Source organism: Athene noctua, chromosome 5 (genome assembly GCF_965140245.1).
Source record: "Athene noctua chromosome 5, bAthNoc1.hap1.1, whole genome shotgun sequence".
In the NCBI taxonomy this organism is placed as follows: domain Eukaryota; kingdom Metazoa; phylum Chordata; class Aves; order Strigiformes; family Strigidae; genus Athene; species Athene noctua.
Window position 1 is genome coordinate 10224632 of NC_134041.1, and position 68431 is coordinate 10293062.

A 68431-nucleotide genomic window follows, 5' to 3' on the forward strand; every position below is an offset into this window, starting at 1 on the left:
AGAGCACAAGCTCTGCATGTTTTTCTGGATAGATAATGTGGTGAACCCAAAGTTCCCTCTCAGTTTTATTTCTTCACAGGCTATTCATTATTCTCTGTACCAGCATTACATTGCTTTTATAGGGCCTTATTATGGGCAGGTCCATGTCATGCCACTTCCTTGCTGAGTGCAGTGCCCCACAGAGTTCATAAGAGAAAACTAGCAGGGTTGGGAATGGGATTATCCTACTTTGCAGGTGGAAATTTGGCCATGGAAAGGAATTTGGGAGAGAGCTGAGAACTGACCTTCAGTCTTGTGCAGCTCAAGCCAGTTCCCACTTGTTTTCAGGATAAATGGCATTATTCTAGATCCAGAGGAAAAAGACAAGGGATGAAGGACGGCGATCCTGCACTGGTGGGTATGTGTTCCTGAGGGTGCTGCACATTCCCGAGCGTGAGTCCTTTGTGGGTGCCTGCGTGGGGACCCAGCACCTAGGTGGGATCCTGGGGAGGGTGGGGGGAACACCAGACCCAGAGGCTAGGAGCTCAGATGCTGCCGAGGGGGTTGCTGAGTGGCCCTGGGCACTGGGCTTACGGAGATGCTGTGACACACCACGAGAAGAATGACAGTGAAACCACTGGCTCATAATTTTAAAATCTCCTTCATGAGTGACTGAAGTTGCACAGTTGTGAATCCAAATAGCTTTTATTCTTCCTGTGGGGTGGGTTTTTCAACAATCCAAACCTGGCATGGGCTGGGAAGCTGCTTAACTTGGAACCTGCAACCTTTGTGGTCCCTCAGCATCTGCGCAGCTGATGTGAAGGGCCAGCCTTGATATCTGCTGCAGGTCTTTGGGTGTTTCTACATCTAGTGTCAAAGAAATTTTGGAAACAGCCCTGTAGGCTCAATAAAATGAGTGCTGTTTTCACTCTATTTAACAGTCTCTCCATTAAGCAAGGCGTGGGAGGTGGGAGGCAGTACTCAGCGTCGGGTTTGTTTTATTAAACGGATGTTTTTAAGACACAGATGTGTTTTGCTGGGTTGTTAATGACACTTGCTGAGTAGAAAAGAGCAAAGAAGCGAGTGCGAGCTGTGCCAGGCAGCTCCCTGCATCTGCAGGGCCCGGGGTCCCATGAAGTGGGGAAGGATGTCAGAGCTGGGGCATCGCTGGACCCCCTGGCTTTCCTGTTGCAGGGAGGGGGACTTGGGGGACACCTTTTTAGTCACATTCCCCAAGCACCGCAGCCATGCTGAGGAAGAGATTTACCCATCTGGGTGTAGTTTCTTCCTCCTGGGCTGATGCAAATGTTTTGTGGCGGAGTCCCCTTCCACACCCTAAGGGGACTGTCAGGTTCAAGTCATCGTGCCCTGAATTCCCCGCCAGCTTCCGCGGGGAGAAAGAAAGAGGCACCTCCTTCCACCCCTTCCCGCAGCGGGATTTGAATAACCAGGTGTGAGCATCAGCCTCCCTCGTTAATACGTTTGATAATTGACCAGGCGCTCGTTCCTGTGGGAGGGCGGCGTGCCCAAGCGCAGCGCCCTGCGAGGAGGGGCCGCCATCGGCTGCTCCTTCGCGCCCCGAGAGCCCCCGGCCCTGCGTGTCGCCATGCCTGCCCGCTGCCTCCTCCTCCTCCTCCTGGGGCTGCTCCTGGAGCTGGAGCCTGCCTGCTGCCAGGAAGGTAAGTGCAGGCAGCTGCCTGAACCTCCCGGGGAAACTGAGGCAGGGGACAAGCAGGAAGGTGCACCGAGCCCCAGGCAGGCGGGAGCTGCTCTGTGGGGTGGCTCTTGGGGACAAGGGACAACTGCAAAAGAACCTCTTGGAAACAGATAAAACAGCCCAGCTCCTGCCTAAGCTTTAGCTCCGACTTCATGTCAGTGGGTGATGGGGACGTGTGGGTGTCTTGTGGGTTGGGAGGTCTTGCCAGAGCTGGGGCACAGAAACTTTCTACCTGTTTTGCTGAAGGCTGAAACTGCCATCCGAGGTTTATCTTACCTGCTTACATGGAGATAAAGCAGCTCTGATTTACCTCTGTCAGGACTGTGTACTGGGATGAGTAATCTGTTTTCTTAAGGTTTGCTTTTTTTTTTTCTTTCTTTCTTTCTTCTCGCTCTCGTCCCTGGGCAATCCTTGTGCTGGGTTACTCCCCGAGCTTGCGGGTTTTCCTGTTAATCTGTAATTTTGATCATTGCTGAGGTGAGGGAGCAATATTTTCCTCTTCAAATTGCCCTCTCATTCCCTCCCCGAAGACTTAATAAACTTTCTATGGCTAGGGCATTATTGTTAGGAAATTCGTGGAAGGACTTGCCTAACACTAGAAATAATAATAAGTAATTAAAACTCATATGACAATGCCAAAGTCCTGGAAAATTCCCTCCCCCCTTTCTCCTTCTGATGCCCTAGCCCTGACCGCTCTTCCTGTATTTGTTTACCAACTTGCTGAGGATTTAACAGTCTGGGGTCCCAACTGACAGCAGGATTGAAAGTTTTGCTGTTGCCTGGAAAGAGGGGAAAAAACCAAAAACCACGTTTAATGAGGATTCAGAGCCTGGCACAGTTTCCTCAGAGGTGAAAAGACAGGGGCCAGCTGATGCTTTCCAAGTGCTCAGGGAAGATGTATCAAAAAGCACATCTGTGTCTTCAAAGCAGCCGTTGAGTATGGAAATGGAGGTGCAAGGGCTTATATTGGCATTGGCACTTCCCTTGGTCTCATTTGTAGCTGCAGATGCATACACACGCGTTTGTCGGTGGTGCAGACCCCACATTGCTTACTTTGGCTTAGAATATCTTGTTTAGGAGGAAAAAACCCATCATTGCCATGGGGTGAAATAGAGAGAAGGTGGCAGAGCCTGAGGAAAAGGCTGTCCCAGGAGGGACATCCTTGGTAAAGCATTTTTCCAGGAACACAGTCCTGTTTCCATAGGCGAGACTCATCCTTTCGGCCATCCTTCCTGGCAAGGAAGCAAGGCGTGCTCCGGTGGGACTCTGGCCAGGCGGTGCCCCCCAGGGCTGACATCTGCGTACTTGCTCCCCAAAAAGATGCTCTCAAGCATTTGCCTCTGCCTAGTTCTCATTCCTCATTTCTCATGCCCACATGAGTTCCTCACGCCCCACAGGGGTATCTGAGCCCCATGCGGAGGCATTTGCTGTTCCCCTGCCATCTTCATCTCCCCTTGCAGCCAGGCTCTTGAATGATCTCTCAAAGCGAGAACTGCTTGATTTTGTTTATATTTTTCCTTTTGGCTTTGAAACAGCCATCTGAGAGAGGTTTCACTTGCAAAAATATACATCACCTCCTGAGTGTGGCTGCTTAGAGGAGATTTCCTACTACTCGTCTTCTTGCCTCCTTTGCTTGAAGATTGTGAGATGCAAATTTGGCGATTTCAGTCATTGCTGACTTCATTCCCCGGTGGACCTTGAACTCCCTTCACCCTGGCAGAAACCTCACTGAAGGCTGGACCTGGTCCCCTCCTAGGCTTAGGGTGGAAATCCTGGACCTGGCAGGAAAAATAAAACTCAACTAATAAATGAATGTGGCTGAGATAACAGCCAAGGGCAGAGCGAGGGAGGAAGCAAAGCAGGCCAAAGCTCAGCCTGGAGGCATAAGGTGTGTTTGGGGCTGCACCCACGGGGGTGGTGGGCAGCAGGGGCAGGAGTATCTCCTGCCCATCAGACTGGGCAGAAGGGGACCAAGATGTGCTCTTCCTCACTGCCACCAGCCCCCCAGTACCCTCACCAGCAACCTGCTGACAAAATGGGATGTCAGCCAAAACATGCTGATACAAGTGGGAATTTCCGCCTGAATTCCTCTCACTTGAGTTTTGGCCCTGGGACCTTGCAGTAAAACACGACAAGTGTCCTGGTGGAGGGGCTGAAGGCCGTTGTTCAGGGCTGCTCTCCCGGTCACTTGCCCAGGAGTGCCACCACTTTCTGGACTGGTGCAGGTGGTGAATCAGTCAGCTGGGCTGATTTCACTTCCAAGAAGAAAAAAGAGCTTTGTTTTGTTATGTTTTTTGTGGGTTTATTTTGTTTTGTTTTGTTTTTAAAATAAAATCCTCTTGTAGTAAGGACTCAAGGAGCTGGAGGTCTTAACAGTTCTCCTCCCCAAAACCAGAGGAAGGAGACAAGGGCTGTCAGCAGCGGAGCTGGCTGTGGATGAGGAGTTCACACATGTGGAGCACACAACCCACCTTTATTGCTGCTAGTAAAGATTATTTGCTGTTTATAGCAGAGATTTGTCTCCTGTGAGACAGATGAAGTATTCAGCTAGCATAAAGCTCCCCAGTCAGATTGAAGCACCAATGCACTTGTCCTGGGGCAGCTCGGCCTCGCAGTGCCCATGACAGGCCCTGGGTCCAAGTGGTCCAAAGCTGATGCTGGAGCTGGCAGAGAGCATTCCCCACCCGCTCCATCTGCCTGCGCAGAGGTACCTCCTCTGTGTGCAAGATTTGGTGTTTCACCCAGTAGAAAGAGGAAAAGCTGTGACTGAATAAATAGTAACTAAATCCCAAAGGGTTGTGTCTGTGTCAGCAAGGTCTTTTGGTGCTGATGTGACAACACTTGGGATGTGTTTGGCTATGTACGAGTGCTCCATTGCCCAAAAGCCAGTGGGAAGTGAGGAGCAGCCATCCCAGCAAGGACTGGGGCAGGGTTTCTTCTTCTCATCGAGCTGCCCTTGAGTTCCTCCTGCATTCAGGAATACGCCTAGCAGCCTTCCCACCCGTGGTTGGATCACTGCTCAGGTCTGGCTAGAGAAAAACGAATCTGTGAGTTTGTCTGCCCCAGGGGAGCTCCCAGCCACCCCCCGCTACCCCCTGACCTGGACCCCCGCCAGCTCTGCCTGGCCTTTGTGCTGGAGGCTCTTGCTCTGCAGACTTCAACCTTCTGTTTCCCATCATAAATCAGCTTGCTGCTCTGGAAACTTGTTGAATGGTAGATTTTACTAAAATCCACACCGGCCACCATTTGATGTGAGAGCAACAACTGAATTTTATGCTGTCCCTGTTGTGGGTTCCTTATTTTACTGGGCAATGTCTGGAAAATAACCTGGGTACATCGTCTGTGGCATCTGGGAATGGAGACTAAACAGTTTGCTGAAACCCCATTGCTGCCTTTCTCCTGCCGCTTTGGGTAACCATCCTCCTTTCTTCCATGTTCCCCAGTCCTTTGTTCCCCCATTCCAGAGTCACCTGTGCCCCACTGTGTACGTATATGTATGTATATACGGGGCCTCAAAACTGCAAGGCACCATGCTCCACATGCAGTCACCAGAAAAACTGCTGTTATTTGCGCTTTTTTCATTGCTATCACCCAGGTAAGTCTGCCTGGATTAACAGCAGCACACCCTGCTTGGCTCTGCAGGACCAAGCTCTTGGCTGGTTGCTGGTGAAGCCGGGTGGGAGAAGCTCAGCCAAGCAGATAAAACCTGAAGATGTATTTCTAACACTTGTCCTCTTTTTTTCTGCAGCCCGGGGCAGTCTCCAGCCATGGTCACAGGGTGTCATTGCAGTGGTCGTGTTTCTAGTCCTGGTGGCCATCGCTTTCGTGGTCAACAGGTTCTGGTGTAAGGAGAAAGTGTAAGTGCGGGAGCCCTGGGGGTTGCTTTGGCTTGGGCTTAGCTGCCTCTGCACGGATCACTTCCAGCCACCTCTGTCCTCATGCCAGGGCTGGGAACACTGTGATCACTGTGCTGGGAGCCGGGCGGGGAAAGCAAAGACTCCCTGTCCTGGTCTCTGCTCCCTGTTACTTATTGCCAGATGCGAGTGTGCACCATTCATCCCCCCTGCTCCTTGCACAGGGACACCCCCAAGCAGATCACTCGGATGCTGCTGCCATGAGAAAGCACTGCTGGGGACAGGAGAGCCACAGCATCATGGCTGGTTTACATGGGCACACATCTCGGGGCTGACCTGAGCCTAGATTCCCACAGATTTGGGGGTGCAGTTCCCAGGTGTGCTATATCCATGGGAAAACAAGCCCAAAACAGCTTAATTTGCAGAGCAGACTGAGCCAAGACAGCAGAAGGCATGAGGAAGAGCTGGGAGAAGAGGGAAGTAGCCGAGCTGTGGCAGCGCTCTGCCTGGAGCCCATAGCACAGGTGAACAAGGTGGCCTTAACCATCAGAAAAAGGCTCTGTGGGACTGGTTACCTCTTGCCTGCTGCCAGCCAAGCAAAGCCACAGGCTGTTGCTCCTGCTCAGCTGACCCAGGTTAACTGGCTAAGCTGCAGTAGCATGGTTGTGAACCTGAGCCCAAAGTCAAGTGGGAATGAAGAGCAAAATGCTCTATAGCCTGGTTCCAGTTTCTCTACACTGGCACAGCCACTTTGCACCCAAAGTTGCTGGAGTCTTTTTGTATCCGTGCATCCCTGCAGTGTCTCCAGGCTGAGAAGGTGGGGACGTGGGGTGTACTCTGGTGCTCAGCAGGTCAGCTTCTGCCCCAGATGCATTTGAAGAGGGCCCTTTGGGATGCTTTCAGGGCCAGTGGATAGCGTAATGTATATATGTATATATTTATTTGGTCTGATTTGCAACTGCAGTCTTTGTTTCCCAAAGAAGATCCTTTGTCCTCAAACTGGAGGCGCCCCCAGGCTGTAGAGTGGGAGGCAGGAATGGTGTTTCCCACTGCTGCCCATGCCTGGCTGCCTCTCCCTAGCCCTGAGGCCGAGGATGCTGAGGAGGGCTTGAGGGGGGATGGCGGATTGTTTTAATTAATCTGGCCTCTCTTCAGAAGAGCGGGCAGTGAGGCTCAGCAGCCTGGCGCACTGCCAGCTCTGCACTGTCACTGTGACAGCAGCTATCAGCTCAAGCTGCTGCCTGTTTATGCCAGTCTGTTCCTTGGAAAAACCTTTGAACTTGCCTTTGGACAGGTGCTGGAGGAGACAGGGATACGCACACAGGGTGGGCCTGCACCCACCCTCCACAGCTAAACCACCCCCAGTGCCATTCGGGCCACGGGCTCACTCCAGAGCTGAGCTTTTAAACTCCAGCTGAGGTCTAACACCCAGTCACTGCCCCGTGGCTCCTTCTGTGAGTGATCCAGAATCACATCTGAAAGAAAGCAGCTCGGCTTTGCACGTGTGTACGTGCACCCTGGCACCTGCAGAGCCTTGGCGTTTCTCTCAGTGTCACCTGGGACCTGTAGCAGACTGTTTTGCAACAGATTACATAGAAGAAGACTGGAAAAACCAGTTAGTGGGAGAAAACAATCCCACGTATTGACAAATGAGTCTTGCTGACTACCAGCCCGGCACTGGGAGTCCCAGCTCCAGAGACAGGGGTTGCCACTCTGTGTCTGGGCACGGCCCCCGCAAATCTGCCATGAGGGTGTCTCTCCTTGCCCGTGTTCTGCTGAGAAGGGGGCTGAGCTGGGTGTCTGAGGCAAGGATCACACATCCAGGTCCTTTGTTGTCTCTGTAGTGTTGGAGCAGTCGCTTCTTTTCTGCTGTCACCACTGTGAGCTGTTCCCTGGCACAGTCCTTCTGTTGCTCTGTCTCAGCTCCTCTCTTCTCCCCTTCCAGGGAAAATGTCGAGACAGTGGTGAGCGTTGAGAACAAGCAGGAGGCCGTTGTGTCCAACGGCCCCGAAGGGAGATTCGTAACAGCTGCAGCCGACTTCAGGTGAAGCACTTGTTCAGACCTCCTCCCCATGGCTCCCATGTTCTGTCCCCCTGGTGACAGCTCAGACATGCAGAGCTGCAGTCTCTCCCGCTTAGGTTCTCACATCTCCCATGCACCTAGTTTTGGGGCTTTTATCCTCTCGAGGGGCTCAGGAGAAGGCAGTGAAGGAGTATCCCCTCCTCCCCAGTCTCTCCCCATCCCTGCAGCTGAGCCCCATGGTCCATCCACCACCTTGCAACCTGCTACACCACATTTTTCTTGTGCTGCATCACACCTTTCAAACAGAGTAAACGACCAAAAGTGTCTGTAGGCCACCACGCAGATGTTGACTGTCATCTGACTCTAGCCTGCTCTAGAGTCATTCCCAGCCTCTGCTTGGCTCTCCTCTTGGCAGAGGGACCCCTCCTGCCCTCCCCACCTCACCCCTCAGTGCAGGGCCCGCACCAGCAAGGTCAGGGTGAGGTCTTCAGGGAGGTTGGTCTTGCTGGGGGTGAGCTCACCGCTGTGCTTCTCCCTCCCAACACAGGTCCAAAGAGAGCGAACATGCCTATGAGAACACCGTGGAGCCTGAGGAGAGGGTGATCACCACTGCCATGTAGCAGGTGTCCCGGCCAGCTGCCCTCGTTCCTCCTCTCACTTTGCTTCCCGCTGTCACCATGGGCGTCTTCACAGGGACCCTCTGCACCAGCATCCCCCGTGCGTGGTGGCTTCTGACCTCTCTGTCTCCTGATCTTTTCCCTTCTCACTTGCGGGATGTGTTCCTCTGCCTCGGGGGCTGGTGTCCATGCAGGCAGAGGTCCCAGAAGAGGTCTGCAGATGCCACCTCTTCTGCCTGGCATTCACCCCATCTGGTTGGCGAGGCTGATGTCTCCAGTCCCAGGGAGGTGCTGACCTGCTCCAGAGGTGGAGGGGTCCCTGCTGGGTGCCTAGGACTTCCCCACACACTCAGCCACCCTCTGGGGAGCTGTTGATGGAAATCTTGCTCTCTTCTCCATGTTTCATCCTGCTTTTTACAACCTACACCATGCATTTTAATGTCAGAACAAACCTTCTCCCCTGTATATATCTTTCCTGTGGGCAATAAAGAGAATTGTTGCCCATATGACAGCAAATAGGGTCATTTTGCTAATCACCCAAAGGACTTTCTGGCATCTCGAAGCACTCCCAGCCTTCAGGCAGTTGGGGAAAGGGAAGACCGGGTGGGAAGGCGGCAAGGCGGCGTGGGGGTGGGAAGAGTGCTTAGACAGAGATCAGCAGCCCCATCTTCCCCATGATCTCTCCTAGGATCCACCTTGTATTTCCTCACTTGGATGAAGCCAAGAGCACTTTTGCATGTGTCTGTGTGTCAACAGGGGAGAGAAAAAGTTGGAACATTTTTTTTTGCTCAGCATTTGGACTGCCCCAGAGCTGCAACAGGCTGTATGGGGAGGTGAACATAATTTCCTTTCAGTTGCCAGGTGGGGAAACTGAGGCACAGCACCAACTCAGCACTGCTTAGTGGGTGAAAGGCAGCATTCCCTGAATCCCACAGTGCACAGACCCACAGCCAACTGTGGACCATTCCCAGGGCTGGGAGCTGGGGATGGCAATCACTTACTGGTGTTACCAGGATGTGGCTGCAGGCTGCTCTGAGCAGTGCTGTCTCTCCCCAGGGCAGCTGGCCACGGTGCAACCTGCTCCTGCCAGGCTGTTCATTAACCAGAGTCTGTTTTTTGCTGTGGTGGGGACAGCGCTGGGGCCACTGTGGGAGCAAAGAGTGCTCCCAAGCCATGGTGATTGCAGGTTGAAATGAGAGACCTGTAATGCCTTGGCCTTCTCTGGGACATCAGCTGTCCAAGTGGCATGCAGAGTTCTACCTTTGACCAGCGAGGAAAGGGTTAAGGGGCTCTGCAGTCAAGGGCAGCCCAGTGGCAGCAGGTGGAGCAGGACTGGGAGAAATGGCATGGGATGGGGCATTATTGACAGCCCCTGAGTTTGGGGGGAGCAGGGTGGTTTGGGGGCTGTGCAAATGCAAGGGGGATGAGGTGGCACAAGGACATCAGGTACTTGAGCCCCCTCTGATCGCCAAGGCAAGGGGAAATGTTAGACTCGTTGTGAAACACCAGCTGTGAAGGGTTTGGATCTGTGAGGATCCCTGGCCTCTGCTCAGGAGGCGCTTTGGAGGCCCATTTGCAGGCAACGATGCCAGAAGTAGTTGTTGGGGCTGGAGGTACCTCTTTGCCTCTCACTAGCAGAGCTCCTGCTCTCTGTGTTTCAGCCCTGAACGGGCTTCCCATCTGCAAGGGCTGTTCTTGCTCCTGTGCGCTTACCAGTGACCTTAAAAGCCTCAAGCCTGTCCCGGAGGAGGTGCTGCCCAGCATGGTGCAGGCAGCAGGCTTCTTCCCCAGGTAGGGTCTTGCAAAACACCCTGTTTTCCTACAACACTGAAACGTGAGAGGAGTAGTCCTCAAAGCAAAGATACGACAGTCCTGGTGGGGAGCTCAGCCCAAAATGGGCCATTTCCCACCACAAGGAACTCTCAGGATGGAGTATGGAGCTGGAGCCTGGTGCCACCACTCGCCATGAGCCACTTTCACTTCCCACAAGGGAAGCTGTCGAGGTCCCTAGCGGGTGGTGACACAAAAATTCGGGCATGGGAGTAAAACAGGAACCTTCCAGTAACAGACCCACCCTGAAAGGCATCTCCCTGAAAAGCCTCATGTACGCAAGCATTTTAAAAATGCCCTCAAGATTTGGCGCTGGGAAATCACAGCTTCAGTGAGAAATGGGGGGGGGTGTGGGGTGTGTGTGTGTAGAAAAAAACAGGCAGAAGGGTTGGAGGGGTCAAGCCCTTGAGTGTGGAAGCACGATGGCTGTCGTCCCCAACATTAGGTCAGAGCTGTTCCCTTCTACCGCCTTCCTTTGGGCAGGTGGAGGCTAAGCCAGCCCAGGCTGGGTTGCGGACCTCTTCACTTGTGCCTCTGATGGATGCTGCTTCCCTGACTTTTCTCTTGCAGGTGCCGAACGTCACGCGGGTTTGGAAAAAACAGGCTCCCTGGAGTTCAGCGGTACTGCTTCGCTCAGCAGGGTTTAAGGAGGATTAGTCATTGCATGTTCCTGCCACGTCAGCACTCCGGCTGGGGGCTGGGGGTGTGGTGAGAGCAGGGGAACCCATTAATTTTTACCTCTCTGTTGCAAAAGGAGTTAGAAACGGCATCCTTATAATGAGTAACAGTGGGAGTTTATTCCCTGCCCTGTGCACACCCTGAATATGTGACAAATGGCCGAGCTGTTGCCTTGGCAGTGCCTGGGTGTAGGTTTGGAGTAGGGGTGTTCTGGGGGATTGGGGGGTCCCTTTCACCATGGATGGCTCCTGTGGTCTTAGGTCCAAGCAAGCAGAGGGATGAGGTTTTACCGCTGCATGTTTTGGGCTAGCTCAGGAACCTTGATGCTTGGTTTTATCCCAGCCAGTGCCTCTTCAGAGTTCACTTTCCCAGGGAAAACATCTTTTGCAAGAACCACTGCGTTACCTCCCTGGTGGGACCTCATGTCTGCAATGCCCATGATGCCGTCATGCCTCAGTTTCCCTTGTCTGTCAAGCACGACCCAAGGCTGGCTGTGTGAAGCAGACTGCTTTCCCACGAGCCATGCAGCCAGCTCATGGCTGCTTCTCAGTGTGATCCTAAAAAGAACAAAAGGGAGCAAGCATAAATGAAATTTATTGTTGGAAATCTTAATTAGATTTTAAGCCCCAAAGGGAGAAAAGTGAGGTATTATCTGACAGAGCTAATGAGTGTTAAGGGTCCATTGTTGTATTTCTTGTTTACCTTTCTGTGCTAGCTGATATGGCCCGGATCCTCGCCTGTACTGCCATAATTAGGATATCTCATCTTTTGCTGATAGGGTCGGGGATGCTCTTTAAAACATAATGCTGCCTCATCCCTCCCTGGCAGGATGAGTGTGATCGGGAAGGCAACTTCTGGTGTCCCAGTGCTTGTGCCTGCTGTGTTGATCCTGTGAGCTGGGGGATGCCCTCCAGAGCCAGGGCTGTATCTGATATCCCCCAGGTGATGGACACCTGCAAAAGCTTTGGTGACCTCTCTGAAGGTCCCTAGGCCAACTTGCCTAGGGGCCAAATTCTCCCCAGCACCTCTCTCCACACAGCATAGGAGGTGGCTGTGTCTGCCACAAATCACTCCATGCTCACCTATGAAGAGGAGGGACACCTGTGGGTGCCCCATCCTACCCCTCATTCGGTAATGCCAGTATCTCTGAAGCTTGGGCATCAGGAAGATGTTCAGGGTTGGGACCCGTGGTGGACAGGATAGTTTCCTTTTGGGTAGAAGATATTCAGGGTGGCGTTTTTGCATTACCACTTGTTACAAGATGTATCACAGCTTTCCTTTGTGGTCTAGAAGGGTGCAACTCATCTCTTGGACTCACAGATAATGGGGCATCTTGTTCAAATCCACTTCTACTCTGATATCAGTTTCCATGATCTCTCCTGAGGCTCTTTAGCTGTGGAGGTCTAAGGTATTTCTGTTCCAGCTGTGACCACAATCCTGGAGCAACTTGGGCAGGTGAACACCTACCATATAAATTATTCCAAGGTGGTTTAATTAAAGACTTGCCATTTGCAGGTAAACTGCTGCTGGAAGGACCACCAGCTCCAGTCCTGGCCCCAAGCAGTGTAGCCTGGCATTTATGTCCCAGCATTGAGTGCCTTGACATGCAAGCAATGCGATTTGGACCTCCAGAAGCAAAAAGGGAGCCTGTCCCACCATCATGGTCCTTTGGACTGGAGAAGGAACCCAGTCACCTTGGTGGGAGCTGGAAGCACAGTGTGTAGGGGTTGTTAGGTGTGGGCAAGGGGGCTGCAAAGTTTTTGGTCTCGATTCAAGCCATTGAAAGCCAGAAGTAAAATACCATCCATTGTTGGTTTATACACCCGTAGTAGCCAAACAAACATCCCCGGAGCCTGTCCTTATCACTTTATTACACCTGCTAGAGTGAATAGATTAAAGAGGACGGGGGAGGGGGGAGAAAGCAGAAGAATCCAGCAGAAAAACTGGGTTTTGGGATTGTTAATTATTCTCTGGGGTCTCTAATCTTTAACTGGCAAACAGCATCACTAACTGTCTTAAAGCCCCTCCTGGAACATCCTGATAATAAGCCATCTGCATGAAGGCACCCCGTTATCTGCCCTCCTCCAGCCGCCTGTGACATGGCTGGAGTGGGAGATAATGAATGTGTGGTGTGTAATAACGACACGTCATTCATGATTATCGGCCTGATACCCAACCTTTTAGCTCCATTGTTTGTGCTTCAAAAAAGAAGAAAGAAAAAAAAAAAAAAAAGGAGGAGGGAAAGAAGAAAAAGGGGAATTTTTGGTGCTACGGGCTGTCCCAGGGTCCCCGAAGTGTCTCCCTGCCAAAGAGGCTGGCTCTTGTAGCATCTCCCAGAGGGTTTGGTGGTACCCTGGAAGGACTCATCCGTGGATTGGTGGCTGCTGTAGCCATGGTGATGGAGGGAGAGAGCCGAGACAGCGCAGAAATGTCACTGCCTGGCAGAGAGACATTTGGGGCAAATGCTCAGGCGATTAGATCTGTGTCACTGGATGCTGCCCGGCTCCCCACACTGAGTTTTGCTGCTCTCAAAGCCGTTCAGTGGTGGCTTGGCAGAGGAGGTTATCTTATACGTGCTGCTGTCCAGAAACTGCCAGCATTTGAAGGCGGGAGGGACGTTTGGGTTGCCGGGTTTGACCTGGATAAGCTGAAAAGCTTTTCTCCTGGTTGTCGCTGCATTATGGCTCCAAGATGCATCGGTGCTGTGAGATCTTTTCCCAAAAGCTTTGGTCCTTCAAACTGCAAACCTGCATTAAATGTGATTCTTAACAGGGAAAGACTTTAAAGTGTTTGGCTTGGGTTACCTCAATTATTGTCAGAACTGCCTGGAATAATGATCATTTTTTTGCATAAAAGATGGCAGGAGTTTCTCCTCTCTTTCCTGAGCAGATTTTCCAGAGCACTTTCCCTGGGGAAGATCTCCTTTAGAAGTGGTTGGGGTTTGGCCATTCATAACAGTCAGGAGGACTCTTGGAAACCCCTCAAGCAGCCTCAGTCATGGCAGTGAATAGGGTTATGGCCTCAAAACACGGGTCTGGGAGGCAAAGCAGGGCATTGTACGGAGACAGGGATGGGCACCAGATGTGGGTCCTCATAAGATCTAACAACTTCTGCTCTGGCTTTATCCCCCCATGCCCAAACCAGAAGATGCTGTAGGGACATCTTGATGGGTCATCTAGTTTTCTTTGCAAGCCACCACCAAGGACACTGGGCTGGGTCTTTGTGGCCAAGCACTCCCCAGTCTCTTTGCTTGGACCACAAGTCGGGGAGTGGATGAGCAGAGCTTCAAGGCCACTTGCTTGTTCCCAGATGGGTGGCTGAAATGTCTGACAAATAGGGCCAGTAATGAAAAGCTGTATCAAACTGCTGCCCTCCAATGCCCTCGCTATGCTGGAGGTGGGTAGGAGAGCTGGAGTCTGACCTTTGAGAGAAGCCTGAGACCGCACGCAATGCAAGGGTGGTGGCATCAGCAGCTACACAACCTGCACCTGGTCTCTTTCTGGGGCTGAGAAGGGGATGGTTGGGAGAAGGGGAACTTGGTCTCCAGCTGCCTTGCAAAATAAATACAATCTGCACCTTGCTGGTTATTCACAACATCCGTATCCCATTAGGTACTGAGACAGGCAAAATGAAGGTCCAGATCCAGCCTTAGAGGAATTTTGTTTCTCAAACTGAGAAAAAATTTTGTTTCTCAAACAGCAGGCAGCAGAGATGGGGAACGGGGGGCTGCAGGGGTTTGTTCAGATGGAGAGATGCTCAGGTTTGGCTGTCCTGGTCTGGTCATTAGCATAGGTGATCTGCCCAGACAGACGGACACGGCTTAGCTATGTTAATGCCTGCAGTGATGCTAGTGATGCTATTGCCATGGGTCAAAGCTGGACAAACAGCCTTGTCTCTCACCGTGACCTGGCATGTATGCAGGCCTCCATGCCTCAGTTTCCCTTGGTGTGTGCTGAGTGTCCTGGCACTCACAGTGACAAGCTTTTCCTGTACCACCATCATGCTGGGGACTATGATGGAGCAGTGCCTGCACTGCTGCCCTGCATGGCTGAGCGTGGGGATGGGGGTGCCCCAAGGGATGGGGCTCATCTGCTGCCTTGCTGGGCCTGGTCATGCTCCCTGCCAAGCCCAGGGGAGTTTGCCAGGGACCAGGGAGGACCTGGGGTTTTTCTGGGTCTCCCACTGCCACCTAGTGATCCATTTCCCACGCCAGACCTGCAGCTCACTCATATGGTTACCCCTTGGCCCAGGAGCCCACCTATGGCCAGTGCTGGGATGAGAGCTTGCAGTGGGTCCTGCACCTCCAAAACAAGGCCAGCCTCAGGCCAGTGCTCACCTGCACCCCTTGGGCAGCTCATTCATGTACTGATCAGCCAGTTCTCAGCCTCTGCTGAAAAGAACTTGAGACGGACTCATGTTCTCTCTCGGAACTTCTTTTTTTTTTGCAAGCTGATTTTGTTCTTGTCAACAGCATTTGTGGGGAGTGTTGGTGGTGATTTCTGTTTTGCTTTGTTTGACCCCAGAGTGTTTCAGTTGTTTCCCTACCATGAAAACTCCCAAAGGCAGAGGTTAGGGCTTGGTGATCCACGGCATGGGAAGGGTGGAAACAGGCTCCTCGGGCTCAATGGGGGACAAACCTGCTGAAACAACCCTTGTGGCTTGAGAAAACACTTGCAGGGTTGCACCCCTGGACACAGCCTTGCCTCTGGCCTGCTGGGACTCATCCTGCACCCCCCTTGGCCCTTCAGATACAAAGGAAGAAAAAGCCACACTTGGGGAGCATGTCCACAAGGCTTTATTCTCATTGCAGAGAAGAGGTCAAGGCTGATTGCATGTTGTTTTCAGCATGGTGAGGGCTTTTTCCACGTTAGCTGGTGACACATCTCTATTCTGGCTCCTGAGCAGCCTCAGCTCAAGGAAGTTCAGTGCCAGGGCAGAAGAACCTGCTGGCCTTTGTCTCCATAACAGCGGGCACAGCACCAACCCCAGAACGGATTAGGGGAATAAATTGGAGGGTGGTGTGTGGGGTTGCAGGGTGGCTGCAGGAAGGAGCTTTCCTGCCCTGGCACACCCAGGCTGGAGGCACGGGAGGGATGATGTGCTCAAGCAGCACTCAGGCTTTAGACACCTGTGCAAACCACGGCAGTGTTGTTCACTGCCGTGCCCAAGCAGGGAACTGGCAGTGCTGCAAATACACAGGCAGGTGACAGAAGTCCTGCCAGACAGCATGCAGGGACAGGCTGGTGGTGAGAAGATGAGTAGGACATGGAGGATGCCTGTGGAGGTGAAGGCTGAGCCACAGCTGTGCTGCAAAACCCCCTCGGCAGTGCAATCCCCCGTGCAAGGATGGGACCTGGACCTGCTGGGTTCAGTGTGTGTGCGAGGGGCTCAGCGTGTCTTCCTGCATGGCAGCAGGGGTGGAGGTTAATGTGGGAGAGGTCTGAGGTGGCCAGGGTGGGTCTGCTTGCTGTCCCTCTCATAAACTTCTGAGTGGAGACTGGTCCTTGGGAAAGCACTTGCCCCACACCCTGGTACCCCACAGGGTCAGTGAATCTTCCTCAGATGCAGGTGGATCCCATTGCTGGACCTGAGGATGAGCTGCGATATGAGTCTGGGAGGCTTGGATGGGTCAGGGCAGAGCTTGAAGCGAAGCAGGGTCAGGGCCAAAGCCACCTTCATCTCATTCATGGCAAACTGCTGCCCAATGCAGTTCCTGAGGAGAGGATGACAAATGCTCCTGCTGTAGCCTTCATCCCCAACTGCCCCAGAGCTGGGGTCAGCCCATGTGCAAACCTCTTAAAGCAGCATCTCTGGGGTGCTGGGGGACCTCCATCTGCTTCAAGGATGATGCTACAGCTTATCTAGGAATCCCCTCATGCTACACCAAAATGCACCCAGCTCTGCAGTGGGGTATTGCCGTTGTTTGTTAATAAGCATTGCATTGAAAAAAAAATACAAAATTGACAGAACTGGAGATTTCTTCACTAGAGAGTGCTGTATGGCTACAGCTCAAACCCCAGACACCTCAGGTTATTTTTGACTCTGCAGAGTATCTCCTCTTTCATGTTACTGAGATCTCAGTACCCTGCATCTGTGTCAATACAGCAAGGGAATCACAGACTTGGGCCCAGATTGCCTTTGAGGTGGACTAGGTATTACCCCTAAACAAAGGAGACCCTGTTCTCAATGCAGGCAACAGGAAATGTAAATATCTCCATGGATCCACAAGAAAATGGTGTGAAATTCTACAGTAACCACAGAGCTTGGAGTGTGGGAAATGCTCTGGAGCTGATGGAGCAAGGTGGAGATCCTGTTATGGAAAGCCTGCTTAAGCTGGCCAAGACAACTTGGTTTATGGGAGCTGAGAGAGAATGAGCTTCAGGAGCTTAGCTCTGAACTAGGCCTCCTGTGCAACGCAGCCTATGGGGGAGGGGAGGGATGAAGGATCTCCCACCTGGAACCAGCAGAGAAAGGCAGGAAAGCATGGGAGTGCCTCTGCGTGGAGTTCTCTGGAGAAAACCTCATGGGATCATACACCTGTGGGAGCAACAAAGGCCATTTGATCAGTGTTGGTTCCGACATAAGCAGCACCAGCTTATCCCCTAGTCCCCAGCACAGGGCTGGATGTGGCCTCTGCTGCCCCAGAGGAGCTGCAGCTGACATTCTTCCCTCTCTGAAGCCAGACAGGTGGGTGAGAAGAGGGCACTGATGGCCATGCGTATCTTCCCCTTGGAGACACCCAGATCATCCACTACAGCACCCAAGATGCCTGCAGGTATTTTCTCGTCCATGGCATCAGTGATCAAGTCAGACTCCCACCTGTCAGAGATGCCCGATCCTGCCTCTCCAGAGAGCCACTGCAGAGAGGCAGCTGTGGACCCTCCTTCAGGTTTCCTGGCTATTTCTTTCCTTGAAGCCTCTAAGACATCAGCTTCAAATCACACACTGCTTGGAGGGCTTGGGACTTTCCATACCACTTTGGGACCTAAGTCTCTCCAGGATAGCTGAAAGCAGTCTGAGTATCTCTGTGTAACCATGCAAAAGATAGACTGTTCAGCACCTTTCCCAGTACTTTGTTATGTTCAAAGCCTTTGGAGTGTTTGGTAATTTCATTGAATTTTGCATATGGACTGTTGGAATAAGAGAGGAAAAAACCCAAACCATGGTAGAGAGGCGGTCTGCCTTGTTCAAGGGAAGTGGATGTCTGGGTTCAGAGATCATCTTCCCCTTCTTGTTATAAAGTTAAAATACCTCGGGGTCTTCCCACACATCCCGGTTCCTGTGAATAGCAAATATGTTCAGTCCAACCTGACAGCCTGGAATAGAAAAGTGAGAAAAAGCTGGTGACCTCCCATACTGAAGACCCACGAGAGGTGTTTATGGGATGCTCTCCCTTCCTCAGCTTTACAGGGGCTGTTGCAGGACATCTGGCAGGGGCAGTGCCCAGCCTGTCTGGGCAGGTCACCTGAAACCCTCACATGGAAGAAACAATGGCCTCAGAGCTGGGCCCCATTTCTATACCAGGGGATGAACTTTTAGTCTTGGTCAGGATCAACACTCTGGAAGTCAGCTTTGAGCTGTATGAACACCCCAGTGCCCTGGAGCATGCTCTTGGACTCTCCAGCCACCCTTCTGGGAGAGCTGTGATGGTGAGCTGTGGTGGCCCTGTACAGCCCTTTGGAGAGAGAAGAGAGGCTGGACGCCCCGCCAGCCCCGCTCCCCCCCATCATCTCTAGCGAGGATGTCCCACTCGTCATGGGCAGCAGTGTGAAGGATGAACAAACTCAACAGACCTGCTGGCAAGCTGCGTCCATCAGAAAATGTGACAGGTTTAGAGAGGCATCGGGACACGGCAGGAACTGGTGGGAACAGGCGCAAGCTCTCTTTGATGCACATCGTGGTGTAAGTCATCTTCCCAAGGTCCTCCCTAAAAGCAAACTGGGGGGTCAGGCTGTGTTTGAGTGGCAGCAATGGGGACACCAGCAGTGGGGACTGGGTGGGCTGAACCACTGTGTATCCCATCTCCTATTGGGGTTTCTCCTCCTAGTCCTCCCTTTGCTGCCAGCATGCTACGTGAGAAGCAGAATGCCCCAGTGCAGATGCAGTATAAGGTGGATGAAGTTTCCTTCTCAGGATGAGTGAAAAGAGTTCAAAGTAAAGGAATAAGAAGTCCTAGCTCACCACTCAATGGTATCTCGGTCTCCCAAGATCCCCTGGATCTCCTCTCTGCACCGTTGCTGGTGCTCTGGATATAATGACAGGCAGTACAAGAGCCAGGAGATCCCGCTAGCGGTCGTATCATGGCCCTCAAACATGAACGTGTCCACCTCGGCACGCAGGTCCTCATCGGACAGCCCAACTCCATTTGCATCCTAACAAAGAGGAAAGTACATCATTCTTAAGTCCACATTAATTGGACTTGTTTCTTTGGGTATAGTAATAACCTCAGACACTGATGAAGAAGGGCCAGATTTGGTGTCTGTTGTATCTCCCTGTACATAGGGAAGTAAGACAGTAGAAAATATATCCAATACATAGGAGGATAATCAGACCCGCTGATTGCTGACTCTGCAGAGCTATAGAGTTGGACTTTGGTGGGATGCCAGATCCCAGCCCTTCAGAGGGTCACCCCTACCAAGGGTCCCTGTTACGTTTTTAAATAGTTTGGTTTGGACAACTTTTGTTTCAGATTGAGACAGAAAAGAAAGTAGGGGCTCCAGAAGGACAGAGTGAGCAGAGTGTGTATCTCCTTCCTGAACACCCAATAGCAGCTTCTGTCCAGAGTATCTGAAGATGTCTCTGAAGGTAAAACTACAGACATTAAGAAACAAAATCTCTTGAGAGGACTACAGCCAAGGTGACCCCCTTGTAACCTTTCCAAAGATGTCATTCTTCTCTGGTTTCTTACAGTTCACTTATTTTAAGCTATTAACATGCTCAATGAAAATGAACAAGGAAGATAAAAGTCTGTCCAAGCTATTTATGTTCAGTCACTGCATCTCACACTTTTGTATGTCTTTCCCTTTCAATCCACCTTTCCCTGAGCTAAAAAATCTGGAATGGGGAAGCTGCTGCCAGCAGCTCCATCCAGGAAAGGTGAGCTCCCTGCTGATGCATCCTCAGTGCCACACAGGTATGTTCTTTGGCATTTGATATGGTTATTTCAGACATTCACCTTAGTGCAAAGAAGAATGTCCAGAAAATCCAGGTGTCTCTTCTTCTGTATCTTGTCAAGTTCATTCTCACTGGACAGCAACATCTTTCTTTCTTTTATTACCTTATCTGCATAGAAGAACGAACAGTTAGATGCATCCTGCCCCTCCAAAGTCCTCATGTACTTGTCTGCTAGGTCAGCAGCTTGGGCTCTGTTTAATGTTTAACCATCTGTCCAGTGCATGCTGGAACCCCCCTCTGACGTGCTCTAGATGAAGTGGGGGAGAGGTTCAGATAAGAGACGGGGCTGGGGAGAAAGGGGGAGAAATACCTGTGTGGTTATGGGCCAGCTTGCAGGCATTCTGAAACTCATGGCCTTTGCGAGTCAAGTCATAGAAGATATCCTTGAAAGAAAAAGTCTGGACTCTATTGCTCACAAGGTAGCTCAGGTCATAAACAGCTCTGATATAATAGTCTGAGTTGCTGTAAGGAGACCAAGGTTAAAGCTGGTATTAGCAACGTGAGTGGGGAAACAGGAGCACTTGATTTCCCAGAATCTGAAAGTTCAAGCTCTGACCTCTGAGTCTGACAGTTGGTATTATAACTGAAGGCGCATTTCATGATGCTGTCTAGTGTCATCAAGCTGACGTCTTGAAAGAGCTCCACTGACTTCTTCTCCGTGCTCTTCTTTTCCCATTTATCCTAGTGGTGGAGACAGGCGTAAGGAGGGACAGACTATCACCTATGATCAGGTCATATTTTCCTGACCATCTTCACAGGTCTACACAGCTAATTACTTACTTTCCTGCAAACAGAGGGCCTAGTTCACTATACAATCTGTGAAACTAATCAAACTCTTCTGTGCATTTCTTCTTCCAGGTTTACCATTACTGGTCTAGGAAAGGATATTCTATCAGTGGTTGATTTTACTGGCAAGCAGATGAAAGAATAAGTGGAATGGCCAGAGGAATGTGAAAGGAGCAATTTCAGAACTTCATAACTACCCAAAAAGTTCACTGCAACTCTAGGAACCATCTAAGTCCAGTCTCTTTCCCTCAGTCATTCCCAGACCTGACTATTTTCACTGGTGCATAGCTGAAAGGTAAAAGTATCAGGGGCGGTGATTCTTACCAGCATCACTTTGACTGAGTCTGACATCAAGTCCACGTAAGATTTCAGCACGTCATAGTGAAAGGCTGGAGTGAGCAGCTTCCGATGATGGAACCATTTGGTTCCATTCAAAACCAACAGCCCCTTCCCTGGAGACACAAACAGCAAAGGTGCAACCAGCTCCTCCAGATTCTGATCACAAATCTGACGGCCTTGTTATTGCTTTTGGCCAAGCCCAGGCTAATATGCAGCGTCTGGGAGGAGGAATAGTTGATGGCGGAGCCTTTTCTCCAGCCTCTCTGAGGCCATTCACAGCAGCACTCTTTGGGTGGAGGAGAAGCATGCCCATGTGTCCTTCACTGCAACCAGCTGTGCACACCTAATCTACCCTGAAGCCAAACCTGTGATGGCAGAGGCACAGGACTTGCTCTCTCAGATGGGTTTTTCTACTCTAAATGAAATACTTGAGTGCCTTTTGCAGCACATGCTGACAGCTGTTGGCAGGACCCTGGAGGACTACCTCAAAGCTGTGTGCATGCCATGAACCCTCCTGTCCTCAGAGTGTCTCACCCCAGCTATCCATGGCAGCGCTCAGTCCCTGAGCACACTGAAAGGAAAGTTGTTTTGTGAAGGCCAGTGTGTGTGATCCAAGGCAAAGCCACCTGATGTGCTCCATGACTATGTGGACACCACCGGTACTAAGACTGACACACTCAAACAAACCCTCTCATTTGCAAGCTGTGGTTTTAGAATGGAAGAAAGTAAAATAAAGGGAGATGAGAGAGAAGTCGCTGAAATGTGCAATACAGCTGAACGGGATAATGGAAGAGAATGACTTACCAATCCAGGGAACTAAGAATTTGTAGGGTATATTGGGCTTGCCATCTGTAAAACAAAATAGATACCAGAGCAGTTTGAATGGCTAATGAATTCAACATTATAAAAAAGGAAATTCACGATAAATTAACATTAGAGCTCATCCTCTAAATCACAATGTAGAATCAGTCTCATTTCAGTATGTAAAATACTCTACTGCAAATATGGTGTCAGTGGACTTGATAAAACCGGAGAAGGTATAACAAAAAATGTGTGTGGAATATAACTGGCCATGGCAGTCTCAACATTAGAACAATAGATGGGGGTTGCTGGAGATGTCGATGTATGTACCACCCACAGACATCATGCTACACAGAAAGGAACAGAGGAGAATACTTAAGACGTCTTCTGAGAGCTATTGCCATGCCAGCTCACCCTTATTACTGGATTTACTGGGAAGCACAGATATTGTGGTGGTAGATGTCACAGAAGACATTAAGACCAATGATAATGGAGACAGTGAACTGGAAGGAATGGGCATGTGGTCACTTTTGCAGGAGAATACAAACTGTGTCATCAAAGCTGGGGTGGCCTGAGGATTTGTGAAGGGGAGAAAAAGAGGAATTGCAATAGCTGTGAAGGAAGCTGGCAAAGGAGATGACGCCAAGCAAGTTTCCCATTATTTTCTTCCTAGGGAAATGTCAAGGACATGACTTCCCAAAACCAGAGACTTACCCGTTCGGCCAAGTATGCTTTTGGCATATTCAGGATGGTGGATTATTAGAGAAGGCAAGACTGGTCCAAACCATCTGGGAAAGGCATAGGGATATTTTTCTCCCCATGACACGATCTGATTTAATATTTTATCGGAAGTTATCTGCAATGACAGTTAAGCAGGAACTGAATTCAGGCAGAAAAAGAGGGATGTGCCAGGGAAAGCAGAGGTTAAACTTGCCCTCTGATGGTGATCATTCCATCACCTTGGGAAATGGGGAGAGTGGGCGGACACAGCATGGCTTTCCATGCTGCAGGTGGAGACACTACTGGGCATGACAAAGGAACTGTGCATAGGTGACAAAGTTGTCTGAGCCTCCACATCCCCGCAACACAAGGCAGCTCCATGGGGAGTCCCTAGCTGGGACCTGGCTGCAGTTAGGACACCCAGGGCTCGGAGCATCTTGGAGCTCAGAGCAGCTTGGTGACATACTCGGGAGCTACACTTGGCATGGGCAATGCCAGGATGCCCAGTGAACAGGGGGACCAAGGCTGTTACAGCTCTGTTCTCTAAATTCAGCAGTGCAAGGTGAGCATGCAACATGAAAGTGAAAACATCTGCACTGTAGAAGGATGAAAATGCCTGCAATAAAATGCCATGCTTTTGTGGTCATGTCTTCTTAAGTGGGTGTAGGAGGAGACACTTTTATTGGTAGAAGTTTTAATGCAGAAGAGAGACATTTTATGGTTGCTTGTATTTAAATAATTTCATGAAAGTCCCAGAAATCACCTAAGTCCATGTTTAACCACACGATCCCAAAAAACGTGGCTCTGTTTTTTACCAAAATGATGCACATCTCATATCCAGGCCTTCTTTCTGCCTGCTCTGCAGAAGTGCTGGTACTCCCTGTGCAAAGAGGTCCTCTCCTGTAGGAAGGAATATGAGCAGGGGACACACACAACCCACCCAGTGCCCTCTCACATCCTGACTGATATCTTCCACATTTGTTGGGACAAACCCACCCCGACTGAGCCCAGCTCTCTCCTTACCAGGTGATTGTGGCCATAGAGCCAGTGTTTTGGGGGACCAGGGAATGCCTCCAGAGCTTTGATAAGTTTCTTCCTCTCCTGGTAGAACTGGACCACCTTCAGCAGCACAAAGACGATACCAAGCACCACAGACAGCTGCAAAACAACAGCAGAAGGTCTGACTATGTTGTCCAGCAGAGATGCCATGCTGGCCCTGCGTCCTGATACTGCCTTCTCCTGATTGCTTCTCTTCTTCTCCTCCTGTGTCTGTGCCTGACAGGGAGCTAGGTGCAGATGAAAATCCTCTCCCTCCTGCTCTGCTGGAGCTGAACCTCGTGAAATGTTGTTGGCAACAATTTATAGCCACAGGAACTTCATGGTAAGAGCTGAGTCAGATTGACAGGCAGCCTGATTGCCCGTTGCTCCCACTCAACCTTTGATCTACTTCCAGTGACCTGTGGATAGAGGCGGCTTGTTAACAAACAACCTCTACATGTTTGCTTCTTGCAGCAAGTGAAAGCACTCACAGTCATCCATGCCCAGGTGGATGAAGCCATAGGAGGGAAGAGGTAAGAGGTAGCCAGGCTCAGGGTCTAGCTGAGTTCCATGCTGTTCTCAGTCAAATTCAGGTCTGGAAGCCTTCCATCCGCCTGCGTGAAGTGAGGAACAAATGGGCCACCTCTGCCCAACACATGGGCTGGATGGATCCAGCTGCCTCCAGCTGTAAAAACAGTGCTCTGAGTGACAGCAACATCACACAGCATCACAGACTATAATCAAGAGAACAGACATAACCTGGTCAGCACATAAGGGGCCCTGTTTCCAAGAGGTCCTACTGTAGAAAATCTAGGAGACAAGACTACTGCCCAGAAGAATTACCATGTTCAATAGATCGGACAAGGAGAGGGAGAGCAGCAGAGCAGTGAAATGAGCTTCAGCAAGAGTGATGGCATGTCTACCCTGAAAGGGAGTTGTGTGGTAAGGTCATATTCTCTCTACAGTCCTGGTGAGTCCTCCTTCCCCTGTCTACACAGCATCTCACCATCCTCCAAAAAAGGCTCCACATCACCCCACTTACCTCTCCAACACAGTGCTTGGTTGGGCTCCAGGTAGGACCCCTTCTAGCAATCCCTGAGCAGATCCTGCTGGGCTCACATCCCATTGGCACAGAAGTCTGGAATGGCTTGGAAGGAATTTCAGAGTTGGTGGAGGACTTGGGCTGAAAGCCTGCCACATGTGGGTGACTTCCAGGCACATTGCAAAGAGGACAATCCCCAGATGGCTGAAATAATTTCTCACTTGGATGTCAGGACATTATGAGGATCAAATGGGTCATCAGCTGCTAAACCTGGTAGTCTGATGGGCTACTACATAGAGGATGCTGAATTTTATGGGTGTTTCTCTTCATCTTAACATGTCTCTGAGATGAAAGTGTTCTGATGTTCGGACACTTTTCTTTAGTTTTTAGTCTAAATTACATCACAGCCAAATGAAACCCATGTTTTCTGCTAATAGAGTAATTTTACTGGAAAATCTACTGTTTGTCTGGTATTCATTGTCCAGATGTATCCTTTTTATAGCAACAAAGACATGGAGATTGTTGGCCAAAGCAAATCTGCACACCCCCAATGAAAATATTTAAACTTTTTAGACAAAAAGAATATATGAAAAAAATCTTACAAGACCCACTGTCTGGGAATTACCCAAGTCCACAAAAATGTCTGAAAGACAGTGAAGTAAGTAACTTTTCCCTCAGCTGGCTTGTAGCTTATTTGTTAATTAATGATCACAAAGGTGAAGCCCTAGGTACAGATAGTACTGTTTATATTTCAGTCTCAGGGAGATGTAAAGTGTCTGGCTGCTACAAACCCATGTGAGAGACTGTTGATATATTGCTCATCCATTGCGATATGTTGCTCATTGGAACAGGCTGAAGGTCACAGCACGTGCCAGTTTGAGTGCAACATGGTAAGGTGCCCAGCTGAGAAAGTTGAACTTATCCTGTGCTCTTTGAGAGAAAAGTCAACAGACTGTAGAAATGGTTAGGTGTGGTGCACAGCACTCTTCACGAGGAAGCATTATTAAAGCAACTCCCTTTTCACCTGAAATTTTTACATGCAACTTCTCTGAGCTTTCACCCCCTCTTGGGAGCTCGCAGTGCAAAACCCCCTATCTGAGGGCTTTTGAGGCAGCTTTACTTTGCATCTGTGCAGATTCCTCTGCTGATATGTACAAACAAACTCAGCAAAGCTTTTTAGCTCTTCGTGGGTGGGTAAAGTAGTGCACGGAGCAGGAAGACTCAGCCTGACCCTCTTTCCAACAGAGGCACTGCAATATTACCTGTGGGTCCTTGCAAGGGAGAGGATTTGTCCTCCTGTCATGAGCTAGAGGGTGCTGAGTGCCACTCCAAGACTGAACCTCACAGCTGAACTGTTCATAGAGGGACCCTGTGAGTTCACGTGGCTTCACCTTCCTGTCCCTTGGAGGGATGTTTGTGAGTCCTACTGCTTCTGTTTCGTCTTGGAAGTTCAGCTGTGGATTTTCTGGGTGAACATCAATCCCCCTGCTGACATTATCTAGTGTGCTCCACGGTCTCTATCATGTGCAACATCACCTAGTTCTCAGGTGGTGATATTTTGCAAAGGCTTGGGCATGATGTATTGGAAGTGGCAGTTTCTAACAGTGGCCTCCAGCTCCAGCAGTGACGTTGTTTCAGGAGCTCCTCACACACTTCTGGGTTTGCATCCTGAGGTTGGCAGCCTGGATACTTCCACATAAGATGAGACAACACTGACTTTGAGACGCTTACCATCATGGGTACCCAGAGCGCAAAATGGCACGTCAGATGGCTAACAGTCAGCTCCTACCATGCATGTCCAGATGCCTGCTAAAGTTTGGGCTGAAGAGGGAGTCTGTCCATTGCTTCTGCATGCTGGTAGTAGAAGAATGCTCTAGAAACACACTTTTCTCTTGAATGACATCAACTCTATGATCTACTCTCAGTCTGTGCCTGGGCTGCAAATACCCTTTTGCTAGTCTGCCAACACTGTCTATAACACTAAGTTTCTTCTGCATTTCCCCACAAAAAATGGTTGCATAAGTTTCTCAGCTGGGGTAAGATGACCCAGTCAACAGTACAGCCATCTGCACGGCACTGGGCTTTTGTTAGCATGGCAGGAAGATGCACTGGAAAGAGTCAATGACAACAGCTGAAAATCTCATCTCTCCCCAGACCTGGGTGCTTTGACTGCTTGAGCCCTGATCTAGCACATTTCTTCAGGATCCCTGAACTGGACCCCTGTGACTTACAGTAAGATTGTGTCTCTGGTTCTTCAGACTGGGAAGAAGAGGAAGGAGGAGTTATATCCTCTGGCTGGCATTCGTCACCCTGCTTTTTCCCCATCGATTGCTGAAATGCTGAGTCCTTTGGGCCAGAGCCACACCAGTCAACAATTTTGAAGTTTAAAGAACACACCAACCTACCTTGTGTTGCCTCGGAGAACATAGCTGGCAGGCACTGAACAGCAGTAACTTTTCACACACTTGGTCATCTTCATGAAACTAAGTGTATCTCATTATGCCGAGCCAGCAGGATCTGTATGAAAGTTCAGAGGAGAGTTAAAGATTGTTCTTTAGGAGGCAGAAGGCTGCACTCTGTCAGGTTAGGCATTTCTTAGGGAGGGTTTTGGCCATAGCCAGAGCAAGAGGGACCTGATCTGCCATAACAACTCCACACTTCTGAGCAGGAGCATTTGACTCCAGGGACTTCATGGCCATGGAAGGTGTAGGAGACACATCTAGTACCTCTAGATGTTCCTATGGTCCTCTCCTCTCCTGCAGCACTGTGATTGATGGGCTTCCCATGAGGAGAAGCAGCAGTTCAGGCTGGTTGGCTGACTGGCTGGTGGGCCAGCTGACTGGGAAGTGTGTGGGTTGCAGTTGGTTGAGAGGCTCCTGCTGATGCTTCTTGTCTACCTCAGGAGGAGAAGGAGGAACATGCAGCACAAGGAGGCACTTTTGGGCTGTCTGAGCAGATCTATGGCTCTGTAAGCTGCCTTCAAAATGTGCAGCTGACCTAAATAGAGTGGGCAGATGAAGGGTATGAGGAGAGAAATGTTACCATGCACTTTCTCTTGTTATCAGATAAGGTCACAGAGAGAGTTTGGACAGGTCTGCCATGATGCTTGGGATTAACCTTGAAGTTAGGTTCAAGTGGCATATGCTACAAGAGACCCCATTCCCCATCTCCAATGCATCATGGACTCTGCCTCAAAGCTGTCTCTCCTTCGGGCTTTTTTTCCCCTCAACCAGCTCTGAAATGGCCTTTAGGCTCACTCAGAGACCCCTCTCTAGGAAAAAGTCCATAAACAACTAGCCTCTTGTCTGGCCTTGTCCGCGACTATGGAGGGAGGAGAAGAGGAGTTCCATGGGGCTGAGAACATTGGAAGGTGGGATTGCTACTGTGGGTCCCTCATGTGGAGACCTGCAGAACGCTCATAAATGCAGCAGTGTCATGTAGGGTGCCTTACAAGGTTCATGTAAGGAAACAGGGGAGTTGGGTGTTGAGCCTTTGGTCAGCACCAATGGAGGTGGTTTGGTGTGTCCCATGGCACCTACCCCAATTACCAGACTCTCTGATTTGGATCTATCTGGCACCTTTCAGCAATCACCTACAAAATAACTCGGAAATCCCCCAAGACCCACAGGTGGAGGGGCCAGACCAGTGGAGTTGATGGTGCGTCCCCAGATGAAACTTCTATAACAACACAGAAATTCACACTGGTGACAAAGTCTCTGGGCAATGGGTTTGACCATGGATTACTGTGCAGGGTGGGTGTGTATCCATCTGGGTCCCGACAGATATTTAATAACCACTAACAACTGTTGAGTGTGGAGCCAAGGAGATATGGGTAGTCTTGAAGGTCAAGTGAGATGTCAAGCATTGAGCTGATAGGGAGCGACCACTGAGGACAAAGTGGCTAAACGTACATTGATGGGTATTTGGATCAAGAATCTGAGCTTGGGTGATAGCAAAACTGGATGCCTAATCCAGCCTTCAGTCTCTACATTTTCTGTTTCACTAGTGGAGGGGAGAGAAACGCCTTTCTCATGTATTTCAGAGATTTCATGGCAAGAGAGCCCATGTACATTTTGTGTGACACTCTTCAACACAGCCTGGAGAAGAGAACTCAGGGGTTTTTGCAAGGGAAGAAATAATGGAATTTCAAAAGGGAAAGTGAAACGGGCACAGAGCCACAAGTGGAGAAAAGTGAAAGGGAACAGCACTGGTCTGGTTATCGTAAGGGACTGGGATAAGGCCAGAAAGAGTCTGACTAGCACTAGGAGAGCCTACAGCCCTGTTGCTCTGAGGCATCCTGACTGAAGTACAGATCCTCTGAAAGAAGATATCAGCATGAAAAAGTGGCTACAAGGGCCTCCTGATAGCCAGAGAGGTATGGGGAGGTTGTTAGGGTGTACAGGAGCTTGGCTTGACCTTCTGGACATCCGAGTCTGACAAAACTACAATTGAGTGTTAAAGGACACTTGGAAGATCAAATATTTGCAAAGAGACTCTGCACAGTTGGCTTGATGCTGTGAGTGTCCACATGATGGCTGTATATGCCATGACAGGTCAGGCTATAAACATAAAACACCCAAACTGTTGCACTGAAGAATTCCCATCCTGTACCACAGCCATGGACACATCAGGCTACAGAAGTTGCTTTCAGGGTTTTGGGACTTTCCCCACTTAATTTAGACACGTAAAGAGAAGAAGTAGAGGATCTTCCTCACTGATTTAACTCATACTGTTGACATTCATTGCAGAAGAACTGGTTTACTGAGCTGGTGAAATTTAGGTGTCAAATCGGTACTTTGCCCCAGAGTGTGACCTTGCAGCAGCTGCTTTCCCGGGTTGTGCCTGTGTTTATTCAGATAGGAAGAAGAGTCCAGGCCCATCTGTCCCTGTGTGTTCCTGCAGTGCTTAGTGCTGACAGATGAAATGTAGCTGTAATGCCAAAAAAAATAATAGTGTTTCAAGCTTCCAAACACATGATATATGAGGAAATCGCGGCAAGACACCAGCAAGTGTTGCAGAGTAATGTGTGCTGCCTGGATCCCATCTGACCACACATGTCTCGAGGATGAATTTATATCTGGAAGCATTTAATATAGCTGTCTTACAAATATGTAGCAATACTTATTTAATTTACAGGCTGCTCCCAGTGTTAAATCCCAGTGGGGTTTAGATAGAAATTGCTGGTACCAACTGATAATGGTTTTGCCCAGAGAGCGGTGTGGGTCCTGTGCAGGGACCGCGTTCCCCCTGCTCTCGCCACTGGTTCTGCTGCTCCTGTCATGCCTGGCAGTGTGTGAGAAAGTACCACCACCGGAATGCAATGGATGAGTACCCTTTGTGTGACTGGGATGTGGCTGTACAGCTATTATGACAATCTCTGTGGGAAAAGGAATAACTGTGTGAATAGATGGTGTCTTTGCTCTCCCGTTATGGAAAGGCCAAGCTGTAGCAATAAGAAAAATCCGAGATCTTTTTAACTGAAATACAGACTTATCCTGTATACATGCCACATAGCCCCTCTCCCAAGTTCTTGTTAAATTAGCTATCTGAAGGTCTGAATCAGGCAGTCCAAGGTCAGCTCATCATCTTTGCAATTACCCTTTCTCCACAAAATAGAGAAGGATTAAAGAATACAGTAACCTCTCTGCATCCAGTCCTTGACTGTCTTTATTGCTCTGAGTTATACATCCCATGTGACCAGGTCTTTTTATTACTACCATGTCTCTAATATCTAGGAGGGGAAAGGTAACTGGGGGGAGGCGCTCTCAGAAACTACATTATGAAAAGATCTGTCTTGCTCTGGCACTGGGACACTGTTGCCCCAGAAGCCCTGTTGCAGTCTCAGCCCAGCTGTCCAGTTCAGAAGCAGAGCAGCCATGGAAGATGTGGGACACAGGATGCGGGATGATGCAGGATGTGGAATGTGGGATGCAGGATGCGGGATATGGGACACAGGCAGGCTGGCCTGGCATGCAGTGCTGGCCTGCGTGGCTCAGAGAGACTGGGCGCTGGGCTGCCATGTGTGGATTATTTAGAAGAGCTCCTGGCCTTGGAGGGTGTTAGCACCAAGAAGAACTTTGTGGGCAGGTCTGATGTTGGGTTTGGGTATGGGACTGCAGGGGGAACAGTGTTCTGATCCCTTCCCGTGCCAAGAAGCCACAACAAAGAGATGAGGATGGGAATGCTGCAGAGCACCTTTCTTTCTCCTCTTCAGATATGAAGGGACAGATTTTTAGTGAATCCTAAAAGTCATGTAAGGAACAATGACCGAACAGGGTGAAGGCAGGAGCAGCCTGGCTTTTCCTTCCTAGGGCCAGGAATATTCACATGTTGGACGATACAGTTGGGAAGGCAGCAGTGCAGCCCTTCCTCTACCCCTGATTCAGTTCACTCCCAAAATCCAGACCAGAGGTCCCCTGCTGTAACCTTACATCACTTTCATTAGCTTCTTAGGGCTTTTGGATTATGCAGCAAAAAAGGTGACCTGCTCTTAAAACCTCTGAAAAGGCAGATTCCCCAGGCCACCTATGTCAGGGCTTAAGAAACCTTAGGGAGTGTTTTATGCTATGTAATGAGTATCTTCCTAAATGTAATTTAGCAGCTGCCATTTATTTACATGAGGACTGTTATGTCAAGTTCCCTTAGTTTGATCCCCTTTTACCTACTTTCTTTCAGTAAGTACACCATGATTTCAGCCTTGCACTCCTCATCAGATGTTCTTGCTTTAATCTTTCACATTTGCATTCCTAGGTTCATCCACTCCTTTTTAGATAGCATTTTTTTCAAATCTTATCTTTAAAAGAAAATTGAATCCAATGTAGAGATGGATGTCATTTGCTTCTAGTGACTTCAGCTACTCTGATTAAAAATGTTCTCATTCTACACTTCAGAATATGTAGGCAAGGTACATTTTGGAGTAAATGCAGTTGCCTTTATACTTAAATCTCCAAACAGGGTTGAAGGACACTGTCTCATTTCATCAAGTGAAAGGAGATGCAAGTGAAAAATTTTTGAGAAATATTTGTGTTTATGTATATCCAAGTATGCTGTTTTCTTTGATTACAACAGAAAGATATTATTGATTCATATTACCTTTGTCAGCCTCTAAATCTACAAAATGCCTTTTGGAGAGATTGCTGCCTATCAGTCATTTCCAGTCTTGGTTTTGTGCAACAGCTGTGCCTGCTCTTGTGCTTTGTGCTTGTTCTTATGGACTTACATTCCATTCATTTCAGTATTTTTTCAATTTATCAAGATAATTTTGTATCCTAATACCGCCCTCTAAAGAGCTTGCAGCGTCTCATAGTTTTATAACATTTTACATTTTAATAAGTATACTCTGTCTCTCTCTATTGCAGAGATATCTCTGATTTCAACTCGAGAGCTGCACCTCGTGTCTGAAGAGGGGACAGGCAGCTGGAGTGAGCAGGCGTTCGCCTGGGCTGCCCTGGTGTAGTGGGTGCAGCTGCGTGAGCATCCTCTGCAAAGTGGCCTCTGTACCATCATGCTCACGTTCCTGCTTCTTTGAGAGGAGCTGGCTCAGGCCGAAATAAATTGGATTAACTCAGAAGCGAAAATAAGTTGAATTGGGATTCAGTTTTCCTGGCACAAGCAGAAAGCCAACATTGCTGAAGGGCAGGTAATAGAGACGAAAAAGCACATGGAAAAGCAGATTTACTGAGAAATCTTCATTTTACTTTCTAGTCTTGATCCTTATGTATATAAATAAGGGCAATGGCTAAGACTGCTTGCTGATTGAGCTGCCATTTGACAACGACTGCCTTTACACATATTTTCAAAATTTCTCTTTCTCAATATAAGTTCACATTTGTTCTTTTGGTGGAATTCATTACAAAGGAAGGGAGTAGCATCATCATTCAGATTGTAATATGGGGATCAACAAGTTTCTAATTTTTTTCTTAAGAATATATTTTTCTTCCTGGGAGACTTTACCTCCAGAAAGTCCTGGTTTTCAAAGGAAGAAGAATTTTGAAAAGAGAAGTGGTATTTTGAATCTCTTCTTCTTTTAAGCCCAGAAAATCATAATCAGGTTAGAATAAATTCTGGCCTACGCTTGTTTTATGCATGTGCTTTTTTGCCAGATAGTATGGCATATAAAATAATCTGCCATATTCTTACCCACCCAGTCAAACTAAGGGAAGTAGTGTAACCCCAATGGCTCACTCTGGCCCCTGAGGTCCCCACTTTCCCAAGCTTCATTCCTGCTCTTTCATGAGAAGTTGCTTCAGTTTTTAAATTATTATTTAGTTATTATTATTTATTTTTAAATTATTCTTTTTTTGAATTATCGATTCAATATCACAGATTTTCAAGTCTTTTGCCTAAAAAATAGTAGGTCTTCGGGCAAACCCTTTCTAGGCAGCTGTAGTGCTCTCAATAAGCAGGATGGACTCATGAAGGTGTGTGCAGGAGTGATGAGGTTGGGGGATGCTTCCAGCACTGCCAATGGCTCGTGATGCTGATGGTTCATGAGCTGCCTGGTCTGGCAGATGGTCTGCAGCTGCTTTCTCAAGGTGATGATAACAGTGAAAAGTTGTCCTCTTGCCTAGGTGGCTTGGGCTCTGCACAGACCTGCACATCAAACTTAGGCTCTGAATCCAGATATCTGGTGCCACTAAACCTTTCTTTAGCTTTAAATTCTCTGCCCTTTTCAAACTCTAAGTGTGAATTTTAAGTTGCACTTGCAATTTGCTCCTGTTCCCACTGATGGGATGTCTGTGTGTTTTTATGGCCCTGCAAAAGAGTTTCCATGGGTATATTTTCCATGGACATAAAGAGCAAAGTTCCTCTGGGTGACAGCCCAGGATCAGCTTCATTTGTGGCCAGTTTTGTTCATTCAGACTCTGGCTATGGTGGTTGGACCACAAACTCCTTCAGGTCTCAGCGTAGGAGGAGAGAGGAAAGGGGCTTGATCGGTACCTCCTCTTTCCTGGCGGTTATGTACCATCTCAGCTCACTGGATGACAAACTATAGCTCCGGTCTCACTTGAAATGGCAAGTTAAAGGGATTACAATCCATTAAAGGTGGGGAGAGGAATGGCAGGTACAAGGTGATGCAATCTTTCTCCATCCTCCTACCATCAGAGCACAGGTCTTCTGCTGGTGAGCCATCTGCCCTGTGGTCTTCTTGGCACAGGGGCCACCTGCCTTATATAAATGCTTTCCTCAGAATTCACTATTTTACTGCTGCCACGTGTCCTTGGTCATTGATACGGGCCATTTTTGCAATCTTTGCTTTATGCTATTCCTTCTAGTGCTTTCACACACGGCCGTTTCCATTGATGCTTCATGTACAGCGCTCCTGCTCTTTCTGTGATGGGTTTCGGCATGGCTCTGGTGTGCTGAGCTCCACCATTCTGGGACTGTTCAATGACAAGAACAGTTGCGGGTCTGCATGGGAGTATTGGCATCACCCTCAGTATGTAGCTCCTCAGTTGCTGCAGCTGGAACAGCCCTAGTTTAGTAATAGAGGTGAGGTGAGTTTGCAATGAACTTTTACCCAATGAACTTTTACCCAGTGACCTTGAAATATGATTAAGCATAACTGAAGAAGTGAGGTGAGTTTGCAGCTTTTACCCAATTAACTTTTACTCCATGACCTTGAAATGTAACTGAACATAAATGAAAAAAATGGCTTTTATCAGCTTATTACTTGCCATATCACTGAGGCTGTGGCTGAGCAGCTGTGAGCCAGGTGCATTCACTGCTTTCCTCCAGGATCAGAGCCTCATCAGGAGGAGATAAATCATTGCTTTCCTTTAATTTATTCCAGGATATGGAGTGACCCAAGTTTTTGCTAGCTATGGATGCAAATCCACAGCAGGGTAGGTATCTTCTGGTATTTTTTGTGTACTCAGGCTTAACAAAGTTGTAACTGAATTCAGGGTGAAGCTGGATGATGCAGTCTTGTCCTTTGTCTTACCCATGCATGCAGGTGATTTTCCTTTACCATTTCTTCTGAAATGGGATATTACTGAATCATAGGAGTTGCTTCAGGGCAGCCTGTAAGTTTTGCTCATAGGTGGAAATAATTTGTAGCTTGGGTGCCTGGAGCACCATGAGGTATGGAGATCAAAGGTGAAGCTGGCTGATGGATGTGTCTTCTCAAGGCTGCTTGGCTAAACCAGCACCCCATGGTGGGCAGGTTTTATCGACGGCAGCTGGATGTGCTGGCACAGAGGTAGGTGGAGGGGACACACGAGGGGTTTGTGGGGGGCTTGGCGGTAGCTGTGGATACAGCTGTGGTTAGAGGAGGTACGGGTGATGTGGCAGAGGAGGCACCTGGGCAACCCTATTTGCACAATATACAGGCCTGCTTTTTGCAGCTTCTCCGTTACAGCTGTTCTGAGGACACCTTTGGTGTGACATTTGCAGTGGGTTGGTAGTATGCTCAGAGCAAGGGATGACACAAGTTATTTGTATTATGTCTATTATTTATTGTGGGCACCCTTTGTATATTTAAAATTAAAACTGGACAAAACATTATGTTTGATATAACCTTCCATTAATGGGGCTCACCGGTGACTGACTCATGGTGTTGATAGTCTAGCACAGTGTATCGCACAAAAAATTCCTCCTGTTTCCCCTGCTGCTTTCTATCTGCCTTATCTCTGCAGATGAGAGCTGTATGAAGTCAGCTGCTGTCTTACTGCACAGCAGCCTGCTCACAGTGCCGGAACCACAGTTGACATCACCATGACACATTGCAACAGCAGCATTTGGGATTTCCCAGTTTGATACTTTCTGCCCCAATAATGACTCCTGCAGAGGCAAAGGACAGCTCACTAGTGTCCTCCAGTGTACTTCAAGCATACAACTCTCATAACTTTATCAGCTAGCTAACAAAAATGAGAAAAAAGAAGAATAAAACACCCCCTAAGTATCAGAACTCCTCCCTTGCAGCTTTAAATTAAGGTTGCACGTTGGACCCCTGTTAAGGGGTTGCCCATGGAAGGAGATGCTGCGTTGGCTGCAGCTGGAGACTCACAGGCAGGAGTCCAGCCAGACACCCCCAGGGTTGCCTCTTGCTGCTCATGGGTTTCCTCTCCATCTCCCATTTCTAAAGGTCTTTTACACCATATTTATGGTAAAGTGGGAAAACATCAGTAATAAAAACTGATGCAGCTGCTGTTACAGGAATAATTATTGGTTTATTAACACAAAAATTACAGAATATGATGTAGTTTAGGCAGAATTTTAGAGCCCAAACTGGAATTAGTGTTTTCAACAAAACAGACACACATTGAGTGTGAGAAGAGAGACAGAGGTCTGCCACAGGCTGTTCCTGCTGCAGGAGAGGAGAGCTGACCTCTAGGCACTGAGGAAGGTGCTGATGACAGAGCAGGGCTGGGAACCGTTAGTTTCAGCCACGACATGAGTGCAAATGCAGGATTTGGTAAGGAGGAAGCTGGTGGGACCTGCAGATGTTCCCAGGCCAGGCCAGCCCTTATGGGAGGACAAGGGGACAGCCAGAGAAGAGGCCTGGCCATGCCCAGCTGCTCCAAGAGCAGCGCTCGCAGAGCAGATGGCAATGAGTCTGTGCAAGGTCACCTAGGCTGGCTGGGCCCAGGCTGAGAGGGCTTTCAGCTCGTGGGAGAACCACAGAAACCAGGAATCCTCATGCCCAAATCCTGCCCTGCACTTTTTGCCCCAGAGAAACATTGTCCCGCCATCTGCTTGGTCCCTTCCTCTGGCAAAGGCAGGACGTTTTCCAGCATCAGCAGATTTTCTTTAGATACAGGTGAATCCCATTCTTGGAGCGAAGGATGATCTGAGGTATTTTGCAGGGAGGCTTGGCGGGGTCAGGAGAGAGCTCGAAACGGAGCAGGGTCAGGGCCAGTGCCACCTTCATCTCATTCATGGCGAACTGCTGCCCAATGCAGTTCCTGGGGTAAAACAGAGCAGCTCAGCCATGACATCTCAGTGCTGGGCACAGCAAATCCCTGTGGCCAGAGCCCAGCACTCACACCAGCACACAACCCTTCCCCTCTGCAGCTCTGGGGACCCCAGGCAGTATTTTGGGTAGGAAAAGCAGGGCATGGACTGAGCAGGGGGAACCATGGGGAGCATCTGGAGCTCCTGGATGTGTGTTCAGTGAGCACTAACAGGGAGGGGAGATGGGGAAGCCAAAGGAGATGCCAGCAGAGCCAAGGTGGGGGGTCCCCAAGCAGGAGAGTCTGCAACAATCTTGCCTTGGCGGGGTGAGCACAGGATGAAGGGCAGCACTGGGGCCAGGGGAGAAGGGGGAATCAAAGGGTGGGGCAGGGGGTGGGATGGGGTCTCTTCATCAAGGAGAGGAGAGCAGGTGAGCCAAGGATGCTGCAGGCTCCCCACACGATGCCAGCAGGATGCTCCACAGCTTTGGGACCTGGTTCCCTACCCTCAGGAGGGGCCAAGGACGTTTCCTTCCCATTTAGCCTGCTGGTATCAGAACCAGTCTGCGGCACAAATGCTTGTTATATGCTCATGAACTGTTTAACGCTGCAGGACAAGGACTTCAGGTGGTGGTCTCTGAAAGCACTCTGCGAGTGCTTCCCTGAGAGCAATTATAACAGCAGCTTTTCAGGCTCAGCAGTTTCCAGGGTTGCATTTTTTCTCTCCCTGCTACTCCTTCAGTGTTCAATACACCTTACCTCATTCCAGCAGAAAAAGGCAGAAAAGCGTGAGAGTGTCTGCCAGAGATGTTCTCTGGGGAAAACCGCAAAGGGTCGAACACCTGTAAAGGAAGAATATGCAGCAAGAGAAAGTGAATATTTAAGGAACACAGTACTGACTGGTATCTTCAGAAACATGACACCCCATAATTTCTGAACAACCCCATTGGAGAGAGAATTCATTCTGAGGTGGACTGAAACTCATACACCAGACTCCCTTGCTTTCCACTAAGCCTGGCAGCAGTGTTGCCAAGACAAACCAGACATAGATATGCTGAAAACCACGAAGCTGGGATTCAATTCTCCATGTGTAGGCTGAGCAAAATATCATCTTTTTGCCTGTTAATACAAGCTCTTTGGAGCACTCTGTCTTACCATTTGGGCAGCACCCAGCCCTAATGCTGTTGTCTGACTGCCCTGTGCTGCAGCTGGTCGAGACTAACACAAAGCAATTGCTTCTCAGCATGACTCCTGTGGGCAAAGCTGTTTGGGAGCAAGGGGAGGCTCTGCTCTCTTGCTAACACGTGGGGAGAACATTGGAAGAGGCACAACATAAATGAGAAAAATTATTAGAAGGGCAAAAGAAAACTCACCAGAGGGTCTTTCCATACTGCAGGGTTTCTGTGAATGAGATAAATGCTTATCGCGGCGATGCTGCCTGTAGAGCAATTGAGGAGAAAAGGGGTCAGTGACAAAGAAACTAAAGGGAAGGTTGCAGCATGCTCACACAAAGGTCTGTCTAAATCGTCATGGTCTTATCTGTCAACTGGAAACCTTTGAGGGTTTTGTCATTGGCTTGAGAGAAAACTAAACATCTTCCATTCTTCCATTTGTTTAGTTGTAAGCAGCCAAACAGTGGAAATGAGGAAGGCACTGGCACTGCAGGCTCATTGTCCCCCCACCAACACTGCCCACTTGTGTGTCAAATCAGAGAAGGAAGGGAGCAGCACAGGGAAATTTGCATGCTGCGAGTTGGGATGGGACTAGTCCCTGCCCCTCTGCGACTGCTGTTTGCCAAAATGGGTGAACCATGAGCTTGTGCATGGCCAGGAAGAGAAGGGGCTTTTGGCACAGGCACAGCTGCCCTATAGCGATGGTGGCAGGAAGGATGTCACAGGGATGCTGCTGTACAGCCCAGACCTCAGTCTATCAACGGGATGCCAACATCTGGACAGTGCTATCTGAGTGTCTGTGCCAGCAAGGAGCAGGTCACAGAGGCAGGGCTGTCACCTTTGTTCTGTGGCAGGCAGTGAGGATGCGGCTGATGCCCGAGAGCACAATTCTATGAAGTGGGAATGGGGTTTACAGACCTTCTGGCAAGGTTCGTCCATCAGGAAAGGTGATGGGTTTGCTGAGCTGCCGGGACACGCCGGGCACTGGTGGGTAAAGGCGAAGGCTCTCCTTGATGCACATGGTGCTGTAAGTCATCTTGCCCAGGTCCTCCCTGCCGGGACAGAGGCAGGCTGAGCTCCATACTCCCCCTGCTGCCCTGTGCCCGGAGGCCCCTTGCCCCATGGCCAGCAGCCCCCTGGGCAGATCCCCTTGCAACAGATGGGGTGTATGGAGGGACCCACAACGTCCAACCACAGACTGCTGCAAGCTGGGGACCCCAGGACACCTCTGAACAGCCTTAACAGCCTCTGAACAAGCTCAAGTGCAAAGTGACAGCAGAAGGTGAAAAGCCACAACTACAACATCCTGTGAGAATGTAGGAGAGAGCAAAGAGTGGTGTTGGTGGCCCAGATCTTGCATGGCATCCACCATGTCCCTCCTGGTCTGGGGTGGTTTGTCTGCCCTGGTAATACGAGCTCTGAAGGGCAGGGAAGCAGATTTAGCTGAAGGATGCAGTGTCTGCTCCATCCTATGAAGTCCCTGTGCATGCAGCAACCTTTAGCATCCCATCTTTCAAACCCTGAAGACATTGCTCACTTAGAAATGGCAGCAATGGGAAAAATGTTACCAGCTGAGGAAACGTGCAACCTTACCACTGGAGCGTCTCCCGGTGCCCCAGGATCCCCTGGATCTCCTCCCGGCACCGTGCCTGGTGCTCGGGGTGTGACGCCAGGCAGTACAAGAGCCAGGAGATCCCACTGGCTGTTGTGTCATGGCCCTCAAACATGAATGTGTCCACCTCGGCACGCAGGTCCTCATCAGACAGTCCAGCTCCGTTCTCATCCTAACAGCCCAGAGACACTTCAGTGGCCCATATATATAAAAATGATATCCCATATATATAAAAAATATATATAGGATATATAGAATACAAATAATATAGATTATATATATTATAATGGTCCATATATATATATAGGCAATGACCTTGGGATATGTATAAACAAAATCAATCTCTGCTTAGACTGAATTCAGGGCCCCTTTTCCTTCACTTATAAAACCCTTTATTCCCACCATATTAAACCACCAGGACTATGATATCCCTCTGTGTGATGCATTCCCCAACAGATGCTACCAAGATTTCAGTGATGGAAAATGATCATATTGGCTCCTCCTCAACGGGGCAGGACTGGGCTAATTTATTATAATGGCTTGTGCACTCCTGAGGGACTCTGGTGGTTTGTGGCACCCCTGCAAAGAGTGACTGGCTTTTCACAGAATCATTCAGGTTGGAAAAGACCCTTGGGATCATTGAGCCCAACCATCAGCCCTAGTCTACAAAGTTCTCCCCTACACCATATCCCTCAGCATCTCATCTAAATGACACTTAAAGTCATCCAGGGATGGCAACTCCACCACCTCCCTGGGCAGCCTATTTCACTGTCTGACCACTCTTTCTGTGAAAATTTTTTTCCCTAATGTTCAGTCCCCTGCTGCCCTGCTGCACACCCACTCCTCACCACTCACTTTGGCACACAGCAGAATGTCCAAGAAGTCCAAATGTCTCTTCTTCTGGATCTTTTCAAATTCCTGTTCATCTTTAAGGGACTCCTTTCGCTCTTGTATCACCTTGTCTGGGGAAGAAAGGGTTGAAGGTTCAGTAGGGGCAGGAGCTACAAAATCATGCTGCAAATGCAAAGCTCACCAAGGGGGTGACCACCACTCAGTACGTGATGCATTCGACGTGAGCTTCTGCATCTCAGGCAGCTTGGCTTTTTCAGCAGCATGGCAATAAATGCTGTGCACACCGCCATCCTTTTCTGCAAGCTTCTTTGTCCACCCCAGACTCCACAGCCTATTTTACCCTCCCCTCCTGTATTAAAATCACACCTGGCCTGGAAAGGAAAATCATTCCTTTCATCAGTGTTGCCTGCAACACCCATCTCTTGTCTCACCAGTGTCTGGTCATTTAACAGGAGCGTTCCCAGAGGAAAATCTCTCCATTAGTCCAATTTAATAACCCAGGAGCTGTGTGAGCCCCTTGCTTCATGTCTAGATCAGATCACTGCTGCAAGCAGCTGCTCTGCTTGGATCTCAGCTCCAAGCCTCTGGGCAGGATCACTGTATGGGCAAGGAGGCAACTTGATTGCCTGTAGTCAGCCACCACGCACCCTGTTTGAAAGCTTTGGGAGAGGATGAAGAAAGGGAATACCTGTGTGGTCATGAGCAAGCTGGCAGACCTTCCTGAACCGATATCCGTGGGGGCTGAGCCAGTAAATGATGTCATTGTGGTACGGGAAGATGCGAAGGCGCTGGTGCACCATGAGGCATAGGCTGTAGACAGCCTGGATGTAGGTGTTTTTCCTGGGGAGAGGGGAATGGTGGAAGTGTGTAAATTCGGGAGCACCATGACAACTAATTTACCCATTTCCCTTCTGAGCTGCAAACTTTCTGCCAGGGTTTGGGGGCAGGCAGCACTGACCTGTTGGTCTGGCAGTTGCTGTGACAACTGAAGGCACATTTCATGATGCTATCAAGAGTCATCAAACTGACATGCTCAAAGAGCTCCACTGGTTCCCCATCTGTGACCAGCTGTTCCCATTTATCCTAGGGCACAAAGGAGACAGAAATGAGATGTGATGGGACAGTTCTGCATAATGTGGAGTCATCCTCTGGTTAAATGAGTGCTCAGCTAGGGATACATCCCAGAGAAATGGAAAAAAGAAGAGGATCTCTTTGTTGCTGTCAAAATCCCAGAGAAGGGAGGAAGCCAAGAGCAGGATAGTTAATACAAGATTTGCCTTAGGCAGCTGTTACTCTTGAATCCTGGCAGCCTTGAACCCTGGTACACCCTACCCTGGGGCAAGGGCACCCTGGAGAAGCCCAGGATGGGCTCACTGTTGGTGATAGGGTCTCAGAGTGCAGCATCTTTCCTGCACAAGAGCAGCACGTCAGCATTGGGCTTCACCAAGTCTGTTCTCAAACACGTATGAGTTTGGTGCCTAAGCTGCAAACTTCTGACCAAGCTTTTTCCTCCATCCCATGATCTCTCTGCTGCTGTGCTTTTCCAGCATATAATATAGGAGCTCTTGCTCAGCTCTTCCATAGGGGATCCTTAGAGAAAATCTAAGTGTTTTTCTTGCCTGGCAGACATGAAATGATTCTCCGTCCCTTCGTGGCTGTAAGGAACTAGTGGACTCAAAAGCTGAGAAAGGAAGGAGATGGAGGAGTACACTCACATCTGAGCTCCCGCAGCATGAGACCAGGCTAGGGAACCGGGCTTATATGGACAGACATGTCCTTAGTACATACAACGATTGCCACCTGGTGGCATGGATTCCCACAATAGGCACTTTGCGTTGTCTGCAAGGAATTATAAACTGCCAGGCACTTGTGTGCATTGCAAAAGCCCTCCTGGCTCTCCAATCCCCGGCTCCTGGCTGCTCCCTGGGCTGGAGGGAGGAAGGACAGCCAGGATCCATGGAAAACTGCTGGGGAGGTTGAATGGAGTGAGGCAAAGGAGAAGGAATAGATTTGGCACCCAAACTCACAGAATCACACAATCACAGAATCATCTAGGTTGGAAAGGACCTTGAAGATCATCTAGTCCAGCCGTTAACCTAGCACTGACAATTCCCAACTACACCAGATCCCTCAGCGCTGTCGGTAACTCCTGCTGGTCCACATGCACAAAGTCCCTCACTTGTCATTCACACTGGTTTCCACTGTGCCCAGCACTCATGGATGGAAGAACCGTGCAGTTTCACTGTCTACTAGTCAAGGCAAGGATTGCAATCCAGTCATGGGTATGCTGACAGGAAATTATACCTTTTAACCTTAGGTCACAGTATAGTTCTGCTCCAAACTGTATATTTTGAGGATTTATTACGCACCTTTTTTAACTTCAATTCTTCATTTACAAAAACACTTTATAAGCAGCTGCAGTTGGGATTGAGATTATGTGCAGTTTGGGGATGGCAGTAACATTAATCCTCAAATTTTAGCCCCAGAGCCCAAAGCAGTATCAGAGACAGTCCCTGCAGGGAACTCACAGGCAGGGATTTGTGGTGGCTCAGAAAGCTTGACTGCCAGGACACAGCCTGTCCTTACAATTACCAGGTTGTGAGTAAGAGCACTGCAAGAAAACCTTGCTCCAGCATTTACCTACTAAACAGCCAGTATCAGGGTAAAGGAAACAGGGCAGAGAAAGGAGGATCACATATGAGTCCTACCAGCATCACATTAGTAGACTCTGCCATCAGGGTCACGTATGGTTTCAAGATGTCATAATGAAACCCTGGAGTCAGGAGTTTTCGATGTTGGTGCCATTTTGGTCCATGTAAGATCAGCAACCCATTCCCTGTGGAAACACAGGCAAGGCATGTTTTGCTGGGCACAAGCAGGCTTCTTTCACCTGCCTGCAGATGCAGCCTCTGCCTTCAAGGACCATGATTAAATCTGCTGTCTGAGCTGCTATGAGAGAGTATTTCCAAATGCTGCCACCAGCTCCAGGGTTCCCAGGGCCAAGCAGAGCCCTGCTCACTGAAATGACGCAGCGCTGCCTCTGAAAAGAAGCACCAACACTGCTGGAGCTGAGAGCTTCAGATCACCAGATGTATTTTTCACCAGTCCTCCATTGAATCTGAGCTTTTACCATCACCACCCCTTGCTATCTGTGGATGTGTAAGTGGTTCTCATCTGTACATATGACTATGTCTAAACTTTCTTTCCTTGAATTACAAAAAATAATATTATTTAGTACCTTTTAAAAAATGTAAAAATTTCAGGAAGCTTTTAGCTATAACTGCCTCAAGGAACAAACAGAATGCTGTTTATTTATAGCATGATCTTGACTAATTTCAGAAACATTCCTGGTAGACAAAGCCCTGGGAATACATACCGATCCACGGGACAAGGTGTTTATAGCTGATGTTATCTTTGGGATCTGTAAAAAAATAATCAAGAAAGAGAAAATAAAATGGTAAATGTTTCAGTAGCATCAACCCACTGGTTTGCACCTGAAAGCTCCCTCCGGGCTTTCACTTTTGGTTGGGTATGAAGCAGAATTGGTGGCATCCCTGCAGAATTCATCAGTATTTCACAACAAAACAACATCATTTGGCCCAGTTGTGAAAAACGCTTATAAAAGCAGATGCCCAGAGTGGAGTAAACAAGAATACTAGTAGTCCAAAGTCTAGATAAATGATCAACCCACCCAGAGAGCACTGTTTCACACCCTTCTCTCTGGAGGCACTAAAGATACAGCTCTACAGTAGGAGCCAGGGGTCTGAGTTCAGAAAAAAGCTTTCAGCTGCCTTCCCTTTGCTGGGATCAGGAACCAAGAAGATAACTTTTCAAGGAACACTTGAGGAAGTCTGATTTGTCAGATTTGGAGAGGCCCCTGTCACACCCATAGCCCTGTGCCTGATGCACCAAGGGCATGGTACGAAGATGTATTTCTCCATGACTTTAGATGATTTCTGCAAGACAAGCTCTCTGCAAAACCCTGCCTTGCTGTGAATTTTTAGGCTGGCATGGGAAATCTGCAGGCTATCGTTGTTGCTCCACAGCTGAAGGCACCATCTTCTCACCTCCTCTGGCCAACAGAGCCTTGGCATAGTCAGGATCGGTGACAACCAGGAACGCTGAGAAACTCCCAAACCAGAGAGGGTGAGCATATAGGTACTTCTGTGCCCAGATCTCCACCTTGTCCAGCACCTCTTCCTCCTTGAGAAACTGTAGTGGTATGGAAGTAAAAAGAGGAATAATATTTAGATTTGGAGGAAGAAAAAAAAACATCTCCCAAACCACTGTCTTAAAAAGCTCAAGGTCTTTCTGTGTCACAAAACCAGGTAATGGCAAACAAGGTATTGTCTCTCTGGTTTTGCAGAGCAGCAGAAGTAGAGATGCCCATTACTTTTAAACCTCATATAAAATAATTCTTCCCTATCAATTGACCCTAACCATGGAGAACATCTTTAGGGACAGTTGTGGTGCCTATCAGTGCACATACATTTTCTGCTCTTTTTCCATGGCCACCCCAAAGAAGACTCAGATTTGCCCCAGACAGCATCTGCATTTTGGGATGTCCAGATATGTTCTCACTTGCACATGGCTGAGCAATTGGCAACCTGCAGTCATGAGAAAATACAGCAGCACTTTTACAGCAGCAAAGGACATTGCTGCTGTGTTTGCCCTGGTGCAATGATGTTTCTTGACCAGAAAACCTTGGCCACAGCTACCTCCAGCCATTTAGGTGGAGAAGGCCAGTGTCCAGGTAAAATTCAACAGAATGAGTCCAAAGTTACCGACAGACTGTACAGATGAGGGGACACTGGTTAATAATGTCAGGTTAAGATTTCATTGATTTTCAGGAATTGAATGTAATAGGTGATGAAGAGCTGGTGCTCCAAGAAAGGTTCATCTCTGGTCCTTGGAAGCTGCACAACACCTCACAACGTGAGCACCAGCATTTGTATCAGCGACACTGGCAGGTTTACTCTTCAAAAGTAATGACCGTTTTATTGCTTTTATAGCCAGTGTTGTTGTATATTAAATAGGCAACAACCAAAGAACAAGTGGAAAGATCAGTGGAAAGATCCAAAGTCCCAGGCAGAGAAAAAAAGGTCACAGAAACAAAACCGTGCAAGAATTCCTTTTTCTTTGAACAGAAACTATTCTGCCACAATATCAGGGAGAAGGATTTTGGTGAGCTAGGGCTTGACATAGCTGCTGCTGCTTTGACTTGAAGCTTGAAGTTCAATTACATCGATCTACTGGTGCAGAAATCAGCCAGAGTCACCCCGTGGACAGAGTCAAGTGAATATTTGCTCACTTGCTTTGGTGCTGAGTTAGCTCAGCTCAGCTTTTAGTTTGGCTAGTGTTTCTCAGTCTGGGAGATGGCTTGTACTCAAATAATTACCCATGTCCAGGCTTGTCTCAGAGAGTATGCTCAGGAGCCATGGGGCATGGGCCATGGGACTGCACAGGCTGTGTGATGGCACAGCCAGACTCTGTGCACCGAGGCTGACCTCCCTTCCTTGTGAGCTGGGGGGGGTCCCTGCAGCATGTCCTCTGTGTGTCTCTTGCATTCAGCAGAATGACAAACTACATCCAGTTATCATTAATGACAGAAAGTTATTGTTAAACTTCTCTTGCTCAGGTTCAATATTTTGGACTTATTAAAGAGAATCATCCATTTCTCTGGTTGCAGGGTTCAAGTTTTGGGGTAAAAGGAGGCAACCCTCCACAGCACCCACCCCTTTGGCAATGCCAGCAGAAGTGGGGCTTGGCATGGTGCCTTTAGCTGAGTGACACTTGAACACAGGAAAGTCCCTTTGATGTGTCTTCTTGTTCTTCCTCCCATCATGAAATCACAGAAAGCATAAATGGAAGTAATTGGGAGATGCTGAGTAAGCCTCACTGGCAGAAGTCCTAATGCTAGAAGCCTTTGCATCCAACCTTGTTGTTGGAGCACCAGCCTTGTCTTCTACTATCAAGAACCATCTCTATGTTGGCAGAGGGTGTGAAGGGTTTATCTGAGAGGAGATGTTACCCCAAGGTGAGTGACCTCTACCTGCTGTTCTGGGTGCTCCCGGGGCAGAGGGTGTAAAGAAGTCCTGTGGGCTGCAAAGGAACAGGAACAGAAAGCTCCTGCTTCTTAACCAGGCCTCCAGCTGCCAGGCTCTGCATGAAAGACCATCACTTCTACTTCTTCCCCCCTTGGGAGCTTGAAAAGAAAAGTATAACCCCTGATTGGATCTAAGAAAGAAAGGTTATAGCATGATCTCACGCTGAAATGTGTTTTGAAATAAATCCAACACTAAAAGCATCTGGGAAGAGGTGCTTAAAGGCGCTTTTAATGACTACGCACTGATAGCAGATGAAACAGAAAAGACAAGAGCTGAAATCTGAGCACGAAGCTCCACCATGCTCAGTCAGAACCAGGCTGGCTTCCCTCCACCAGCTGCCCGCACAGGGCAGATGCAGGCAAAGGGCTGCCAAGGGACCGACAATTTCCCTACACCCGTGGGACAGCGACCCGGTTCTCCTCTGCTTCCCACCAACTGTGGCCATGGGAGGTCGGCTTGGCCAGCTCAGGACTGGAACCATGGGTTTTAACTAAGTCTTGCTGCTGCAGTGAGGCTGAACAGCTCTACACAACCTCCCCTGATATTTTAATGTGATTTCTACCAAACGTTTTGGATAAGCAGAGACTAATACCTAAGAATGCTTTAAAACAAAGTGATATACTCCCAGGAGATCCACCCAGAGTATGACAACTATAGATACTAAACTGGCCTGAATCAAAACTGGCAATTAATCACTTTAAATCAACAGCATAGGAAATGTCAGTGCTCTCCCTGAATACAGCTCTCAGGTCCTCCTCTGAGATGCGTATAAAGTTTGTATTCAGTCTGTACCCAGAGCATTGCCAGTTTCCTCACTGGCTCAGTGAACTGCTGGGCTCTGGGGAATTCAGCAGCATTTAATCAGCAAATTATTAAATTTGCAAAACAGGAACTCTTCAAAAAATACTGTCTGAGGTAAAAGTCAAGCCATGAACAACTTCGCCATCATGGGAGCTAGTGACTGGCCCAAATGGTTAAATCCCATTCCAGGATAAATAGCCACAACCGACAAAAAGGTAAACATACTGTATTTAACTGCAGTTTTAAAGTCTAACTGGCAAAGCAACAAAGCCGTGAACTGGCCCATCTTCATGCTTACGTTGCCAAAAGACTTCCTGTCTGGGGCCACCACAGCACAGACAAGCCCTAGGACATCTCCTCCAGACTTCCAGCTACTTTTCAGGCTGCCAGTTTTTTAAGATGCCACAGATTTGGCCAGAGCAGGGCATCAGCAGAGCCCAGCAGAGGTCAGGGCGATTCAAAGCAACCTTTAGCATGTATGGAAAAGCTTTTCAAGTCAGGCAGCTCAGCACTCCTCACGAAGCTACCGATGAATTGTGGCAATCTGTTTGCCAAGGCAGCCATGCTGATCTGTGTGGGCAAGCACGTACCTTGGAGAATTATCATCCACATCGTAAGTGCCCAGAACAAGGCTTGTACGCAGGTTTAGTTAGTCATGGTTTAATGCAAACTTAAAAAGATCCGTGGCCCCTGTGCCAGATGCTATAGCTGGGATGTTTTGTGGCTTAAATGTGGCTCAAATTGATCAGTGCCCTGTCTGGCTCACCTTGCTGTGAAACCAGTGCAAGCTGGCAAGGGAGAGAAGGTGCCTCTGGATGCTGGGAGCAGCGTGCATCTGCTCAGGGTCGCAGGGACGGCTGCAGCGGCCGTGCCCTGACTTCCACAGGCACAGGGAGGTGACAGCTGAGCCTGTCCCGGGACAGAGCCGCACGGCTGCTGGGTTATTGCACAGTGCTGGGTTACACCCTGGGACGACCTTGCCCACACCACATTCTATTATTGCGAACTTGCGAACCAGCTACCACCTCTTCCCACCGGGCATTCTGCAGCAGCCTGAGCGTGCTGTTCTTTGGCATCACAAGCAGAGAAAGCGGTCTGTATGGCTGAGAAAAAGGATGCCCACCTTCCCCCTCCCCCTGGGGTTGACAGAAGCAATTCTCCTGGACCACGGGCGTGAGTCCCAGCAGCACCATTCCCCCTGATGTGGGGAAACGGCTCCCTGCCCTCCCCGGCAGCGCAGACCCGGCTCTCGCCCTACCTCGTGGACGTGGCCGAAGAGCCAGTGGGTCGGGTGGCCGGGGAAGTCGGCCAGCGCCCTGAGCAGCTCCCGCCGCCGGTGGTACAGCTGGATGGCCTTCAGCAGCACGCAGGTCAGGCAGAAGACGGCAGCCAAGTGCAGCACCCGGGAGAGATCCACGCCAAGCCAGGAGAGCTTCATCCCTCCCGAGGAAGGCAGGCACCGGCCGTCTGGCTCGGGCGGAGGCCGCCCACCCCGCCCGGGCGCCCCGGCCGGCACCAGCCGCGATCAGCCAATGCCGGGCGGAGAGGCAGGTGGAGGGGCCGGGCGGCTGCCAAATCACAACAGCGCTTGTTGGGAGGGAAGGAGCCCACGGGGCCTCGGGAAATGCACGGCTTGCCCGCAGAATGGGCTCACAGCCCTCGCCTGCCCTTCTTCCCCGCTGCCCGCGCCGGTCTGCACCTCACCGGCGGCGGCGGCTGGGGATGAGGAGGGAGGGAGGGACGGAGGGAGGGAGGGAAGGAGGAAGAGAGCTGCCAGCCTGCTCGCATCCCCCACCCCGCCCCGTGCACCGCCACCGGGGAAAGCTGCAGAGACCGAGCGCGATAGGGGCTTTCAGAGAAGAAGAAAAAAGAAAAAAAAAAAAAAAAAGGAAAAAAAGAGCCTGGCTGAGTGGGGCTCCGTAACAACCGTCCCACCGGGCGTAGAAAACCGGCACTTGGGAATATCGCTCCTTTACATGTAGGGCTTTAGGCTTTTAGTGCACACAAGCCTGAAGGAGAAAATAGGCATACCCTGGGCTTCCTCCCCCCGAGGTCTTCATCACATATTCCTGCCTCCCAAGGTTTCACCCTCATCTCAATCCATTCCCACCCCAGCATCCCGGCTGACAGCTCCACCCCTCCTCCCCTGCCCGCTGCCGGCCCCCCGAGCGAGATATCATTCTGAGCCGCGTCTTAAAAACGGCCGGGATAACATCTCCACAGCGAGCGCGGTGAATCCTGCCCCGGGCTGGTTTTGGGGCGCTGTGTCAGCCGAGAGGCTGGCTCTGGCTAACGCGGCAGCTCCGGCACAGCTCTGTGGCAGGCAGAGGGCAGGCGGCTGCCAGGCAATACCGCTTCCCTGCCGCCGTTATCTCTGAGGAAGTGTCCCCGCCGAGCGCGGCGGGCCAGGGGCCGGAGGGAGGCGCCAGCCGGGCCGTGCCCCTCCGCTTGGCCGCTTCCAGGCTCCTCCCTCACGGCTCGTACCCACCCGCCGGGGGCGGGACGCGAACCCGCAGACCCTGCGCGCGTTTCTCGGCCCCCGTGGCGCCGTGCCTGGGCCTTTAAGCCCCGAGCGGGGCGGTCCCGCGGCGCCCAATGGGAGCGCGGCTTGCTGGCAGGTGGGGGGGCGGCGCGCGGCGGGGCCGGGAGCAGCCATGGCGCGGGCGGGGCGGGTGGCGGTAGCGGTGGGGCCGGCCGTGCCGCCGCGGGGCCGGCGGGGGAGCAGCGGCCGCGGCCCCGCGGAGCGCCTGTAGCCGCGGCCGGGCCGCAGGCTGGCGAGCCGGGGCGCGCTGGCGGCGGCGGCGGCGGAGGAGGAGGAAGAGGGAGGCGGGAGCCAGCCGCCGGCCGCGCCGCCGCTGCCGCCCCACAAGAGGATGAAGAAGCGGAAGGAGCTGAACGCCCTCATCGGCCTGGCCGCCGACGGCCGCAGGAAGAAGCCCGCCAAGAAGGGCTCGGGCCACCGGCTGCTGCGCACCGAGCCGCCCGCCTCCGACTCCGAGTCCAGCTCCGAGGAGGACGAGTTCGCGGGGGCGCGAGGCCGCTGCGGCAAGTGAGTCCCCGGGGTTGTCGCTGCGTCCCTGGCCCGACCTTACCCGTTTGGGGCCCGTGCCCCGGCCCCGCCGCGGCGGGAGCCCCTCGCCTCGGCGCCGGTCTCCGGGGTGGAGTTGGAGGCGGCTGCGTTGCCGTGAGCGGGGCAGCTTCGCGGTTGCGGGCGGGGCGTGGGGCGCTGGGGGCTGCCAGCAAAGACCTAGGGCTGCCCTGAGTGTGTCTGGCCAACAGGTCGCCTGGCTGGGGGTGGAAAGTATGAACTGTTCTCTGGCTTTTTTCTTTTTTTTTTTTTTTTTCTGTTTTACGCTCACAGCAACAGAAGCGGTTTGGGGGCAGTTGCTTGAAGCGTTGAGCGCAGTTATCCGTGTGTGCTCAGCATGGCACAATCCTCTATCTGCCAGCTGACGCAGAGCTGGTTTCCTCGTGGACACGATGTTCTTTTGCCAATAAATAAACTTTTCAGTTAAGTAACAGCGTTATTAATGGACCTCTAAGAATAACTAAAAGTAGGCACATCGCAGAGAAACTTAAGCTTTTGCAATTTAGGATAATCGGCAAGTACTTGTCAAAACATTATGGTAATTCCCTTTCCTGAAGCCTGCCTTCCAAGCTATCAAGCAGATGTTCTGAACATAAGTTTATGTGAGCAGAGGGAAAGGGGAGTAAGGGAAACCTGACAGCTGCTCTTAAATATGCTACATGTACCTCCTGAGGATAAACTGAGCAGAGTAATAGCCCTGATCTCACCGTATAGCCTTATTCATTCTTGGAAAAGCTCTTCATTAGCTCTTGTCAGCCAAAACATGCTGTTCTAGCACTTCCCTTACTTTGATAGAACAGCTTAAAAAACTTTTCTAGGTACTGTTGAATGTTCACAGCCTGTTATTTTTTTTTATTTAGAGGCGACTATCTGCGATGCTGCAAGTTCTGTTACCCATTATGTGCGTTTGTCATTCTTGCCGCTTGTGTGGTAGCGTGCGTTGGCTTAGTGTGGATGCAGGTGGCTCTTAAGGAGGATCTGGATGCAATAAAGGAGAAGTTTCGAACTAGTAAGTATAAATGTAATTACACTATTTCACATTTGCTTTGGGCAGTATGAAGAGCTTTAGTTGCCTACCTGCTTATTCAAATTCTTGAAGGTACTGAGTAGACAAACTGCCCCTGAGATGAGGAGCCCTCTGAGCCAAAAACACTTGGAGGCTGGACAAATCTAGGGCAAATATTATATATTCTTGCCTGTCCTGTATCATCCGAGGAGACATTGGACTAGGTGGGCCTGTACTTACCTGTACATACATTTCTGAAATTCCTGACTTCAGTGTTGAGAGTGCTCTTTTTCAAAGGAAGCCACTATTTAAAAATAAAAAGTTCTGATCAACCCTGTAAAAGCAGTCTAGGGGATTTTGATGCATCCCTTAAAAAAAAAAATAATGGAAAACAATGTTCTTGTCTTGAGCTCTTTTAAAAACCTCTAATGCTTGTTGTGGTGTTACTGCAGTTTTAATGTGGCTTCACTGTTATGTTTTTTCTTTGTATCCTCTGAATGTTTATCTTGCTTGCATTGACCTTTTTCTTCAACTTTTGTATTGTGTTGCGTATGGTGTCGAGTTACGTTTAGTACTTTGAGGTGTGGAGTTCATGTGAAGCATTTTGCTTGTAGGTCTTAGGTTGTCTCTGTCGATCTAACATCTCAGTATTACAACTTTTGTAGTCCTGAGCTTTAAAAAATGGTGAGATCTGCATGTGACGTATGCTCTCAGTTCTCTATATCTCACCTCTGGACACAAGATGTGTTTTGGTCCCTTATTTTAGCATTGTTTAAAATTCTATGTATTGAAAAAGGATAAGATGAGGAGCTGTGTGAATGGAGCAGAAGAGAGTGAAGCTTGAGCATTCAGATGGTCTCTAGCTGCTTCAGGAAGGCTCTGTAGTTAGTTTTGCCTGAGGAGCACAGCTGTTGACTGTGGATTTTGTCCGATAGCTTTGGTCTTCATCTTAGAATTTTTGTGCCCAGGACATGAAAATGACCTTAAAAATAAGGCTGATGAAATCGATTAAAAGATTATGAGACTGCTAGGGCTGGAGGTAAGCAAAGGGCTTGATTTGCTTGTGGTAAGAGTTAGAGGAAATGTGTATAGAAATTATTTGCTATGGTGTTTAGAGCTTCCTGTTCAAATGTGTAATTCTGCTGTGAGGTGGGGAGTTGTCTGCTGAAGTGGAACCTGCTGGCTGGCTGGGAGTGAGAAAAAATGTTGCTGATAGATGTGCTTTTGTATTAATTGATACTGAACTCTGAAAGTTAGCCTTAACTGATTTCCACCAGTTACAGAGGATACCTTCAGTTGCAGGCACTGCTTTATGACTGTGAGGCTACTGGGCAGCTCTGCAGTAGCTGTTTCTGTGTTCCGAGTAAGCTGGCTGCCCAGAAGCTCTTATTGAACCGGTCTCCTTCAAGTATGTACTGGTAGTAAAAGTTTTGCACGATGACAACATCTGTTGGCTTTGGTGTAGTTAAGTTTCATCATTCCTGCTCTACATAGACCTCTTTGTTAAAGCAGTTGCTCTCTCTGCGCTTACTTTCTGGCAATTACAGATGTGCTTGTTTTTTCCTGAATAGCTCTGGTAGAAAAGCTGTGCACTTAATACTTTGTCTAGTGATAAAATAGTCTCAGATTTCCTTGCCACTGTCAGAGCATGCCTAGTAACTGCATGGGAGTCTCATAATGAGCTACAAGATTAAAAACAACAACAAAAAAAGACAGCAAGAATAACCTGGTTCTGGAAGGTAACACTATGCTTTGATGACATGTGTGGGTGGATGGAGAAACCAAGGCATAGGATCAGTCTGTCCTACAAGAAGTTTGGGAAAAGAACCTTCCTTCTCTGAGTCTTCATCCAGATTTTTTTCCCTGTAAGAGCAGATTCTTGTGGTAATATTTGTTAATGTTCTGCCATCTTTTGAACAAACTGAGTATGGCATGAATGCTTTTTAATAATAAGACATCTTTGCATGTAGTATGTTTAGGATAAGGGGAAATCATTGTGGTGTTTCCCTTCAGTTGTCAGTAATGATGCAAAGAATGCATGTAGTTCTTAACCTTCCTAGCACTGCAAAAAACTTAAGTGGAGTCTCACTGTACACAGTGAGAGCAGCAAAACAGAAAATAATTTCTCTACAAGAGCCTCTGAAACATCAGATTCAGTGTGAACTGCTTGTGTCAAATGCCCAATTAGTGTTCAGCCTGTTTTGGCTAAAATACGCCTTTCAAGGTCTTACTTAACCAAAAGTGTTATTCAGATCTTGGGTGATCCATGTAGATTACTCTGTACCTAGAAGTGACTTTTAAGACTTGTTTCAAGGTGAGTGAAGTGGGTTTTTGAAGATGCACAGCTTTCCAGTTGTAGGCATCCACTCCACAGGCATGAAGCACTCCAGAAGGCTTCCCCTTTTGACCAGATGGGTCACACGTGGAAATTTGTTCTGGGAGCTGCCAGCTACGTACCACAAGTCCTACTTCTCTTGGCAGCCTGGTCTGAACAATGGCAGCTTGTTGTGGAGCGTTCCAGTGCTGCCTTACAGGGTGGAGGTGCATGTTTTGGAGAACTGTCAGCTCCATCTCAGAACCATTGCTTATTTGTTCCCCAGATCTAGGGATTTAAGATTGCCTAATAGCGCTTGTGGCTAAACAGCTTAGTCACTGCAGACCTGAAGAGCTGCATTTCTGAGGCTCACTTGCATTAGTCTGAGCTTTGTGTTTCCCCCTGGATGTAGTATTAATTGCAGTAATAACTGACTTTACTTCCCAAGGACCTTGTTTTCTTATTTGTTTACCAACAGACGTTACTGTGTAAGCTTATACATTTTTTCCAGTTGTCTGTCTGTCACACGGAACAACTGTAATCTCATTAATCTCTTTGGAATTCACTTCATTGTCAATTGCCCCTTTGCAAGCTTGAAAAGGGCACTGAGGTTCATTTCATGTGCCTCCTTTGCCCTGGTAGTGGTAGCAGTTCTTATTCACACTCTCATTACTATTTCATGCTCCTCCCTGAAAGTAATGCAAAATAACTGCACTAAATAAAGACCTGCTGAGGCTTGCCAGAATGACAGTACTATTGCAGAGTGTTAAATTTAGTATGATCCCTCTGGGTTCTCTGCAGATGTTAGTACTCTTAGAACAAAAAAGAGCTGTTATTCTGAACAAACACTTAATTCTGAATTGGCAATAAACCCATGTGTAGAAACTGTTACTGCCTTCTTTTACTCATGTAGATGTTGCTGCTTGTAACTTGTTTTCTGCCTTTCAACATTGTTTACCTGGACTTTGGGGGTTTTTTTGAAAGCAAATTTAATTATTTTTTCACTTTTTTTTAGTGGAATCTAATCAAAAGACATCATTCCAAGAAATTCCTAAACTGAATGAAGATTTGGTGCAGAAGCAAAAGCAACTAGAACAAATTGAGACTGGAGAACTGGGGCTAAATAAAATTTGGATAAATATTACAGAGATCAATAAACAGGTGAGATGAATCAGTGCTTGGTTTTGAAAAATAATGAAATACTCGAAGTTTTATTTTTACAAAAATTAATTTCAAATGCAGGGCTGAGCTTTTATCTAAGGACTTTCATTTTTAAAGTAAAATGGAGTACAAACCTCGCTATTAAACAAAAAAAGTTTGACCATCCGCTTGGACTGAAGACTGATCACAAAGAGAAGTTACGCAACCCGTGGAAAGACTTCAGGTCAAACTTAGAAGAACCTGAGAACTGTGCAGTTTTTAATTTTCCTGCCAGATAATTGTGATAACTAGAGATTTGACAATGCAAGTTTCTGAGAATGTCCACAAATGTTTCATAAGCATGGAAAGGAGTTAGTTACCCATTAGTTCACGTTGCTACAAATGAAGTACTGGTGTCTTGTGAATATAAAAATCTGTTAATACACACTCAGAATCTGAGCCAGTGTAAGTCTTAGCTCTGTTTGTGGCTAGAACTAAGCCACTTAACAGAAAGCTGTTTCCTTGGCTGCTGTATTAACTCATGCTTCAAACAATGCATCCAGCATTTCTTACTGAAATTCTTGCCATGGAGGGTAAAAGTTCAGAGCTGCTCACAGTTAGTGGTTGTTGAGAGGTGTGGAACCTTCCCTGACACTGGCGCTTTGGGTTTAATTTTTAAGGGTACTGAGGTGCCTGATCAGATTTTCTTTTTTCTTTTCAGTCCCATGCAGTGGTAAAGTGCTTAATGGGGCATATAACTATATTTGAAAATGTGACTTGCTTTCTTTGGTATCTGTCAGTATGCATTATCCACAGATATTTAAGTGCTTCATTGGACTTTTAAAATGCTATCATCTGCACCTGCATGTTAAAGATACTTGCACGTGGTTCTTGCAGGCCCTCAAGTTACTTCAGAGTCTGGTTACAATCTGAGCTAACTCTTCTGGGGATCAAAATTTAATTACTGTTTTTCCATGAATTGTTGGGATGTGCTGCCTGGGAATTATTTCAGCCAGTATTCACAGCTGTGGAACCAGAGGCTGTGCATGCCAGCTGATCGTTGTTGGTGCAGTGTAAAATTAGGACCTTGCCATTTCCTCAGCTTGCAAAACAACTCTTTTTTTTTAAGCAGAAGAAAGTAGGCTTTATCTGCTCTACTTCTGTGTTGTCAAATGTGAGAAGAAATTATTTTTGATGACTAATGGCTACAAATTGATCTTAAAGCGATAGTGTTAGCAATTAACAGCTAGCATGTAGTTAGTTTATTTGAGAGTCTTTCAGTTGGAATGAGTAATCTTGAAGGCTCATTGAATAATTTGCTGCCTGAGTTAAGCAGTTAACAGAAAATTGAGCTAACCTGCTGTGCCTAGATTGTCACTGTGTCACTTCTGTGGCAGAAGGTTTGGGTAATAAGTACAAGTTCTTTGCTCATCACTCAGCTAGAGGAGTTGCATGGCTTTTCTGGGTTTTGCCAAGCAAATTTGATTGCTCAATACAGAAATGGCTAATTGTTTCCTCTATGTAAGGGTTTGTTGCACAATTTTTTAAAAATCTTTCTTGGTCAGCAGCCTCTCTAAGGGGATGAATGTAAAATGGGTAGAGGGTACCTTATCGAAAAGGGGGGGGGGGGCTTATATATCTTTCATTCAGTTTTAAAAAAAAATCTTGCTTCTCTTGCAAGAGGGAGAATATTTTTAATGTAGCCTAGGAAGGACTTCTGACCTAGACAGGGGTGTATTGTGTGTGTGCACATATATAATTTCGTCTTGCCTTATGTTTTAGTTTTACAAATTAAGTCATTAGTACTGGCAAAGGTCAGAGTCAATATTATGTTGACTAATTCTAAATATTCCTCTTTGGTTTTAGATATCACTATTGACCTCAACAGTAAATCATCTCAAAAACAACATAAAGTCTGCTTCTGATCTGATTTCTCTTCCTCTCACAGTAGAGAAACTTCAGAAGGCAAGTACTATAAATGTGTTCTGTGGTGTTAAGCGGCATCTGGGCTCCTGGGGACAGCAGTGACAACAGGAGTTACCTGAATTGCATGTGAGGAATATTTGCTTCTCTTGTTTTTAAATTGGACTTCAAATACTTGATATTGTATGGTCTTACAATAATGTGTGGCAGGTAGAAAATGTGAAGGCCTTGTTTCTTCTTGTTTCTCATGGAGATGCATTTGTTTGTATTATGTTGTCACTTCTTTAGCTTGGAGCTGATCTTTCTGGTTGCTTTCCTTCAGGTTGCTAATCTTAATATCATTTAAGGCATTTGCAAAAAGTCTGTCTGCAGTTTTACAACTCTGCTTGCAAAGAGGTGGTTTATTTAGCTTTTTTAATTGGAAGAGAAAATGGATTGCTTTCTGGAAAACCTTATCTTCAGCAGCATATAGTTCTACATGTGGCTTTGCATTTACAGTCTTGAGGTGGGTGGGGGTCTAACTTGGGAGCAGTGGGCCTGGAACATTAGCATGGGTTCATGTGTTCAGTACACGCACAGCAAAAGATGAATGGTATTGGGATGGTTTTCTGTCAGTCCCTTGAAAGATGGGCCTTACTGGGTGACACAAGCTGACTTCTAAAGTGACTTCTGTTAATACAGTGTCTTACTGTGTGTCTTAGCTGAGCATTCTTTACTAAAGAACTGTTCTGTTTATTTTGTGAAAAAGAATGGCTTCTTGAAACTTCCTGGCTCTTCCATGCAGTTCTGTTTATTTAGCATAAATGTTTATACTGGGCTAACACCTAATGTCAGTCCAGTCTTTGTGGCTTTTATGGGTTTCCACTTCTCATTTCCTATCCCCACAAAATTAATGTTCAATCAACAAGCTAGTTCTGTGCAAAGCAATTAGTGCGGTTTGGCTGATCAGGCTGCTAGGATTTATTTTTTTGGGAGGAGTACAAAGCTATTTCCTAAGCTTCTAATTTGCTGTTATGAGCATGCTAGATTTTCACTGTGTCATATCAGAAGTAATTCTTAAGGCAGTACCTAGTCTGGAACCTACAACTATTTTTAAAATATATATAGTATAGAGAAACCTTGTTGTCATCTTGCTGCCTTTGGTACAGTTAGGACAAAGTTTTAGGGCCAACAGGTTTCAGCTTGCAGAGGTCTGCTGAACAGTAGGGGTTTTTCCTGTTGAAATAAATCCACCCTTGGTCATACTTTGTGAAAATCAAAGATCTTGGGAATTTTTGAGTTTTTGCCAGTTTCTGCTGTTAAGTCTAAGGTGTTAGATGTGACATCTGTTTCCAGTGCTCTCTTGATGCTATCTTGTTTGCACTTATGCTTTGAAAGGTTGATGTAATAAAAACAGTGCTGGAATCCTTCCAGGAGGTATACTGTGAGGTGTTGACTGTAGAAAAAATATTTTGAGGTTTAAATACAATAGTTGTAATAGTTTGTAAGTATTGTGTTAATGAAGAGTGACAGGTTTCAAGACCTGGATTACTTTTTGACCTCTGTGTGCATGCTGCACTACCTCCTGTCATACAGAAGAACTTCAGTGAGTGTAGGTGGGTAGCCTGGCTTTTGATAGCCCCAGTGAAAAATCTCCTGCTCAACTGTCCATTGCATCCAGCTAGCTGTCTTTGGAATTGCCTGCCATTCCAGGAAGAAATCATCTATTAGCAGTCCTGGCTAACTGGGGAGGTCCCAGTTGACTGGAGGTTAGCAAATGTGACACCCATCTACAGGAAGTGCTGAAAGGAGGATCAGGAGAGCTACAGGCCTTGTCACTCTGACCTTGGTGCCAGGGAAGGTTATAGAGCAGATCATCTTGAGTGCTGTCACATGGCACATACAGGACAACCAGGTCATCAGGCCCAGTCAGCATGGGTTTATGAAAGCCAGGTCCTGCTTGACAAACCTGATCTCCTTCTATGACAAGGTGACCCACTCAGTGGATGAGGGAAAGGCTATGGATGTTGTCTACCTAGACTTTAGTAAAGCCTTTGACACTGTTTCTCACAGCACTCTCCTGCAGAAACTGTTTGCTCATGGCTTGGATGGATGTAGTATTCTATGGGTAAAATCTGGCTGTGTGGCTGGGCCCAAAGAGTTGTGGTGAAGGGACTTAAATTTACTTGGTGGACAGTCACAAGTAGTGTTCCCCAGGGCTCAGTGTTGGGACTAGTTCTCTTTAATATCTTTATCAATGATTTGGATGAGGAGATTGAGTGCAACCTCAGTGAGTTTGCATATGACACCCAAGTTGGGCAGGAAGGTTGATCAGCTTGAGGGTAGGAAGGCTCTACAGAGGGATCTGGACAAGCTGGATTGATGGGCCAAGACCAGCTGTATGAGGTTCAACAAGGCTCTGTACTGGGTCCTGCACTTTGGTTACAACAACCCCATGCAGCGCTATGGGGTTGAGGAAGAGTGACTGGAAAGCTGCCTACTGGAAAAGGACCTGGGGTTGTGTTGGCTGACAACGAACTGAATATGAGCCAGCAGTGTGCCAAGGTGGCCAATAGCATTGTGGCTTGCATCAGAAATAGTGTGGCCAGCAGGACTAGGGAAGTGATCGTCCCCCTGTACCCGGCACTGGTGAGGCTGCACCTCAATCGCTGTGTTCAGTTTTGGGCCCCTCACTACAGGAAAGACATTGAAGTGCTGGAGCATGTCCAAAGAAGAACAACGAAGCTGGTGAAGGGTCGAGAGAACAAGTCTTGTGAGGAGCAGCTGAGGGAACTGGGGTTGTTTAGGCTGAGGGGGAGACCTCATCGCCCTCTACAGCTACCTGAAAGGAGGCTGTAGTGAGGTGGGTGTCAGTCTCTCAGATAACAAGTGATAGGACAAGAGGAAACAGCTTCAAGTTGTGCCAGGGGAGGTTTACATTGGAAATTAAGAAAAATTTCTTCACTGAAAGTGTTGTCAAGCATTGGAACAGGCTGCCCAGGGAAGTGGTGGAGTCATGATCCCTGGAGGTATTTAAAAGACGTGTAGATGAGGTACTTGGGGCCATGGTTTAGTGGTGGACTTGGCAGTGTTAATAGTTGGATTCAATGATCTTAAAGGTCCCTTCCAACCTAAGTGATTCTGTGAAAAGGTTGCTATTCTTAGAATAGGATTTTGGTTTTCTTAAGCCTTTTTCCCTGCAGGTATTGTTCCTGAAAATGGGGTGCTGCCTGCTGGTGTTAAGAGTCCTGAAGGATTATTGAGGGAGTTCCTCCTGGACTGTGGCTTTTGTTCAGACTGATGAAAGGTGCTGAAGGTGTCCTAAGATCCTCCAGGGTGGAGAGGTTGTTTCCTGAACCTGTGCTCAGACTTGCAAAATGAAGAGCTGGAGGAAGATTTGGGTGGATATTGTTTGAATGTAGTCTGGATAGCTAGAGGGTCACTTCAGTGCCTTAAGAGTTTATGAACATAACAGTCATAGGAAAAGGGGATTTTAAAATGGGTTCTGTTTGTTTTAGTGATTGAAGAAAGTCTTAAAAATGGAATAAGAAGCATAGGGGCATGCTCTGTCCTGCTACTTCCACTAGTTTGCAGATATCCTAGCTGACAATCTGACTCTACGTGCAATGCCTTCAGCTGCTGGAACACCAGTACAGCTTTACAGAACAGTTACTTTCTAAAGTTAGAGCTGGGGAGAAGTAGGGCGAGTTCACATAGGTAAAGGCAAGGGAAAGATGAGACAGGAGTAGTCAGAAGCAAAGGCAGTTGTCAGAGCACACTGACTGTACCCACAGAATTCACAGCAGCTTTCCTGATACTTCAGAGCTATTCTTTCATTTTTAAAAAAAGCAGTCCTTGCCTGAAAATCTAATCTGCAACTTCTGGCAGACTGATTTTTTTTTCAGTGTATGATGTGTCTGAAAGACAATGAAGGCAGGATAAATCAGTAATGTCAACATCCTTGTATTCAATACAAATACTCCATGTAGAGAGGAGGTAAGATGTCTTAATATCAGGGTTTTTTTTAATTAATGACAGAACTTTTGTATTGTTTTGGGAGTGAGAGTAGCAAACCTGTAATTGTGGTCATTTAGCTTAAGCTCTCATGGTGTAGAGTGTGTCTTTATTAGCCTGGAGATGGGATGGGTATAATTTGCAGTTTTGTCTGCAAATAAAGTTCCAAATACTTCAAATTCACATGCATATTTTTGTGGCAGTCTGCCTGCAGTTTCACTAACAAAACATTGTTTAGCAGGTTAAAACTTTGGGACAGTGCAGCTTGAGGAAGGCTGAGATTTTTGTCGTGTTCTTTATTCCAGACTGTAGCGAACATCGGTAGCACGCTTACAAGTGTTTCTCATGATGTTGAAAATATACAGACAGCTATTGAAGAATTCAAGAAATCCATAGAAATACTCCAGAATGATGTGGTAAGAAAATGTACTGCATTTTAACAGTTACCTTTATGAAGCCAAGATTAAGAACTGGGTGGAGTTCTGCCTTATGCCTTCAAAATACTTCTGAAATTTCAGTAGGTGTTGGTTGGTACATTAATACTCTAATCTTCAAATCCCTGTGTGGCATTTCCTATATGGTACCAAGTATGTATTTCTCTGGAGCCAGAATTTTTGGTCCCTACTACACTTACCCTGCAGATTTTTTTGTTTCCCACTACACAGTTGTGGAACCTTTGGAATCTCTGCTTCTGTGTGATTCAGGGAACTGCTTATGGTAACTGCACTGTTTTAGGATTGGGGATGCTGGAAGTGTTGAGATAAAGGTTGTTGGTTGAATTAAAGATGTGTATAAGGATTAAATTATTGACCATCTTTACCAGAAACTACTCACTGTATTTATACTGACCTCTCAGTTGGGGTTAACAAACTGAGCCAATAATTAAAGCTTTTCAGCTAAACTGCAATACAGCATTACTTTAATAAGAATACTTGCAGATAATATCTAAATTAGACACATGATAAAAATTGATTCAGTCAGTGGGTGTTACAAGAACATTGCTGATATGGTAGCAGTGAAAAGTGTATCATAATACTTCATTAAAGGGAGAAGAGCTAATTAGAAGGGTTTAATTAAAATAAATTTGGACCTTATGTAGTTGAAAGAAAACTCTATTAGCCTGGTTAAAATACTGCATGCACAACAGACATGAGTGACTATAATTGTAGCAAAACATTCTTAGCTACAGCCTGCCAATTATTAAAAGCTTAGTATTTTTTTTACAGACATTTGGTAACATAATTTTCTACTTCTTTCCTTAGAAGGAATTAAAACAGATACCTTCACTTCCCTCCACTGTTGTACCAAGGACTGAGAGAAATCAGACAGAAATTTGCAAAAAGGTATTTTTCTCCCTTGCATAAGGAATATAGGTACAAGTATGACCGATATGTAACTTTGTGTGTTCTGCAGTACTGTTGTGTACAAAAAAATTATGGATTTTATCAAGACAATACTTCAAAACAAAATATTAATGTTCCTGTATATGTGCAAACAGGAAAGTACCCTAGTCAGTGGTTTTTTGTGTTATAACTGGGTGAAGAGTAAAAAGACTGAAAACGATATCCAACAAATTATAGGTGTACTTTGCCCATGTAAATGGAAATGAGTTAAAGGCTTCTTATGGAATAGATTTCATGGCAGGTACTTGCCAAACAGCAAATCTGGGAGTGGCATGTAATGAGTCACCCTTAATGTAATGAGGTGTGGAAAGCAGGGATTCAGCAACAATTAAAAAAAAAAAAAGGATAAGGTGTGCCTGTTCAGCTGAAAGGGTTGGAATGGAATGACTGCTTTTATTTACATTTAATACAGTTGATATCTTCCTCAAAAATGAATATTGTATATAAATATGCCTAGTACATGCTTTCTTGGGAAAAATGGTTGGTGTGGTTACTAAGCTTGCCTTGGAAAATTAGATGAATAGGCTTTCTGTGTTGGCTGGCACAGCTGAAGTGATTACATTAGCAACAAAGAGGTTAGCCCTGAGGAAGAGTCTCAGTTTCAGACTTTGAAAGCTGGAATAACTTTCTGGAAGCTTCCAGATAGATGCTTTCAGCGGTGTCGGTAGAGAGCCAGTCTGAAGTCTGCCCAGTTAAACTGGGTCAGTCACCATGTTGTTAATAGCAAGAGCACTGCAGAGGTTGAGTAAACTGACATGTGCTGGTTTTGTATTTCAGGAAAGCCAGTCACTGCATATAGCTTTGGAAGAGCTAAACAGTACTGTAGTGGTGTACCAAAAGTTGAATGACGTAAAGCTTCTAAATGTGGACTCAGCCATTGGTAACCTTAGCCAGAGGGTTATGCTGTTAGAAAACTCTCCCCTTGCTGTGAATAATCTGGACAAAAGAGAGAACTTGTCTACCAGTGTGGTGAGTATTTGAAGACTAAGGGTGTCTACTCAGGCTAGTAGTTTTAATACTTCCTATACACTATAGATACAACTTTTCAAACCTAACTAAAGAAAATGTGTGAGTGAAACTTGAGACACCTAAGATTTCATTTTAAAAGGCTGGAATTTGTTCCATATTTCCGAACAGATAACCAATATAAGAGTATCTCAGAGAGTGGTTATTTCTATCCTTCACAATCTAAGGAAAAATGGCCAAAACATTGTGACATTTAAGACTTGTGTGACTGCTTAATGGAACAGGATTCACAAACCTTTTTATGTTTTAGGAAGGCACTCTGGCATGGGTCTGTTAAGACCACTGAGGAGCTAGGTGGGCCCCTGGCTTGTTCATCATGCTTAGATGTTTAAAAAAAAAAAAAAAGAAAAAAGAAAAATATGTTTGTGAATACTTCCAGTGCTTCTCTATGCCATACTGGGGCCACTCTCTGAGAACGTGTTCTGTATGTTTAGCAATAAGGGACATGCTGATGTTGCTGTGGTAAATTACATAACCCACTGTCTTCATGTTTATTCTAGCATGTATTTGTCCTGTCGTTTTCCTGCTTCATGTCTGCCAAATGTAGTAAAGAAACTCAATTGTAGAATAAGCACATGAATAAACTTGGCTGTCTTCCATTTTTCCTGTAGGATGCAACTACCTCTGTAAAAGTGGAAAATGAAGATCAACTAGATAATGAAACTCTTTCAAATAAAGAAACAAAGGTAAAGTAAGGAAACCCAAATTACACTGGATTAGTGGAGCATGTCATTGTCTTTATAATCATGTTTTAAATAAGACTTAATTGAGGAAAGATCTGCAAGCAGGCTAATCTGATGAAGTTTATTTTAAAAAAAAAAAAAAGTCCAGAGTAGGACAGCTTACCTACCCCATTCTGGGGACAGGAAGTAGTTAGGATGGGAGAAAAGTTACAACAGTTTAAAGTTTTTCTGTTCTGACTACATAGTTAGTGGGTTAACATAGCAGAGCTGCTGTAATAGCCTTCCCTGCAGCTGAAAGAATCTTGGGAGGTTCAGACCTTGGTCCAGTGGACTGGCAGCCAGCTCATGGGAGTACTCACTGCCATTCTCTCACAAAAGCTAGCCCAACTGTTGTGGGTTCACACCGCAAATGGGGTTAAGGCATTTATCTAGGTTTGGAAGCTTTCTTGGAGAAACTTTGCACTAGTGGAGTCTAGGAATTGTTGAAAACCACCTCTCAGTAAGGATCTGATGACTGGCTGTGAGTTTACCAGACTGAATGGCCAAATTGTGGGCTGGGTATAAGAGGCAGCACTGCTGAGGTTAATTTCCATGTTTGGAAAGAAGGCAGGTGAGTGAACTGGCTACAGTCAGTTCTAGGCTTGGATTGGATTGATGTGAACTCAATCAGTCTTCTGGAACCGACTCATAGAAAGAGCAAAGGAGCTCCAGATTAAAAAATGTGGTGTTTTTACTTTGACAGAGATACAGTGACTCCTGCACTAAGGTAGTCAGTACTGCAGACAAACATTTGAAACAATTATGCAATTCAATTAATGTTCGCTACAAGTATGTTTGACTGGTTTATATTATGATTTTTCAGAGTCTTGATCATTTATATAAGAAATACAGAAATTAGATGTTAGATTCTTTTGAAATCGGTATCTGCAAAATAGTTTCCTACTTTTCAGGTTGAGGTATTGATTCTGTTTTCTTGCAGACCATGTGAATTTATTCCTTATATCTTTTTTTTTTTAATTTTAAAATCTTGTTTATAATTTTAAACTTGATCAGCCTGGAGACCTCCAAGTCACTCAAAAGCACTTCCATCTTTTCCTGGTCCTCTCCATTTACTGAAGAGGTGCTTCTTAAATTTTTTTTCTACATATGCAGGAAACAGAAACTAGAGATTCTCAGGTATTAAAACTAAGAGAGAAGCTTCAGCTGATCAGCGCTCTCACAGGCAAGCCGGAAAATGACAGACCCATTGAGACATCAAAGAATGGTAAGAATGTCATATAGTAGTAATCCATAAACCTGAAGGTTCCCTGTGTAATTCAAAGAATAACTAATGATAATGGATAACCTAGATTGTTCCTTAAGATTTTGGTGAAGATTATTTTGAAGTGATAGGAAACGGATGGCTCTAAAATAGAAAACTGTCTATGACTACACAAGTTTGAAGGTGGCTTTCCATGTGTATAGCGGGATCCACATGTATCAATAGCTTGTATGCGAAGTCATACTGTGATTAACCTGTAGAAATTTATACCCAGTAACATCTATTTTTGCTTTTTCAAAATCTAAGTGTAACATAGAAGAAAGGCCTGCATCTCTGCTGACTTGTCAGAGTTCTGCACTTTTGCTGTATATATTCAGGTAGTGCCGAAGATCAGATCTGAAATATTTCATTACAGTAGAACTGTGCTTGTTAATGTGCTAAGCAGCAATTTAGAAGTTTAGACCTTGCTGTTGGGGAAGATAGATATCTGTATTGGCATGGTGAAAACAGCCCGGGTGGGCAGATGTAATTTGCTTAATAAAGCTTTTTCAGCACTTTTAGACAGGGAAGTTGAAAGCACTTCCTAATCATTCTTTGGGATTTACAGATACACATCTCCTAGGACAGCCTGAAAGATTAAAGCTGTATAACTGTCCAATAAAAAATTTTTTCTCTGTTCTTCCAGTTATTGGTAAAAAGGGACATCACTGCTGTATTCTGCAACAGTTTTGCAACATTCTTACCACATACAGCATCTATGATGCAAAAAAAATTGAAATTAATTAGTTTTATCGCATTTTTTATTTTGTTTCTGCTAACTGTAATTCTGTGGAATTAGTAACACTAATAGAAATTGTTTTGTAACAGTTGAAAGTAGTCTGAGTACTACAGAAAAGCCCACAGACCTTTCCAGGCTGGCTTCAAGGTCAGCTGATGACAACACAGAGAGTAATGGACAGCTGAGACATCTGTCCTTACCAGGAGTTTCCAGCATCCAAGGTATGTCCTTTGTGGGTTGACCTTTTATTTTTCTATTTCATGTAAATGTTTAAGAGACAGTAAATATAGCTGGAATTATGGTGGCATGTCTGGGCATTTTGGGAGATGTGAGGTCAATTTTAAAAGCTTGAGAACTACATGCTTTTTAAAAAAAGAGTAATTAAAAAAACCCAACCAAAACCTGAAAGGAAAGAATAGTATGTAAAGAAAAGGAGATTTAAACAGGAGTGTGAATTATAATTATTTTGAGTTCCAAAGTATTATACCAAGTGCCTCAAAGATTGAGAGAAGTCAAGGGCAGAATGTGGGTGCTGAAAAAAAATTAAGTGGGTGTGAGTGTGTATGTTTTGGTTTTTTTTTTTTTTCTTGTTTATTTTAAAAGAACACTGTCCAGTAAATGAATGGTTCCTGGATCTTGCTGTTCAGCCTCTTCAGCTACTGAAAGGGCAGTGCTTTGCATCAGGAAATGAATAGACACTTTTCACTTTATATCGTCTGTGCTGTTGGTATAGCAACAGCCATTCAGAGCTTGCTTTTGTGGAGAGTAACTGCATCTGTATGCAGTTAGTGGTTGTAGAATGGGCTATTAGTCGTGGCCAGAAATAGGGACTACTTTTCTCAGATTTAATGTAACTTAATCCAGAAATGTTCATGGTTTGGTTTTTTTTTTTTCTCCTAAACTGTTACTGACAGCTTGTAGCAATGCAGAAGGCAAACTACATACTTGAGGATGCTTTATTTAGTGCAGTAAAACTGGAAGAGCACCTTAATAGGATATTCCTGTGTATTTAAAGGAGCTACTTTTCAATCCTTGTTCTCTTTGCAGATCTTCAGAATTTGTTTGAAAAAGCAACTGAAGATGCTGATGGAAAACTATCATATGAAGATCTTCAAAAGCTGCTTGGCTCTACAACCCAAGAGTCACAGAGCTTTAAGAAATTTGATACAGATGGAGATGAGAAATACTCATTGCAAGAACTGAGATTAGCGTTAGGTGTATAGGATATGTATTTAGAAATGTGATACTGATGGATGCTACTGTAGCTAAAGGAAACTACGGGACATGAAAAACTATGTCTGCACTTTCCCAGCGTTTTACTGATCTTTGGAGCTAAATTACTGTACACATTGCCACCTCTTTATTTCATTTGCATTTATTGAGAAGAAATTTACAAATTTATGTCAATAGGACATATTATTGGGACTGTGTTAAAATCCAGAAAATTCCCAAACTTGGAAACATTTTCCTCTGATTCTTTCCTTTTCAAGGAATTTGTTTTTAATTTAAAATGTGTACATACTAAAATAAAACTATGGTTTTATATTTCACTAAAATTTGCCTTAAATTAGAGTGCTGCACTTTATGTAGAGCAGAAGGAAGTCTGTCTTGTAAAGATGGGCTGCTTCCGCTTGTAAATATTTGAGATAGAGTAAATTATGCATATTTAAGGGGAAGTTTGTGTCAGGGGCTGTGTTGGTAGTAAGCTGTTTATAATGGGAGACTGAGCCTAAAAGGGGTGGTTAAGAGCTTCAGCTAAAATTCTAATTTTGACTAAGTATATCCATGAATGAGTTTGGACTCAGTCAGCGGAAAGCAGGAGTGGTAAATCAGGCCCATCTATAGCAGGATGTATTTTTAGAGGGAGGAGTTGAAAGTGTTTTTATATCATGAGCCTACAGGAGCAATTACCTACCAAGTGCTTGGGTTTTCACTTCAGCATTCTTTTAGCTTTGCTGTATTGTGTCCAGATTACACTTTGTGAGATAAACCTGTTTTTTAAAAAACAAAAATGTATTGAATAACTTTAACAGATGCTTAAGAGGTAGAAGTCTACATTGCAACCTGCTGAGTAGCACCTGGATAGTTCATGCCTTGGGTACAGTCAGTGGTGTGCTGATGGTCTCACTGACAGGTCACTGGAGATCTTTGGAACAGGGTTGCTGGTGCAGCTGGTTTCTTCCATGCACTGTTGTTTGGGTCACTCTGATGCAGTGTCCAGAGTAAAGCTCCTCGTCACTAGGAGTGTGAGCAGGTGGTGAAGGCCCAGAGTAGACTTGCGGGTTCTTTCCTGACTAATGTGAACATGATCACTTCTTGGTACATTTACCTTTTGTGTTCTTGCCAACAGAAGGATGTAAAAAGCAGGGTAGGTGTATGCAACCATGTCAGCGTTCTCTGCCAACATGTGCTTTGTAAGTGAGGCTTCCTTACTGTGGAGGAAGTTAAGGGTTTGTTATAGTAGTGGATCTAAACACAGAGTGTGTTTATGACCTTCTGGAACATAGAAAATGGCTTTCGCAGAAAGAATTCTCTTGCAGGCTAGATCAGGGCCAAGTTGGATGATTTTGCTCACAAATATCACTGATCTTGTTGGGAGTTTTATGCATGATTAGTGAATTCAGGTTTCCCACCTCACTGAAACATCAGTTTATGTGGAAGTCTGTTTATAACTGACTTCTGTATAACTTTAGACTGGATGTTTTATGAATAGTTGTATTATGTGAGTATGAAGTAGTGAAGGAATATACAAAATGGAACCCTGTTACCCATTGCCTAGG

The 68431-nt window shown here is 47.2% G+C and overlaps 4 protein-coding genes across 7 annotated transcripts in view; 2 read left to right on the forward strand and 2 right to left on the reverse strand.

Annotated features, from left to right (window-relative positions):
• The first annotated feature begins 1422 nt into the window (after positions 1 to 1422).
• PDZK1IP1 (PDZK1 interacting protein 1) lies at positions 1423 to 8646 on the forward strand. Its single transcript, XM_074908113.1, has 4 exons — positions 1423 to 1658; positions 5445 to 5553; positions 7496 to 7594; positions 8121 to 8646. Exons 1-4 carry the CDS (start codon positions 1586 to 1588, stop codon positions 8191 to 8193), a joined length of 354 nt encoding a protein of 117 aa, XP_074764214.1. The 5' UTR covers positions 1423 to 1585; the 3' UTR covers positions 8194 to 8646.
• Positions 8647 to 15661: 7015 nt separating this feature from the next.
• LOC141961296 (cytochrome P450 4B1-like) lies at positions 15662 to 23727 on the reverse strand. Its single transcript, XM_074908114.1, has 12 exons — positions 23542 to 23727; positions 22513 to 22654; positions 21802 to 21846; positions 20983 to 21110; positions 20429 to 20553; positions 20183 to 20334; positions 19874 to 19980; positions 18880 to 19070; positions 18492 to 18625; positions 17950 to 18014; positions 17153 to 17235; positions 15662 to 16411 (listed from the first exon to the last, which is right to left on the reverse strand). The coding sequence occupies exons 1-12, from the start codon at positions 23725 to 23727 to the stop codon at positions 16243 to 16245; spliced, it is 1527 nt and encodes a 508-aa protein (XP_074764215.1). The 3' UTR covers positions 15662 to 16242.
• An 11337-nt stretch (positions 23728 to 35064) lies between these two features.
• Positions 35065 to 48594, reverse strand: LOC141960580 (cytochrome P450 4B1-like). Of its 3 annotated transcripts, none has more exons than XM_074906256.1 (12): positions 48295 to 48594; positions 44196 to 44340; positions 43505 to 43549; positions 42837 to 42964; positions 41087 to 41211; positions 40817 to 40968; positions 40132 to 40238; positions 39258 to 39448; positions 38583 to 38716; positions 37866 to 37930; positions 37252 to 37334; positions 35065 to 36504 (listed from the first exon to the last, which is right to left on the reverse strand). In XM_074906256.1, the coding sequence occupies exons 1-12, from the start codon at positions 48472 to 48474 to the stop codon at positions 36336 to 36338; spliced, it is 1524 nt and encodes a 507-aa protein (XP_074762357.1). In that variant the 5' UTR covers positions 48475 to 48594; the 3' UTR covers positions 35065 to 36335. The 3 variants fall into 3 exon arrangements, with proteins under 3 accessions (XP_074762357.1, XP_074762359.1, XP_074762360.1); XM_074906258.1 differs by having other exon boundaries at positions 44196 to 44324; positions 48279 to 48594; XM_074906259.1 differs by lacking the exon at positions 43505 to 43549 and having other exon boundaries at positions 44196 to 44324; positions 48279 to 48594.
• Positions 48595 to 49745: 1151 nt separating this feature from the next.
• The window catches only part of EFCAB14 (EF-hand calcium binding domain 14), a 19901-nt gene continuing 1215 nt past the window's right edge, over positions 49746 to 68431 (forward strand). Inside the window, exons 1-11 of one of the 2 annotated variants that reach the window (XM_074906260.1) lie at positions 49746 to 50085; positions 50985 to 51133; positions 54460 to 54605; positions 56451 to 56549; positions 60806 to 60916; positions 61763 to 61843; positions 62681 to 62872; positions 63541 to 63615; positions 64765 to 64876; positions 65741 to 65872; positions 66699 to 68431. The exon at positions 66699 to 68431 is cut by the window's right edge and continues 1215 nt beyond it. In XM_074906260.1, coding sequence (XP_074762361.1) covers positions 49910 to 50085; positions 50985 to 51133; positions 54460 to 54605; positions 56451 to 56549; positions 60806 to 60916; positions 61763 to 61843; positions 62681 to 62872; positions 63541 to 63615; positions 64765 to 64876; positions 65741 to 65872; positions 66699 to 66874 — 1449 coding nt within the window. In that variant the 5' untranslated portion in view covers positions 49746 to 49909 and the 3' untranslated portion in view covers positions 66875 to 68431. The remainder of the gene's footprint in view (positions 50086 to 50984; positions 51134 to 54459; positions 54606 to 56450; positions 56550 to 60805; positions 60917 to 61762; positions 61844 to 62680; positions 62873 to 63540; positions 63616 to 64764; positions 64877 to 65740; positions 65873 to 66698) is intronic. The other variant, XM_074906261.1, reaches the window with a different exon arrangement.

Excerpts from the sequence above, each read along its gene's own strand:
- PDZK1IP1 (XM_074908113.1), top strand. The coding sequence starts at position 1,586 with ATGCCTGCCCGCTGCCTCCTCCTCCTCCTCCTGGGGCTGCTCCTGGAG. Across the intron at positions 5,554-7,495 it reads TTCTGGTGTAAGGAGAAAGT|GGAAAATGTCGAGACAGTGG; the intron begins GTAAGTGCGGGA and ends CTCCCCTTCCAG. Across the intron at positions 7,595-8,120 it reads ACAGCTGCAGCCGACTTCAG|GTCCAAAGAGAGCGAACATG; the intron begins GTGAAGCACTTG and ends CTCCCAACACAG.
- LOC141961296 (XM_074908114.1), bottom strand. The coding sequence starts at position 23,727 with ATGGCATCTCTGCTGGACAACATAGTCAGACCTTCTGCTGTTGTTTTG. Across the intron at positions 19,071-19,873 it reads ACATTCTTCTTTGCACTAAG|GATGCAAATGGAGTTGGGCT; the intron begins GTGAATGTCTGA and ends CCTCTTTGTTAG. Across the intron at positions 17,236-17,949 it reads ATGTGTGGGAAGACCCCGAG|GTGTATGATCCCATGAGGTT; the intron begins GTATTTTAACTT and ends TTGCTCCCACAG.
- LOC141960580 (XM_074906256.1), bottom strand. The coding sequence starts at position 48,474 with ATGAAGCTCTCCTGGCTTGGCGTGGATCTCTCCCGGGTGCTGCACTTG. Across the intron at positions 43,550-44,195 it reads GGCTCTGTTGGCCAGAGGAG|ATCCCAAAGATAACATCAGC; the intron begins GTGAGAAGATGG and ends ATTTTTTTACAG. Across the intron at positions 37,931-38,582 it reads TGGACGAACCTTGCCAGAAG|GCAGCATCGCCGCGATAAGC; the intron begins GTCTGTAAACCC and ends ATTGCTCTACAG.